Source organism: Hordeum vulgare, chromosome 3H (assembly GCF_904849725.1).
Source record: "Hordeum vulgare subsp. vulgare chromosome 3H, MorexV3_pseudomolecules_assembly, whole genome shotgun sequence".
Lineage (NCBI taxonomy): Eukaryota > Viridiplantae > Streptophyta > Magnoliopsida > Poales > Poaceae > Hordeum > Hordeum vulgare.
In genome coordinates, this window is record NC_058520.1 from 498959588 (window position 1) to 499031676 (window position 72089).

Genomic DNA, 72089 nt, shown 5'->3' on the forward strand with positions numbered 1-72089 from the left:
CTGGATTTATTCCAGGTCTTCCGGCGATGTGCTTTTAGTGGGAGGAGACGTTCCCGTCGACAACGAAGGCGTCAGTGGCGACTTCGTCAATTTCAAGATGATGTGCCGGCTTAGTCTCTCAAAGATGCTCATAGGGGTAGGGTGTGCGTGCGTGAACGACTTCGATTGTACTCTGCTCAAAAAAAAGTATAGGAATGGCAAAGCTGTATCAATCATACGATTGTGTGGTTGATAGATTATTTTGTTAAGAAAAGAAAGGGACAATATATCTTGCACATACTCCGTAAGTCTTAGTTTTTACCCACGACGTTTTACCGTAGGGTGGAGAGGCAGATTACCTGAACATTTATTTCTTTGCCGAGCTGGCTTCGTCTATTGGGAGGCTGGTGGAATGATACAACATAAAAGGCAAAAATTCAAAGCTTTGCTACACCTACGTGTAGTTACGTGGGGAGAGGGGTTACATAATGATCTGGCATCATTTAATTGGGTATTAGTGGGACGCGGGCCCACCCCGAAAATCAGGGGCGGTGGTTTGATTAGTGGTGCAATAGTTTACGTAGGTTTAAGTAGAAACCTTACGTAGGTATAGTATTTTCGAAATTCAAGGAAGGAAATGAAAGACTACTGTTGTTATGTATATCATGTACTCCCTCCGTCCTAAATTACTTGTCGTGACAATGAATAAAAATTAATGTATATATAACTAAAATATGTCTAGATACATCTTTTTCGGCAATAAATAATTACGGACGGAGGGAGTAGAAAATTTGAAAAGAGAGGAACCGAAGATTCTCTTGGGTGGTTGAGGAGGAGGGGGGCTCATTCTAGCACCAAAAATGCTAAACATATAAAGACTTACAAAGGGTTACACACTCTTCGTCCTAAATTACTTGTCGTGACAATGGATAAAAATTAATGTATATAGAACTAAAATATGTCTAGATACATCTTTTTCGGCAACAAATAATTACGGACGGAGGGAGTAGAAAATTTGAAAAGAGAGGAACCGAAGATTCTCTTGGGTGGTTGAGGAGGAGGGGGGCTCATTCTAGCACCAAAAATGCTAAACATATAAAGACTTACAAAGGGTTACACACTAACTAGGATTTTTTCTTTCTAACTAACCTCTCCCTTCCTGATTTTCAAGAGGATGGGGCCCTCATTCCCTTAATCTTTAATTAAAATTCACCTGTCTAAAGAACTTATGTAAACCTATGTATATGTAGCATTACTGTTCTAGCACATGCAAGCCTTCTGTGGCTGTGTAGAAGCCGTGGAGTAATCCTCCTCCGAAAAACATGCAAGCCTTCATATCATCAGTCACATGTAATCTTTTTCTAACACATGCAAAACCTCTCCATCACCAAATATTTGCAAACCCTCCACAACATTAGATTTTATTTTCTATCTTTTAGCAACAAATCATTTCCCTGTTTATTGCTAAAAAATTCACACATCAATGTGTGAGGTGCTATCTAATTATGAAGAAAAAGGGTTTCCTCCCGCTTTGTATTCCAAACCAACCAACACAGATCGCAGAGCAAACGCTGGGACGAACAGCACATCAAGCCCAAAAGAAAAGAAAAAAGAAACAATGCCAACACGAGCAGCTTGACAAAGCGTGGATGATCCACAACCGCCACACCCTCCGGAATCGACCTACCACGATCCAAGGCTCCGATCCTCCGCATATCAAGCAGCACCTTCAATAAGGAATTCGATGACGCTCTTGCCCGGACGTGTCATAGGGTTTCACCCGGCACGCGGAGGGGGTGGGGGATGGAGACCACCGACACCCTCCAGGAAAGAATGGTGGCACCCGCAAGTGTCATCGCATTAGAGCCGGAAGAACCGGCAAGGATTTCTCCCGCACTCCAAACCCCACCGCCCAACCAGACCGGGGCCAACCAGCCAACTCGCCGCCCACCAGCATGCGCCACTGCGGTTGCGGTGCCACCCACGCCGCCTCACTGACATCACCACCACGAGGCCAAGCGGACCAAGAGAGGAGCATTGGGCGATGGGAGGAGCAGCATCGTAGCCGCGCGGGAGGGAACCACCTCCACCGCCGTCGAGCGGGAGGCCTGTGCCTCCGTACCATCGCGGTCGTCGTTCGGACGCAGCAGGAAGGCATACCAGGCCACCCCCGACCCGGCCAGGCCTGAATCGGGCCCGCTAAGCCCCGCCGGCAACGCTGCAGCACGGCGGCAACAACACCACCAGCACCCCATTGCCCATCGCCGCTCCCCCGTCCCCCGGAAGCCACGCTGCCGACCCTGTCAGCCGGCCTAGACCCAGATGGGGCCCAAAGGGCCCAGATCTGGGCCGAGCGGGCGCCACCAGCCCGCACTGCCGCACCACCCCGCCGCGAACGGTGCCGCCGCCGCCCAACCGATCTCCCGCGCCGCACCAGGATACCCCGCCACCACGCTGGACCGCCGCCGCCTAGGAACACCCCCCGACACCGCTCCACCCCGCGTCGGAGAGCAACCAAGAGGGGAATACCCAGGGCTCGCCGCTGCCAGCATTGCCCAGGCCAGGCCCGGTGACGAGCGTTAGCGACGGCGGCGAGGAGGGAGGGGTGAGGGAGAGCTAGAGGAGGAAGGGCTATGGTGTGGTCGGTCGCCCGTGAGGGCAAAGCGGTCGCGAGAGAGAGGAAGGGGGTTGTCTGCAAGAAGGCTCCAGTTGATGGCATAAGTGGATCTGTGCTATCTAATTATAACACTTCGAGAACAATATTCGGCTCTATAAAATATTGTATGTCGCAAGGGTGATACTATCGCCAAGGTTCTAGAATCCTTTTCGCCAAATGTGACGTTCAGAAGAGATTTAATTGGTCCTAGACTTGTATCATGGAACACTTTGTTACTAAGACTATCCACAATACAACTGTCACAAGGAGCCGATGTATTTCATTCGAACCTACACGTGAATGGTAAATTCACGATGGACTCTATATATAGTGCTCTCATCCAGTCAAATGTGTCAGTTGATAATAATAAGATGATTTGGAAGATGAAGATATCACTTAATTATAAAATCTTCGCATGGTATCTTCGTCGAGGAGTCATTCTTAAGAAGGATAACCTTATTAAGAGGAATTGGCATGGAAGTACACAATGTGTTTTCTGTCATCATGACGAAACAATAAAACACTTGTTTTCCATTTCAAATTAGCTTGGTCTATATGTTAGAAATATGCCCTAGAGGCAATAATAAGTTAGTTATTATTATATTTCCTTGTTCATGATAATCGTTTATTATCCATGCTATAATTGTATTGATTGAAAACTCAAACACATGTGTGGATACATAGACAACACACTGTCCCTAGTGAGCCTCTAAGGACTAGCTCATTGATTAAAGATGGTAAAGGTTTCCTCACCATAGACATGAGTTGTCATTTGCTAACGGGATCACATCATTAGGAGAATGATGTAATGGACAACACCCAAACTATGAACGTAGCATGTGATCGTGTTAGTTTATTGCTACTGTTTTGTGCATGCCAAGTATCTGTTTATCTGACCATGAGACCATGCAACTCCCGGGCACCGGAGGAATGCCTTGTGTGTATCAAACGTCACAACGTAACTGGGTGACTATAAAGGTGCTCTACAGGTATCTCCGAAGGTGTCTGTTGGGTTGGCGTGAATCGAGACTAGGATTTGTCACTCCGTATGATGGAGAGGTGTCTCTGGGCCCATTCGGTAATACAACATCACAATGAGATTGCAAGCAATGTGACTAAGGAGTTAGTCACGGGATCTTGTATTACGGAACGGGTAAAGAGATTTTCCGGTAATGATATTGAACTAGGTTTGGAGATACCGACGATCGAATCTGAGGCAAGTAACATACCGATGAACAAAGGGAACAATATACGGGATTGATTGAATCCTTGACATCGTGGTTTGACCGATAAAGATCTTCGTGGAATATGTAGGAGCCAATATGGTCATACAGGTCACGCTAGTGGTTACTGACCGGAGAGTGTCTCAGGTCATGTCTGCATAGTTCTCGAACCCGCAGGGTCTGCACACTTAAGGTTTGGTGACGACTTGGTATTGTTGAGTTATGAATGATGGTGAATGAAAGTTGTTTGGAGTCCCGGATGAGATCTCACACTTGACGAGGAGCTCCAGAATGGTCCGGATGTAAATATTGATATATGGGAAGTTTCGTGTTGGTCACCGGAAATAGTTCGGGCGTCACCGGTAGCGTACCAGGAGTGTCGCAAGGGTTCCGGGGGTCCACCGAAAGGGGCCACCAGCCCCGGAGGGGGCACATGGGCTGTGAGGGATGCGCACCAGCCCCTGATGGGCTGGGCACACCTCCCCACCTAATTCCAATGCGGTTGGGCTGGTAGAGGGCCTACCCTAGGAGGTGGCACCCCCAATTGGGTGACAGTCCACCCCTTGGGCCGCCGCCCCTCCATCCACTTGGTTGCCGCCCCTGCTAGGGTCTAACCCTAGGGAGTAGCCCTCCTTTCACTTCCCCCTATATATACGTATGGGGAGAGAGGTCTGCAACAAAAAACCTATGCCATGGTGCAGCCTGTCTCTCCCATAGATGAGCTTTCTCCATTGGATCGGTTTCGGTAGTGCTTGGCGAAGCCCTGTCGGGACAGCTCCACCACCGCCGCCGCCATGCCGTCGTGTTGTTGGAGAACTCATCTACCTCTCCCCCTTGGTTGCTGGATCAAGGAGGCGGAGAACCTCATCGAGCTGTATGTGTGCTGAACGCGGAGGTGTCGTTCGTTCGGCACTAGATCGAGATGGATCATGATGGGATCGCGGGACAGACCGTGATGAGATTGTGGGACGGATCATGATTGGATTGCGAAGACGTATGACTACATCAACCGCATTCTATACGCTTCTGCTTAGCGATCTACAAGGGTATTTAGATGCACTTTCCTTTCTCGTAGATGCTAGTCTCCATAGATTGATCTTGGTGAGTGTAGGAAATTTCTTGTTTCCCATGCGACGTTCCCCAATAGTGACATCATGAGCTAGGTCTATGCGTAGATGACATCATGAGCTAGGTCTATGCGTAGATGACATCATGAGTAGAACACAAAAGATTTGTGGACGTTGATATTCAGATTGCTTCCCTCCTTAGTCTTTTCTTGCTTCAGCGATATTGTGGGATGAAACGGCGTGGACCAATGATACGTCCATTTTGCATCATGTTTTCATGTTGATATTTATCGCTTCTTGGGCTATTATTTCACTTCACGGTACAATTCTTATGCCTTTTCTCTCTTACTTTGCAAGGTTTACATGAAGAGGGAGAATACCGGCAACTAGAATTCTGGCCTGAAAGTGGAGCAAGTTTGAGATACCTATTCTTCGCAACTCCAAACGCCATAAAAATCAACGAGGATTTTTTTCTGATTTATCAAAAATACTGGGCCGAAGAACTGCCAGAGGGGGGCGTGCAGGTGGCCACAAGCCTGCACGGCGTGGCCACGCCTCCCCCCCAGGCCGCGCCATGAGGGCTTGTGGGCACCCTGCAGGCCCACTTGCCCCCCTATTTTGCTATATGAAGGGTTTCGTCCAATAAAAAATCATGGAGGAGCTTTTTCGTGGTTTCGCCGCCGCCACGAGGTGGAACTTGAGCAGAACCAATCTAGAGCTCCGGCAGGACGATCCTGTCGGGGAAACTTCCCTCCCGGAGGGGGAAATCGTCGCCATCGTTATCACCAACACTCCTCTCATCGGAGGGGACTCGTCACCATCAACATCTTCATCAGCACCATCTCATCTCCAAACCCTAGTTCATCACTTGTAACCAATCTCCGTCTCGCGACTCCGATTGGTACTTGTAAGGTTGCTAGTAGTGTTGATTACTCTTTGTAGTTGATGCTAGTTGGATTACTTGGTGGAAGAGTTTATGTTCAGATCCTTGATGCTACTCATTACCTCTCTGGTCATGAATATGATTATGCTTTGTGAGTAGTTACTTTTGTTCCTGAGGACATGGGATAAGTCATGCTAATAGTAGTCATGTGAATTTGGTATTCGTTCGGTAATTTGATATGTTGTATGTTGTTTTTCCTCTAGTGGTGTTATGTGAACGTCGACTACATAACACTTCACCATTATTTGGGCCTAGAGGAATGCATTGGGAAGTAGTAAGTATATGATGGGTTGCTAGAGTGACACAAGCTTAAACCCTAGTTTATGCGTTGCTTCGTAAGGGGCTGACTTGGATCCACTAGTTTAATGATATGGTTAGACTTTGTCTTAATTCTTCTTTCGTAGTTGCGGATGCTTGCGAGAGGGGTTAATCATAAGTGGGATGCTTGTCCAAGTAAGGGCAGTACCCAAGCGCCGGTCCACCCACATATCAAACTATCAAAGTAACGAACGCGAATCATATGAACTTGATGAAAACTAGCATGACAGAAATTCCCATGTGTCCTCGGGAGCGTTTTTCCTCCTATAAGACTTTGTCCAGGCTTGTCCCTTGCTACAAAAGGGATTGGGCCACTTTTCTGCACCGTTGCTACTTTTGTTACTTGTTGCTTGCTACGAATCATCTCACCACACAATCACTTGTTACCGACAATTTCAGTGCATGCAAATTTTACCTTGCTGAAAACCACTTGTCAGATCCTTCTGCTCCTCGTTGGGTTCGACACTCTTACTTATAGAAAGGACTACGATTGATCCCCTATACTTGTGGGTCATCAACCAACCTTACTCGTCCACGTACGAGAGACCGGTTCCATCGACTGACATGCAACTTGTTGCATATAGCTGGTTGGCGGCTGTGTGTCTCTCCCACCTTAGTTGAATCGGATTCGACAAAGGTAGTCCTTGTAGAAGGTTAAATAGCAACTTGCATATCATCGTTGTGGTTTTGCGTAGGTAAGAAGCGTTCTTACTAGATACCCACAGCAGCCACGTAAAACATGCAACAACAAATTAGAGGACATTTAACTTGTTTTTGCACGATATGTTGTGATATTTGATGTATGAGATGATCATGTTGTAATAGTTAATATCGACTTGCATGTCGATGCTACGGCAACCGGCAGGAGCCATAGGGTTCTCTTTAATTATTGTATGATCTTCGTGTCAATCATTAAGCGCTATGTAATGCTTTACTTTATCGCTAAACGGTAGCAATAGTAGTACAAGCATGGTTGGTGCAACAACCTTGATGGCAACATAATGATGGAGATCATAGTGTTGTGCCGGTGACGACGGAGATCATGTCGGTGCTTTGGAGATGGAGATCAAAAGCACAAGTTCATGGCCATATCATGTCACTTATGATTTGCATGTGATGTTAATCCTTTTTATGCACCTTGTTTTGCTTAGGACGACGGTAGCATTAAAAGGTGATCCCTCACTAAAATTTCAATATAAAATTGTGTTCTCCCCGAGTGTGCACCATTGCAAAAGTTCTTCGTTTCGAGACACCACGTAATGATCGGGTGTGATAGACTCTACGTTCACATACAACGGGTGCAAGACAATTTTACACATGCAGAACACTCGGGTTAAACTTGACGAGCCTAACATGTACAGACATGGCCTCGGAACACTAGAGACTTAAAGGTCAAACATGAGTCATATAGTAGATATTATCAGCATGGAGATGTTCACCATTGAAACCACCTCATCTCATGTGATGATCGGACATGGGTTGGTGGATTTGGATCATGTACCATTCGAATGACCAGAGGGATGACAATTTGAGTGGAAGTTATTAAGTAATATGATTAATTGAACTCATTATCATGAACATAGTCAAAATGTCTTTGCAAATTATGTTGTAGATGATTAGCGTGCGTTGTAGCTCCCATGTATTTTGATAAGTTCCTAGAGAAAACTAAGTTGAAAGATGATGGTAGCAATTATGCGGACGGGGTCCGTAAACTAAGGATTGTCCTCATTGCTGCACAGAAGCCTTATGTCCTTAATGCACCGCTCGGTGTGCTATGCCAAGAGTCGTCTGTGGATGTTGCGAACATCTGACATACATGTTTTTATGACTATGTGTACGTCATGCTTTACGGCTTAGAATTGAGGCACCCAAGATGTTTTGAACGTCATGGAACATATGAGATGTTACAAGAGCTGAAATTAGGATTTCATGCTCGTGCCCGTGTTGAGAGGTATGAGACCTCCACCGAGATTCTTTGCCTACAAAGTAAAGGAGAAAAGCCCAATCGTTAAGCATGTGCACAGATTGTGTGGGTGCTACAATCACTTGAATCGAGTGGGAGTTGATCTTCCACATGAGATAGTGATTGACATAGTTCTCCAAAGTCAGTGCCACCAAGCTACCGAGCTTTGTGATGAACTATAGCATATCAGGGATGGAGAAGATGATCCTTGAGCTATTCGCGATGTTTGACACCGTGAAGGTAGAAATCAAGAAGGAGCATCAAGTGTTGATGGTTAGTAAAACCACTAGTTTTAAGAAAGGCAAGGGAAAGAAGGGAAACTTCGAGAATGACAAGTCTGTTGTCACTCCAATGAAGAAACCCAAGGTTGAACCCAAACCCGAGAGTATGTGCTTCTATGATGAGGGGAATGATCACTGTGGCGGAACTTCCCTAGGCACTTGGTAGAAAAGAAGGCTGGCAACTCAACAGAAGTATATTAGATATACGTGTTATTGAATTGTACTTTACTAGTACTACTGGTAGCACATGGGTATTAGATACCGATTCAGTTGCTAAATATTAGTAACTCAAAATAAAAGCTACGGAATAAATGGAGACTAGCTGTGTTGGAAGTATTTCTAAGGTTGATGTGATCACCATCGCACGCTCCCTCTACCTTCTGGATTAGTGTGGAACCTAAATGTTATTTGGTGTTTGCGTTGAGCATGAACATGATTGCATCGTGTTTATTGCAATACAATTATTCATTTAAGTGAGAGAATAATGGTTACTCTGTTTACTCTAATAATACCTTCAATGGTCATGCATCTAATATGAATGGTTTACTGAGTCTCGATCGTAGTAATACACATGTTCATAATATTGATGCCAAAAGATACAAAGTAACAATAATAGTACCACTTACTTGTGGCACCGCCACTTAAATTCATATTGGTATAAAACGTATGAAGAAGCTTCATGCTCATGGATCTTTGGACTCACTCAATTTTGAACCGTTTGAGACATGATAACCATGACTATTGGTGTAAACGCATGAAGAAACTCCATGCAGATAGATCTTTTGGACTCACTTGATTTCGAATCACTTGAGACATGCAAACCATGACACATGGGTAAGATGACTGAAGGCCTCGTTTTCCAGTGAGATGGAATGAGAAAGTGACTTATTGGAAACAATACATTTTGATGTATGCAGTCCAATGAGTGTTGAAGCACGCAGTGGGTATCATTATGTTCTTACTTCACTATTGATTTGAGAAGATACAGATGTATTTACTTGATGACTCACGAGTCTGAAGTGTTGAAAAGTTCAAGCAATTTCGGAGTGAAGTTGAAGATCATCGTGACAAGAGGATGACGTGTCTACGATGTGATCATAGAGGTGAATATCTGAGTTGAGAGTTTGGTATACATTTAAGACAATGTGGAAATTGTTTCACAACTCATGCGACCTTGAACATCGTAGTGTGATGGTGTGTTTGAACATCGTAGTCGTGCCCTATTAGATATGGTGCACACTATGATGTCTCTTATCGAATTACCACTATCATTTTGGGATTATGCATTAGAGACAACCACATTCACTTTAAATAGGGCACCATATAATTCCGTTGAGATGACACCATATCAACTATGGTTTGGAGAAACCTAAGTTGTCGTTTCTTAAAGTTTGGGGATGCGATGCTTATATCAAAAGGCTTCAGCTTGATAAGCTCGAACCCAAAGCGGATAAATGCATCTTCATAGTATAACCAAAGGAATCAGTTGGGTAGAGCTCCAGTCTCGAGAAAGAGTTTCTCTCGAAAGAATTGAGTGGGAGGATGGTGGGACTTGATGAGGTTATTGAACCATCACTTCAAACAAAGTGTAGCAGGGCGCACGAAGTTGTTCCTGTGGCGCTTACACCAGTTGAAGTGGAAGCTGATGATGGTGATCATGAAGCTTCAGATCAAGTTACTAGTGAATCTCGTAGGCCGACAAGGACACGTACTGCTCGAGAGTGGTACTGTAATCCTGTCTTGGAGGTCATGTTGTTAGACAACAATGAACCTGCGAGCTATGTAGAAGCGATGGTGGGTCAGGATTCCGACAAATGGCTGGAGGCCATGAAATCCGAGATAGGATCCATGTATGAAAGCAAAGTGTGGACTTTGGAAGAACTACTTGACGGTTGTAAAGCTGCCAGGTACAAATGGATCTTTAAAAAGAAGACAAACGATGGTGGTAAATGTCACCATTTAGACAGCTCCGCTTGTCGGAAAGAGGTTTCCGACAAGTTCAAGGAGTTGACTACGATGAGACTTTCTCACCCGTTGAAATGCTAAAGTCTGTTGGAATTATGTTAGCAATTGCTACATTTTTCGTTTATGAAATCTTGTATATGGATGTCAAAACATTGTTTCCTCGACGGTTTCCTTGAAGAAAGGTTGTGTGTGATACAACCAGAAGATTTTGTCGATCCTAAGGATGCTAACAAGTATGCAAGATCCAAGGATCCTTCTATGGACTGGAGCAAGCATCTCGGAGTTGGAATATACGCTTTGATGAGATGATCAAAGCTTTTGGGTTTATACAAAGTTTACGAGAAACTTGTATTTCCAGGAAAGTGAGTGGGAGCACTATAGAATTTCTGATAAGCATATGTAGTTGACATATTATTGATCGGAAATAATGTAGAATTTCTGGAAAGCATATAGGGTTGTTTGAAAGGTGGTTTTTAGAGGAAAACCTGTAATAAGCTGGTTGAACATTGAGCATCAAGACCTATGGAGATATTTCAAGACGCTTGATGAAACTTTCAATGAATACAATCATTGACAAGTTTTTGAAGGAGTTCAAAATAGATCAGTCAAAAAAGGAGTTCTTGGCTGTGTTGTAAGGTGTGAATTTGAGTAAGACCCAAAGCTGGACCACGGTAGAAGAAAAAGAAAGGACGAAGGTCGTCCCCTATGCCTTAGCCGTAGGCTCTATAGTATGCCATGTTGTACCGCACCTGATGTGTGCCTTGCCATGAGTCTGTCAAGGGGTACAGGAGTGATCAAGGAATGGATCACTGGACAACAGTCAAAATTATCCTTAGTAACTTGAGGACTACGGAAATGTTTCTCGATTATGGAGGTGATAATAGAGTTCATTGTAAAGGGTTACATCGATGCAAGCTTTGACACCAATCCGGAAGACTCTGAGTAGCAGACCTGATTCGTATGATGGGGCATTCCTTTGGAATAGTTCCAAATGGAGCGTGGTAGAAGCATCTATAGTATGACACAGAGATTTATAAAGCACACATGGATCTGAAAGGTTCACACCCGTTGACTAAAACCTCTCTAGCAAGCAAAACATGATAAACCCCAGAACTCATTGGGAGTGAATCACATAGTGATGTGAACTAGATTATTGACTCTAGTGCAAGTGGGAGACTGTTGGCAATATGCCCTAGAGGCAAAAATAAATTAGTTATTATTATATATCCTTGTTCATGATAATCATTTATTATCCATGCTAGAATTGTATTGATTGGAAACTCAAATACATGTGTGGATACATAGACAATACATTGCCCTAGTGAGCCTCTAAGGACTAGCTCGTTGATCAAAGATGGTCAAGGATTCCTCACCATAGACATCACTTGTCATTTGATAACGGGATCACATCATTAAGAGAATGATATGATGGACCAGACCCAAACTATGAATGTAGCATGTGATCTTGTCAGTTTATTGCTACTGTTTTGTGCATGTCAAGTATTTGTTTGTATGACCATGAGATCATGCAACTCCCAGACACCGGAGGAATGCCTTGTGTGTAACAAACGTCACAACATAACTGGGTGACTATAAAGGTACTCTACAGGTATCTCCGAAGGTGTCTGTTGGGTTGGCGTGAATCGAGACTAGGATTTGTCACTCCGTATGATGAAGAGGTATCTCTGGACCCACTCGGTAATACAACATCACAATGAGCTTATAAGCAATGTGACTAAGGAGTTAGTCACGGGATCTTGTATTACGGAACGAGTAAAGACACTTGCTGGTAACGATATTGAACTAGGTATGAAAATACCGACGATTGAATCTCGGGCAAGTAATATACCGATGGACAAAGGGAACAATATACGAGATTGATTGAATCCTTGACATCGTGGTTCGACCGATAAAGATTTGCGTAGAATATGTAGGACGAAATATGGGCATCCAAGTCCCGTTATTGGTTAATGACCGAAGAGTGTCTCAGGTCATGTCTGCATAGTTCTCAAACCCGCAGGGTCTGCACACTTAAGGTTCGGCGATGATTTGGTATTGTTGAGTTATGAATGATGGTGACCGAAAGTTTTTCGGAGTCCCGAATGAGATCCCGGACATGATCCGAAATGATCCAGAGGTAAAGATTGATATATGGGAAGTTTCGTGTTGGTCACTCAAAATAGTTCGGGCGTCACCGGTAGCATACCGGGAGTGCCGGAAGGGTTCCGGGGGTCCACCGGAAGGGGACACTAGCCCCAGAGGGTCCACATGGGTTGTGAGGGATGAGCACCAGCCCTTGATGGGCTAGGCACATCTCCCCACCTAAGGCCCATGCGGCTGGGCTGGTGGAGGGTCAACCCTAGGAGGTGGCGCCACCCTAACTTGGGTGGCAAGCCACCCCTTGGGCCGCCGCCCCTCCCTCCACTTGGCCGCCGCCCCTCCTACGGGGTAAGCATAGGGTGCAACCCTCCTCTAATGCCACGGCACAGTCCTGTCTCTCCCATAGAGCAGTGATACATCTCAAACGTATCAACTTTTCCAAACACTTTTGCTATTGTTTTGGCATCATTCTTGCATGATTTGAATGAAACTAACCCGGACTGACGCTGTTTTCAGCAGAGCTGCGTGTATGGTTTTCTTGCATGGAGGAAAATGGATATTTAGACGTCCCGGAAAATTCCCAGAAAAAGTAGAGAAAATCCACGCACCAGGAGGGACCATGGGCGAGAAGATGGCTAGAGGGGAGCCACACGGCCCCCACGCGACCTGCTGGCGCGGCCTGCCCCTTGGCCGCGCTGGGAGGCTGCCTGGGTGGGGCCCACCTGTTGGAAATATGCCCTAGAGCTAATAATAAATTGGTTATTATCATATTTCCTTGTTCATGATAATCATTTATTATCCATGCTAGAATTGTATTGATTGGAAACTCAAATACATGTGTGGATACATAGACAACACACTGTCCCTAGTGAGCCTCTAGCTGACTAGCTCGTTGATCAAATATGGTCAAGGTTTCCTGGCCATAGACATGTGTTGTCACTTGATGACGGGATCACATCATTAGGAGAATGATGTGATGGACAATACCCAAACTATGAATGTAGCATATGATCCTATCAGTTTATTGCTACTGTTTTGTGCATGTCAATGTATCTGTTCCTATGACCATGAGATCATGCAAATCCCGGACACCGAAGGAATACCTTGTGTGGTATCAAACATCGCAGCATAACTGGGTGACTATAAAGGTGCTCTACAGGTATCTCCAAAGGCGTCTCTTGGGTTGGCATGGATCAAGACTGGAATTTGTCACTCCGTGTGACGGAGAGGTATCTCGGGGCCCACTCGGTAATACAACATCACAATAAGCCTTGCAAGCAATGTGACTAAGGAGTTAGTCACGGGATCTTGTATTACAGAACGAGTAAAGAGACTTGCTGGTAATGAGATTGAACTAGGTATAGAGATACCGACGATCGAATCTCGGGCAAGTAACATACCGAAGGATGAAGGGAACAACATACAGGATTAATTGAATCCTTGACATAGAGGTTCAACCGATAGAGATCTTTGTAGAATATGTAGAAGCCAATATGGACATCCAGATCCCGCTATTGGTTATTGACCAGGGAGTGTCTGTGGTCATGTGTGCATAGTTCTCGAACCCGCAGGGTCTGCACACTTAAGGTTCGGTGACGTTTCGGTATAGTTGAGTTATAGGTGCTGGTAACCGAAAGTTGTTAGGAGTCCCGGATGAGATCCAGGACGTCACGAGGAGCTCCAGAATGGTCCGGAGGTAAAGATTGATATATAGGAAGTCTTGTTTTGGTCACCGAAAAAGTTTTGGGCTCATCGGTAGTGTACGGGGAGTGCCGGGAGGGTACCGGGGACCATCGGGAGGGGTGTCACGCCCTGTGGGGCCTTATGTGCTGTGGGAGGATACAAAACATCCCCTAGTGGGCTGACATAAGCTCCCACTAAGGCCCGTGAGGTTTGGGAGGCAATAAACCCAAAGGTGGAAAATGTGGAAAAGGTTTCCAGGTGGAAAGGAGGAATCCTACTCCTAGTAGGATTGGAGTAGGACGAGTAGGATTCCTCCACCTCCAATTTCGGCCAAACCTTGAGGGTTTGAGGCTGCCTCATCCCCTCCCTCCCTCCTATATATACTAGAGGTACTGACGGTTTTTGAGACACAGAAAAACAGCCACGTGTTGCCCTCTCTCTAGATCTGTTTCTCCTCTAGTCTAGTTTCAGCGATGCTTAGGCGAAGCCCTGCTGGAATAGCTCCACCACCACCATGCCGTCGTGCTGGAGAACTCATCTACCTCTTCGCCCCTCTCGCTGGATAAAGAAGGCAGAGATCGTCATCGAGTTGTACGTGTGCTGACCGCAGAGGTGCCGTCCGTTTGGCACTAGATCGGGATGGATCGTGATGGGATCGCGGGACGGATCGTGATGAGATCGCGGGACGGGCTGCGATTTGGATCGCGAAGATGTTCCACTACATCAACCGCGTTATATACGCTTTCGCTTAGAGATATACAAGGGTATGTAGATTCACTCTCCCCTCTCGTAGATGATCATCACCGTGTATAGGTATTGCGTGTGTGTAGGATAATTTTGTTTCACATGCTACGTTCGCCAACAGCACCCCCTCTAGTGCCCTACTTTGGCTCCTATTTTTACCCGTGACGAGGAAATTCCAGAACAGAAGTCGTTTTGCAAGTTCTCGACGCGGAGCCGCCGCCACCCTCGGTTCTTCTTTGAGAGAGCTAATCTTGAGGCTGTTTTGGCCTCCAGAGAGGGAAAATCGTCACCATCGTCATCACCATCACCACTCCATCATCCTTCCATGGCTTCCCCCATCATGTGTGAGTAATTCCCTGTTGTAGGTGAAGGGGATGGGAGAGATTGGATGAGTTAGATCATGTAATAGTTCGTCGGATTGTTGGGGGCATATTGCCTATCATCTACTATGGTGTTTATCATCTTTGCTACTACTTGTTACTCTTAATGCTTGTCACTTTGGACCTGAGTTCCATGATTTCAGATCTGAATACCTTATGTTTTCATGAATATATTTGTGTTCTAGATCCTATCTATGAGTAGTATGCACCTATTATAGTCCGGAACCGCCGATCCCAATGGTGACAGCTTGGGACACCAAAGGGGATGGGCTATAGTTTGAGGACTCCATGTATCCATTGATTGTTAATGCTTTGTTCCGGTGCTCTTTGACAGGAGCACCTTAATATCCATAAGTTACATTTGGCCCCGTTGATAGCGGGATGGTAGGACAAAAGATGTCGTGCAAGTTCTTATTGCAAGCACGTACAGCTACCTTGGGATACATGCCTAATGTTTGATATATGCCTAGATGATCATTACTTTTCTATGTGCCTTGCCCCAAGTTAAATACATGATATCTCTCATCCATTACCAAACATCCATCTCCTTATCCTACAGTGTTTTAATCCTGTTGGTTACAAGTAGCTTTACTTTCGCTATTTTACTTTCGTTGCTTTGCCACTATTATTTCCGTTGCCACCATCACTTCCATATCACCGTTGCTACTAATATTTCGTTGCCAAGCAAGGATCTTTCAGGTGCGGTTGAATTGACAACTCAACTGTTAAAGCTTATAAATATTCTTTGGCTCCCCTTGTATCGAATCAATAAATTGGGTTAACTTACCCGCGAAGACTGTTGCGATCCCCTACACTTGTGGGTTATCAAGACCTTTTTCTGGCGCCGTTGCGTGGGAGCATAGCTTTATTTACAAGTCTACTTGGAGTTATTTTGCTTACTGCGATTTATTCACTATGGGTAAGAAAGGAGACCCAAAGGTTCCAATTTTACCATCCACTATGAGAAAAGGTACTGTTCTTAGCACTAGCGCTACGCTTGATTCACCTTCTGTTATAAGTAAGTTTGCTTCACCACCACCACATGCTGCTTCTACCGAGTCTGTTACTATGCCTAATAATGTTGATGATGCTTCCACTACTATTGATGAGCCTGGTTTACTTGGTTATTTTTATTGAGTCTCGTATTGCTAAGGCTGCTAAGCAGTCTCGAATTGAACTTCCTGTTACACGCTACCCCATTGGTATATCTTTTGGTTACCCGGACTTGAGTGGTCTCAAGGAAAGAATTCTTGATGATGGTTATATTGAACTTGATGATGATTTATGCAGGGAACTTACAGAGTGTGCTGACTCTGACCCTGCTTCTGTTCAAAGGCTGCTTGAAAAACATTCTATGAAGAACAAGCTTACTCCTGATCCTAAGTTTGCTTCATCTCCTATTTGCATTGAGGATGCTGATTTTGATTTCTCTGTTGACCTTTCACTTATATCCACAGTTGAAGTTGAGCCTTTTTATGGCAGAGAAGATGACTATGCTATTGCACACCTTACCAAACTCACTGAGTTGGGTGGCTTATTCACTACAGAGGACAAGAAGAGAAACTATTATGTTACTAAGCTACTTCCTTTCTCTTTGAAGGAAGACGCTAAAGCATGGTATGATGCACTACCATGTGGTTCTATTAAGAGTCCTCAAGATTTAGCTCAATCTTTTGTTGCTAAATATTTTCCTGCTCATAAGCAACATGTTGCTTTACAAAGAATTTATAACTTTAAACAGTTGCAGGATGAGCACCTCCCTAAAGCTTGGGGGAGGTATTGCACTTTGATTAAGGCTAGACCGGTACATGGAATTCCTAAGAATGAATTGCTTGATATATTTTACGCTGGTCTAAGTGATGAATCTAAAACCTATCTGGATAGTTGTGCTGGTTGTGTTTTCAGGGAAAGAACATCGAACGATGCCGAAGAATTAATGGGCAAGATAGCTAAGAATCATGATGATTGGTCCATTCCTGAACCACCTCCACCACCCAAGAAGAGAGGTATGCTTTTCTTGATCCCATAAGTTATGCAAGAAGCCAAGAAGTCTATGAAAGAGAGAGGTATTAAAACTGAAGATGTGAAGAATGTACCTCCTATTGAGAAATTATGTGAGCCTACCACTCACCCACCTATGGTAGAGGTACACTCTCTTTTAGAATTCAATGCAAGTGACGTCCCTCATGGTAAGCCTCCTGGTCAATGTTTAGATGAGCTTGATAATTTCATTGTCAAGCAAAATCACTTTAATAAGCGGATTCAAAGCCAATTTCATGATAATTCCCTTGCTATCAAAAGTTTGCTTGATGTTTTAAGTAGAATTGTTAATGATGTTAAAGGTCTTGTTAAACATTTTCATATGGTTCAAAATCAGCTTGAACAAATTTCTAATGTGCAAAAATATTTGCTTGCTAATAATGCCAAACAAGTTGATATGCATGCATATGGTATAAAGACCCGAGGAGGTACACATACACAGGATCCCCTTTATCCGGAGGGACATCCAAAGAGGATCGAGCAAGATTCTCAATTGCAGGAAGAAGACATTGTCAGCTCCCCGAAGAAGAAGAAGAAGCATAAGGAAGCTGACAACTCTAATGATCCCATAACTGAGGAAGAACCTATTGTTGATCCTAATAGTATATCTATTTCTGATGCTGAAACTGAAGATGGTGCTGAACTTGATAAAGATAATGAGAAGATTGATCCTCCTGAGATACGAGAAGAAGAAGCACCCGACAAGCGCAAGAGGTATACCAGGGAAGATTTTGTTGCAAGAAAACATGGGAAGGAAAGAGAACCATGGGTACAAAAATCAATGCCCTTTCCAGGTAAGTCTTTCCAAACTAAAGAAGAAGAGCATTACAATAAATTTTGTGAATGGATGAAACCTCTTTTTCTGCAAATTCCTTTGACCGATGCTATTAAGTTGCCTCCGTACTCGAGGTATATGAAAGATATTGTCACTAATAAAAGAAAAGTTCCTAATGAGGCAATATCTACTATGCTTGCTAATTACTCTTTCAGTGGCAAGATTCCTGAGAAGCTTGGTGATCCAGGTATACCCACCATTCCTTGCTCCATAAAAAATAATTATGTCAGAACTGCTTTATGTGATCTTGGTGCAGGAGTGAGTGTTATGCCTTTTTCTCTTTACAAAAGGCTTTTTCTAGATAAACTAATCCCTACAGATATCTCTCTTCAAATTGCTGGTAAGTCAAGAGCCGTTCCTGTAGGTATTTGTGAGGATGTTCCAGTTGAAGTTGCTAATTGCTTGATCCTTACTGACTTTGTTGTGCTTGACATGCCCGAGGATGGGAGCATGTCTATTATTCTTGATAGGCCTTTTCATAACACCGCAGGTGCTATTATTGATTGTAATAAAGGAAAGGTGACCTATACTGTTAATGAGAAGGAGCACAGGATATATTTTCTGAAGAAGATTGATAAAAGGCATGGCCTTAATTCTACTGAGAATATTGAAACCGTGAAGGTTGGAGAGTGGGATTGTCCTCTACATGTGCACCACAAATACAAAACTTATATGGTGGGGATGATATCCATTGAAATAAAGGTACCATGATTGCTTTATAAGAAGTGGAACTTTTTGGCTCAATATAACACATGTTTGGTAGTGAGACTTGATCAACCTTGCTAACAAATATGTTTTATATGAGTAAAAAGAGAGGCTTTTATGTTTCTGTTTCCTTTTTCTTTCTTCCTCCGTGTTGTACCAAAGTTTTATGTTTTTGAAACTTCGTATGTTTAACCATTGTTTCGAGCTTACCGGAAGTTTTGCATCTTTCAGTATTTTGAAAAAAATACAAAAGTGAAGTTGTTAGAAAAAATCCAGAAAAATTCAAATAAAAATTTCCATCGAAAAAGTGACGCAGGGGCACCTAGGGCCAACTAGGGGGGCACCCTCTGTCCAGGCGACCAGCTGGCGCGGCCTGCCCCCTGGCCGCGCCCACAAGTCGCCTGGGCCCACCTTGGCCCCTTTTGAGGTACTTCTTCCTCCCTTCTCTCTCTCTCACTCCAAAAATCCCAATTTTCCTGCTGGAGCTCGAGTTCTTGTTGTTCTTGGTGGCAAATTTCGATCTCTCTCTACAGCCCATCATTTGCATTGAGAATTTGAGCATTTTCTCCCTCGTATGTGACTCCTCCACTTCTCCAATTAAAATTTTGATTGGTGATCTTATTTGTGAGTATTTAGGAGCTCTTGGTGCTGTTCATATGAGCTTGCATGCATGTTTAGAAATTTATTTGTGAAGTTTTCATGCAAGCTTATGTATAAGGGGAGTGAGTAGAATAGTTTGCTCCAAAACATTTTTGCTTAAACCTCCATTTTTGTGATGAACCAAAAATTTCAGAAATGAGCTTGTTTGGAAAAGCAAAGGGACGGCTTGGGAAGAAGTGACCCGAGCCTACCGATAGACTAACTAGAGCTGCAGCTTCATCCTCCACTATGAGGACAAGTTACAATGATGATATCGTGCCACTGAAGTTGTTCCACGAGACTGACATGGCACGTGCCATGGCATACCCGTGTTCAGATTTCCTTATGGCGGAAGGTATTAAGGATAAGTTTGATAACCTCTGTGCAGCTGCAGGTTTGACGCATCTCGTAACACGACGTGTACAACAGTATCCAAAACTCACCTATTATTTTGTCAACTGGCTTAGATATAATGATAAAACTTGTATGATTGAATTCACATTATATGAGGATGTCTTTACCATGTATTTGGCAGAATTTTGTGATGTTATAGGTGTGCGGAATGTTGGGAAGACGACCAAAATGAACGTTCAGCCCTACGAGCTAAAATCCCTATTCGCGTCCCTTTGTAGTAAGGACCCGCGAGAAATTCACCGGGGAAAAATCTCTAGCATCTTGTTTCCTCACATCAGGTATTTCGCATACTATATTGCTCGAGGGGTGTTAGCTCGTGACAACACGAGCAACATTTCGGCTCCGGATCTCGCTATCTTGGCAGCCGCCCTCTTAGGAGATAACACGTATAATATTGGTGCTTTGATTGCTCGTCGCCTCGTTGCTAACAACGGCAAAGGGCCTCACTTTGGTGGCATTTATGCCACGCTTATCCTCGAGCACCTTGGGTGCACTGTACGTGCGTATGATGTGCCTTTTCCATACATAAACTTTGATCTTACCGCTATGAAGAGGCATGAGTTTGTTACTAGGACTCCGAGTTTGGTAACCTTGTTTATATTATGAGGTTTGGCGATCTTACTACTCGCGAGATTCGTCTTCCTGCACCACTTTTGTTTGATTACACTAGCAGGAACGGGTGGTCCTTCACCTCGACTGAGCCGGACGGGATCGTGATCCAACAATAGTTCTACAACCCCATGGAGGAGGTTGTTCCCGAGGAAGAAGAGCCTTCTCGTTGGGAGGCCAGCCGTGCATCAGTGTACGCGCCCGGGGCCTCGTATGATTCTTGGAGCCACCAGTACCACTCCGGAGCCGGAGGAAGCTCCTGGAGCCCGCAGTAGCCGAGCTCAACTTAGGCCAAAGGCCTAAGCTTGGGGGAGTACGTATTCTTCTCCCCTTTCATTGTACCATCCGTATTATCCTTTGTAAGTCTTTTCAGAGTTTTTGCATGTTCTTCTTTGTTCTCTCTTTGCAAAAACAACAAAAATATTTCTTTTTTCTTTTGCTTTTGTTTAACCTTTGGAAAACCCAAAAAGATTTCTTTTCTTTCTTAGTTTGCTTTGTTTGCAGAGTTCAGCTCACGTCCATGGTTGCAATTGCGCTTAATATATCTTTCTACGTTCGATCATGCAAGTGACGATGCAATAATGACAAAGATCAATGGAAGGAATGCAACAAGGAAAGCCGGTATGAACTCTATTTGTTTCTACTTTTGTACATATGCATGTACTTATGATCTAGAGACCAGCTTGTAGCGACATAGTGCTATGATTACAATGCTCTCCCAATAGTTCATGCTTTCTTTGTGACTAGTATCAAATAGCTGGAGTGCATAATGTGTTATTGAAATGGTTAGCATGCATTTCATTGTTCATGGTTTGGCATATTAGAGTGGTATTTCCCATCGGAGAGTTTTTTGATTGACTTGGCACATGCTTACACATGTTTATGACTAGTAGTCTATCAAGCCTTGACGATCTTTTTATTTCAAAATAGTTATATCGCTTTCATACCCGATTCAATGTTGCTTTGTCGCTCTGCATGATTATGACCGTTATTGCTCTCTAGTTGGTCGCTTCCCCGTCATTTGCTAGCCTTCACCTGTACTAAGCGGACTGACTGCTTGTGCATCCAAAATCCTTAAAACCAGTTGCGCCGTATGAGTCCACCATACCTACCTATATGCGGTATTCTTGTGCCGTCCTAAGTAAATTTGCATGTGCCGTGTTCTGAATTTTCAATTAAATATTTTGTTTTGTATGCCCGAATCGCTCATGTAGTGACTAGGGGCTATCAGTATCTTCCATGCTAAGTAGGTTATTCTCAAGATTTGTGTTGATTCACTATCATTCATGAGAAAGTGGCTGGTAACCGGGATGCCCAGTTCCATTCTCAAAGTCAAATCAAATTTAATGAAACAAAACTCCCCCAGGATTGTTGTTTGTATGGACGGTACCCTTGGATTCGGACCGCCGTGGAATGTGATCGATTGGTGGAGGGGGAGTTAAAACTTTATTTTTCTGTTTGGGAACTGTCTATAATGTATTTAGCATGGAAGATATTGAGATCTCTTAGTTGTTACGTTGACAATGAAAGCATACCGGCCAAAATTTTGATTTATCTCCGTTTTAAAGCTCAAGCTCTCACACCTTTGCAAATCAATGCTTCCCTCTGCGAAGGGCCTATCTATTTTATTTTTCTGCTGAGTCGTCCTCTTCTCATAAAAGCACTGACTATAGAGAGCATAATTGTCATTCTGAGTGTAATGTGCATTGTCCCAAAGCACCACATTCTCTTCTGCATGATTGTGACATTGCTTATTCTGAAATATTTATTTCTAGTCTCCTTTAATACTCCGAAGGAGTGTCTGCATTTATGTTTTGCTTCACTCATGGAGGCTAGCGAGATACACCTCTATTATATCCAAGTCATGTGCATTGTGATCTCGTTATGATTTTCAGTTACATATTATTCTTTCTTAGTTGTTTGAAACTTTTCACATGATCGTAGGATTGCTTCGTGTATTGTTTTTGTAGCATTACTGCAATACTTGTTGGACTTGTTCGTAGTGCATGCTTATATACATCTGATGAAGCAAAAGAGTTTATCAAGTTTTCTTTGTCATGTTCAGTTCGTTGAACTGAATTGCTTGAGGACAAGCAATATGCTAAACTTGGGGGAGTTGATACGTCTCAAACGTATCGACGTTTCCAAATACTTTTGATATTGTTTTGGCCTCATTATTGCATGATTTGAATGAAACTAACCCGGACTGACGCTGTTTTCAGCAGAGCTGCCTCTATGGTTTTCTTGCGTGCAGGAAAATGGATATTTAGACGTCCCGGAAAATTCCCAAAAAAAGTAGAGAAAATCCACGCACCGGGAGGGACCATGGGCCAGAAGATGGGCCACAGGGGAGCCGCAGGGCCCCAAGGCGACCTACTGGCGCGGCCTGCCCCCTGGTCGTGCCGGGAGGCCACCTGGGTGGGGGCCATCCCCTCTCGTGCCCTACTTTGGCTCCTATTTTTACCCGTGACGAGGAAATTTCAGAACAGAAGTCGTTTTGCAAGTTCTCGACGCGGAGCCGCCGCCACCCTCGGTTCTTCTTCGGGAGAGCTAATCTTGAGGTTGTTTTGGCCTCCGGAGAGGGGAAATCGTCGCCATCGCTATCACCATCATCCTTCCATGGCTTCCCCCATCATGTGTGAGTAACTCCCTGTTGTAGGTGAAGGGGATGGGAGAGATTGGATGAGTTAGATCATGTAATAGTTCGTCGGATTGTTGGGGGCATGTTGCATATCATCTACTATGGTGTTTATCATCTTTGCTACTACTTGTTACTCTTAATGCGTGTCACTTTGGGCCCGAGTGCCATGATTTCAAATCTGAATATCTTGTGTTTTCATGAATATATTTGTGTTCTAGATCCTATCTATGAGTAGTATGCACCTATTATATTCCGGAACCAACGATCCCAATGGTGACAACTTGGGACACCAAAGGGGATGGGCTATAGTTTGAGGATTCCATGTATCCATTAATTATTAATGCTTTGTTCCGGTGCTCTTTGACAGGAGCACCTTAATATCCATAAGTTCCATTTGGCCCCGTTGATAGCAGGATTGTAGGACAAAAGGTGTCGTGCAAGTTCTTATTGCAAGCACATACGACTACCTCGGGATGCATGCCTAATGTTTGATATATACCTAGATGATCATTACTTTTCTGTGTGCCTTACCTCAAGTTAAATACATGATATCTCTCATCTATGACGAACCATCCATCTCCTTAGCCTACAGTGTTTTAATCCTGCTGGTCACAAGTAGCTTTACTTTCGTTGTTTTACTTTAGTTGCTTTGCCACTATTATTTCCGTTGCCACCATCACTTCCATATCACCGTTGCTACTAATATTTCGTTACCAAGCAAGTATCTTTCAGGTGCGGTTGAATTGATAACTCAACTGTTAAAGCTTATAAATATTCTTTGGCTCCCCTTGTGTAGAATCAATAAATTGGGTTAACTTACCCGCGAAGACTGTTGCGATCCCCTACACTTGTGGATTATCAATCAGCTTTTTCCATTGGATCGGTTTCGGTAGTGCTTGGCGAAGCCGTGTCGGGACAGCTCCACCACCGTCGCCGTCATGCCTTCGTGCTGTCGGAGAACTCATCTACCTCTCTGCCCTTTCTTGCTGGATCAAGGAGGAGGAGAACTTCATCGAGTTGTACGTGTGCTGAACGCGGAGGTGCCGTCCGTTCGGCACTAGATGAGGACGAGCCGTGATGGGATCGCGGGACGGATCGTGATGGGATCGCGAGACGGATCGTGATGAGATCGCGGGACGGATCGTGATTGGATTGTGAAGACGTACGACAACCGCGTTATATACGCTTCCACTTAGCGATCTACAAGGGTATGTAGATGCACTTCCCCCTCTCGTAGATGTTAGTCCCCATAGATTGATCTTGGTGAGCGTAGAATTTTTTTTGTTTCCCATACGACGTTCCCCAACACTATATGGTCAGTCATCCAAGTAGCTTCGGGCTTGTATATTTCATGTATTATTGCTAATATATTTGGCAATTTGTTACATGGGGTAGATCACAAGTTTAGAATTCTTCTTGGGATGGGAGCGCTTGCCATTATTTGGTCGCTTTGACTATGTATAAATGATAAGGTGTTTAATGATAAAAGTACTTCTCTTATGTAGTTTATCTACATATGTATGATCGTTTCTTTAACGTGTGGAGAATCGAGACCTGTTTATGAAGGTGTATACACGCTTGAAGAACACGGCAAGGGGCACTTTTACCTAACATGGATGGTAACATGATCTTAGGATTGGTCCTCCCACAGTTTTGACGTCATACAGTACGAATACTTGTATTTCATTTTCTATTTTTCAAGACTGGATTTGATGGCTTTGTGCATGTTAGTTATGCAAAGACCGAATGTAATACTTAAACCTTTTAAGTAATAAAGCGCCATTTATGAAAAAAAAGGAAAACATTGTTGTTTAGCGGGTGGATGTTCGTGCGTGCATTGACCTCCTCTATGACCGTCAGATTTGATTTGGATCGAATGACCGGTGTGGAGCGTCATCTACCTCATCATCATCTTGGCACTACCAGCGATAGCAACAGCCATACCACAACGCCGAACTTCCACATCCACTCCAAGTTTTTAAAACAACAACGTTGTTGCAGAACGGTGATACAAAAGATTGTGTGATGTTGCCGGAGATGTTGTTGCAATTTTTATAGCAGGGGTCTTGTTATAGAAAATAGATGCGGCAGGAGATGTGTTTTCAATTTCAACAAGGATCTTGTTGCGGAAAATTTAAGAATTAGAGGTTTTGCAACACAGAACTTGTTACAGAAAATTAAAGAAAAAAAGAGCTTTCACAACAAAGGTTTTGTTGCATAATGCTTCCTCCGTTCCAAAATAAGTGTCGCTGCTTTAGTACAAAATTTGTACTAACTTAGTACAAAATTTGTGTCACTTATTTTGAGACAGGGCTTATTAAAGAAGAGAAGTTTTTACAATAAAAGTGTTGTTGTAGGAAACTAGTGCAGAGAAACTGAGGGCTCGCGTCACACAATCCTCGCAAGGCGACGGATCTTTTTTAAAGATCCGCCGGCCGACGCATAGCACTTCAAGAAAAAAAGATTATTACAACAACACGCGCCTGGACAGACAAGCATACAACTCGGCTTATTTCATGGATCACGATCAAAACTGTGCTAGACACTATTGTGAAAATATGGCTTCTTCAGTGCAGCGATCTTCTGGACGGACGGCCTCGCCATCAGCCCCGACCACCAGGCTTTCACATGCGGATACGCGTCAAACAAAGAAGCATAGGGTGTAGCCGCCAGGCATGCGGTAGCAGACACATGGTTAAGGTCCGCGAGGCTGAGGAAGTCTCCAGCCAGGTACTTGCACCTGGTCAAGTGCGCCTCGTACACCTCCAGCACCTTCTTGAACTTCACAAGGTTTTCCTCGACAGTCTTCTGGTCAGTGGCTCGCCCGAACATAGGACGGACGAGGCACTCAAGGATAATGGGCTCCAGTGCGGCGGTGTACTGATGGGCCTCCACCTCGAGCCACACATCCACCATTGCTGATTCATTGAGGTCGCCCTCCTTCAGCAGCTCCGGCTTGTTCTTGCGGCATGTGTACTTGCAAATAGCACGCGATTCTAACAAGGAAAACAAACATAAGCAGAGTCGTGATAATCAGAAACCCTTTCATCGAAATGATGCTGTGCTGTACTTCCCTATGGTTTGATTCTCCACGATTACTCTGGTTTAGTGGTTTCTATAAGTGGCATAATGAGAAAAACATATCCTTATTTGCCTAGTGGAAACATTGTTTCACGTAGCAACCAAGTCCCAAAATCTGTACTCCTTTTTTCCTTTTGACGAAACAATGGGAGTCTGCTTGCCAAAGTGACTACAACATCAAGGAAAACATATATACAAATAATAACATCAAGGGAGCTCCTAATATAATGACAGCTAACCGTTACACAAAACTGATATTTTCCATTACGTCATAGTATGATGTGTGAAGAAATCTTTAAAATAATTCGAGTGAAGCGGATCCTCTGCTTGCGGTAAAAGCCTAGGTGCCATTCTAGCCAAGGTGGAAAAGTGGAAATGCCAGCAAAGCAACATCAACAGCAAAGCAACAATAATGTTAAGAATAAGGTGCTGGAGATCCTCTGCTTGCATTCTTTTTGGGAAATAAGGCAGCAACATCAACAGCAAAGCAACAATAATGTAAGAACGTCAGGCCCTTTCGAGTTTTGATTGGCGAGGGGTCCAAAAGAGACACATCTCCAAGAGTTAGCATCATACCCCAGACGTAGAAGTCCCCATCCTGCAAAACGGGCATCTGACCAAAGGGCTGCAGAGAACCATATGAAGACAGTGAGGTTTTCGTCAGTCAGATGTCACAACTCTAGAAAAATAGGAACCACATGTTACAGTTAGGGGGTGTTTGGTTGGGCTTTCAGCCAGCTTCCGGCTTCCGGCTTCGAAGCCAAAAACTCCTATTTAGGGGCTTCCAGCTGCAGCTTTGGCTTCCGGCTGCGGCTGTGACAAGGCCGAAAGCCACACCTGCAACCGAAAGCCCCTAAATAGGAGCTTTTGGCTTAGAAGCCGGTAGACGGAAGCTGGCTGGAAGCCGAACCAAACACCCTCTTACTACGACACTAAAGATCGGTTGGTCGAACAAATGTGAATAAGATATCATGCATCCATTGTCTTCGTTTCTGAAATTTTAGTCAGTTTCAGTCACTAAGATATGTTGCATGTGCTCGTCTTCATAGATAAGAACAAACAGGCAGGCATGGGTTTCAGTCAGGTGCAACGGAAACGCCTGCCACTTGAGACTAGAAGCATATATGGAGGGCATTGCAAACTGAAGGCGGTAAGCTTACGTACGTTCCTGGTGAGGTGCTCGGGGGTCTTGTGCTCGCCGGCGCCGAAGTCGATGGGCACGACGTCGTACTCGACGCCGGCCTCCTCGAGGGCCGCCACGCACCTCGTCACGTTCCACGACAGTGTCATGCCGTACAGCTTCACCGGAGCCATGGGCGCTCCCTGTTCGACCCAATCTGAGGGGGGTCAAATCGTACAGGGGAGGGGTAGGTGAGAGGAGAAGAGAGTAGCTGAGGAAGGAGAAAGCGGAGGTGATGAGAGCCTGAGAGGAGAGCACACGCTTCTCACTTCCCATTTTCTAGGGGAGAGCGCACAATTCTCATTTCTTTTTAAACCCCTGGACGCGGATTTTGTGGACATGCGGCCACGCGCTGCCGTTATGCGAGTCCGCGAGCGCATCGCGATTCTACTCCTTCATACAAATTAATATGAATGGATCTATATTATAAAATATGTTTATATACATTCATATATAATTTATAAAAAAATATATTTTAAAACAGATGGAGTAGATAATACAGCTTTAGGGCATTTATGATGGTGCTAATAATGAGGTGAAGAAGAGAGAACTCATAAGAAAATGTTTGTCTTTTTTTATTTAAGAGAAGACAAGGAATGATTTCTTAACACAATATGTCTCACCGCGTTTTTAAGAACAACTAGTTATTAAAGATAAGGCTAAGAGATGAACCATTGTAAGACATTTTTTTGGTGGAGATCTCATCTGACCCTCCCACGTTGCTCCCGTGGGCGACGAGGAGGGCTCCCCAGCCGCTACCTCCAGCAGCCTCCTCTCCCTCCCTCCTTCCTCGCTGCCGCCTAAGGACACGGCCGGGCAAAGCCTGGTCGGCGTTGTCGATCCGGTCGACGTAGGCGGCGGCGGGGATTTCCCTTTGTCACGCCCAAGATGCGACCCTATACTCAATTTGGCACGAAGGCCTCGTCGAGGATAGAAGCGCATCTCGTCGTGTCGCAAGAATGGATATCGTTACAAGTACATGTACTGAAAAGAAGAGATAAATACATAGTTGGCTTACACTGGCTACAAGCTACATCAGAGTCACATCAGTACGTTACATAATCATCAAGAGTAAGAGCAGGGTCCGACTACGGACGAAAACAAACGAGAAAATAAGAACGACGTCCATCCTTGCTATCCCAGGCTGCCGGCCTAGAACCCATCCTAGATCGATGAAGAAGAAGGAGAAGAAGCAACTCCAAATGAACAATCAACGCGCTCGCTTCAAGTAATCTTTATCTGTACCTGCAACTGGTGTTGTAGTAATCTATGAGCCACAGGGGACTCAGCAATCTCATTTCCAAAGGTATCAAGACTAGCAAAGCTTAATGGGTGAGGTATGGTTAAGTGGTGAGGTTGCAGCAGCGGCTAAGCATATATTTGGTGGCTAACTTACGAGTACAAGAAACAAGAGGGGGAAGATCTACGCATAACGGACGTGAACTACTGATCAAATGAATGATCCTGAACACCTACCTACGTCAGACATAACCCCACCGTGTCCTCGATCGGAGAAGGAACTCACGAAAGAGACAGTCACGGTTACGCACACAGTTGACATATTTTAATTAAGTTAACTTCAAGTTATCTAGAACCAGTGTTAAACAAAGTTTCCACGTTGCCACATAACCGCGGGCACGGCTTTCCGAAAGATTTAACCCTGCAGGGGTGCTCCAACTAGTCCATCACAAATTACCATAAGCCGCATAGAAATCCTCAATCACGAAGCTCGCGATCTCGTCGGATTCCCTAGTGGAAAACCTCAACTCTGAGATTACCCAAAGCATCACCGGAATCCCGATGCACAAGATATCTCGTCAAAGGTAAAACTAATCCAGCAAGGCCGCCCGACGTGTCGACGATCCCGATAGGAGTCGCGTACCTCATTCTCAGGACACGGCGGATGAGCTAGACGTCGGGATGGCTCAACCTCTGGGTGACCAGAGGGGCGCCGGACATCGCTCAGGTGGGGCCAACACTCATGAGGAGCACTGGCCCGGGGGTTGATTAAATTATCCTCGGGGTCCGGAAAGTCCCTATGCAATTTTATTGGGTGTTTAGGCAAATGTAGTACCAAAGTTGGGCCTTGCCAGACCAGCTTTAATCTAAAACGAATTATCAAGGGGGTCCCCATAACAACCCCGATCGTGTTAGGAGCGCTCATTTATGGAACATAACACCGGTAGCCGGAAACTAAGGGGGCAAAGGTGGAACAAAACACCAGGCTAGAAAGGCCAAGCCTTCCACCTTTTACCAAGTATATAGGTGCATTAAATTAAATAGCATTTAAATATGGTGATATAACAAGGAACCCATGTTTTCAATGGAAGCAACTGCACCTGCAACTAGCAACGCTAACACGGGGTTAAGCAAGCGGTAACATAGCCAATCAGTGGTCTGCTAGGTTGAACAGGTTGAAGGTAATCATGGCATTGTTGAGAGGCTGATATTTAACAAGTGGTAGGCAACGAGACATAAACGATAGAAGCGGTAAACTAGCATGGCAATGGTAGTAATGGTATCTGGGGAAATGATCATCTTGCCTGAGATCCCGCTTGAAAGAAGAATGCCTCCGTGAAGCAGACGAACCGACGTAGTCGAACGGGTCCTCACAATCCGGCACGTTGCGGAACTCTATCGAGACGAAGCAAACCGGAAACACAAATCAACACATGGATTCACCACACGATGCAAGGCACATATGATGCATGAGTAGTTGAAAACATGCACGTCACGGCATGACAATCCACACAATCAAACACTACACATTAAGTGAAGTTCAATATGCAACGAGTTGCATATTGACGAAACCCCACGTTAATTATTTAGTTCTATCCCGATTAAATACACGGCAATATTAAATGTGGCTAAACATGGCAAGAGGTGAAGCGTAAATAAACTACCTATCTAGGTATTTTAAATGAGGTCGGAAATGTCATATAGCACCTCCGAAACGACCTCACATGTTAATTTACAATTTTGTCCAGATTGAACTAATGCATTTAATTAGTTGTTAAACAGCAAAACAAATAGGTTCACGTGATTCTACGCGTCCAGGCCAGCAATCTACACATAAAGAACATCTCCAATGGAGCTACGGGTCAAAAGATACAAGCACCGCAAGATATGATGGCATGAATGCAATATGTGTGCAACGACGGTCACGAGCACTTCAACACATGCAACCAGCAAGAGAAAATGAAACTACACGAGATTCTAAGCAAGTTTCATGTAGGACACGATCAAAACGGAGCTACGGTTCGAAAACTACGAGCAAAACAAGAAATCACTACAATCTACCAAAATCAACCACATAGCATTTTCTACGCCCCACAGCTTCGGCTACAAAACTTCGATAAGCTCAAGCAAGGCATAGCACGGAAGAGGGCAAGAAGCACTACTACAAACAACTAACAACAACTATCATGGCAGCAAGGAGCACTAGGAAAAGAAGACACAAAAATGGCATCTCATACACTATTTCAGACTTAGTGAAAATAACACCTCATGAAAGTGCAGTTTTCAGCCTGAAGCTATATTGACAGCAGCAAAACCTATAGCTACAGGACTCTAAATGGCATGAAAATTTACAGCATGCTAGAGAAACACAAGAGGTATAACTAACTCCATTGGACCAACCTCAAAAGAGCTACAGATCACAAGATGCAAGCAAGACAAGACAGCAACAAAATATAACAGATTCCAGACTTAGAAATATTTCAGCTTCTCCAAATCAGCACTATTTCTAGCAACTTGAGAGCAAGCAAACAACACCTAAACTTGCATTTCTATTGCAACCAAAAATACCAAGGGCTAAACAAAACATCCAAGATCAACTCTCTAGTTGACAACTAATTCAAACGAAGCACGGAATAAATCCTACGAATTAAACAAAAGGGCATCGCGGCAAAATATCGCGCGAACTAACTTACTCAAAAGCTAAAACTAATTGCACATAAAAATCCCATGGATTTTTCTACCCCGGAAACATATAAAATATGTGGGGTTTGCAACACAAAATAAAGCCACACATTAATGCGAGAAAATAACATATACGCGGGAAAATAAATTACCGGCAAATCCCTACACGTAAACATACAATTGACCGCTCTAAAATACATGCAAAAATGATTCCTAAAACATGGACATTTAATCTACGGTATACGGGCAGTCCGGACACGCACGAGAAATTATACGGGTCGGAAACATAATAGGACAGCACGTGTTTCTAGGCATACGGCACGCAAAACGACGTCAAACAATTATGCAGGTTTTATTATCGAATTCTACGCGCAAAACTACATGAAAACCAGATACTATACGTCGCGATCCGATTAACGGTTTAAGAGATACACGCGTTTATATATCCGTCTAATTCCTGAAAACAATTTATTCTCAGAAATATCCTAAGCTAAATGTTCCTAACAGGGGCGCAACATAATCTATCTACTGCCTGGGCGAGGGGAACAAAAACAAAAGGCCAGGAATCTCACCTTGGGCCTAGGGAGAGGAACTGCTGGAGATGGGCCTTGGGGTTGGTCTGGGCCGGCTCGGGAGGGGCGAACTGGGCCAGCTGCTGGCCTGGCTCCTCGATCGGCCGCTGGCGCTGCCTCGCGCGAGGCTTCGCGGGTCTGCTTCGGTCAACGCGGCGGCTGCGTCGTCCTCCCGTGCTGCTCGGGACGCAGCAATGGCGCAGCACGCCGACGGGAGTCCGAGGCCAAGACGGCAGCGCGGGGGCCAGATCCGGGCGGGAGGCGGCCGGAGGAACCGGATCCGGGAGGTTCCACGGCGACCGGCGAGCTTCGGCAGGCGGAGCATGGCGGCGGCACAGAGGGCACCAGGGTGCGGCTGCTAGCCTGGCGGCGAGCGGGGATGGGGCTCCAGCGAGGTGTGGCGGCGGGGCACTGGCAACGGGGCAAACTCCGGCGAGGAAGGCGGCGCGCGACGGTGGCTCGGGCAGCACGGTGCCATGGAGGAGCTCGGGAGGAGCTGCAGGAGCCTCGGGCCCAGATGGGCTCGGGCGGGCCCAACGCGGGCTCCGCGGGCCCAGCGACTGGAGGTGGGAGGAGGGAGCTGGTGGGAGGCGTCTAGGGTTTCGGGGTAGGCGCGCGGATCCCAAGGCAGAGGGGGGTTGGCTGCCTAAAAATGCATAAGGGACTATATATAGACAAACGAGGGGCTAGGGCTAGCCGGAATCGCGTTACGGATCCAACCGCGGGGTCGGATTCGAACGATTCCGCACGCGGGAACGGGTACACGGCCGTGTAGAGAGGATATCCGGAGACGAGAGGGAGAACGGGCGGCGCGGCACGAATTTTAGAACACCGACAGACGTCCGACGGTAGACCGAATACGGTGCCGCTACGGTCGACCGTTCGGGTACCGGACGGTCTCCGATTGCGACGAAACTTGACAGGCGGCCTACCTATATTAAAATATCATCGCACGTCAAATCTCAACCCAATCAGAGAAAGCTTTACGCACACTTTAAAAACAGGGTTTCGAACGTTGTCGCGGGCGCGTGCGAGTGCGGTCGGACTCAGAACGGACAACGTCGAGAACCGGCAACTACTAACGGATGCAAGTTTTCAAAAACTGACGGCAACGGGGATGCCGATGCAATGCAGATGATGTGCATGATGCAATGATGATGCGACAAACAAACGAACCACACCACGAAAACGGAAATAAATGGGAATCTTCTGGGGCGTCGGCATCGGGCTGTCACACCCTTCTCCTCGTTCGATGTCGTGCGGCGTGGGACGGCGTCTTCGGCGACGGCGTCATGCGGATCCAAGGCACGTCGACGCATCAGCTCCCGGCGGCGACGTGTGGCGGCGCGGGTGGAGATTGGCTGGGCGTGGCGTCAGTAGCGGATGCAGAAACTTTTTATTGGTGTGGCAGAGGTTACTAGTATACATAGGTTGACTTAAATCTTCAATTAAGTACTGCATAAACCTAGTATACATGGCATATGTTAGGTGTGGCAGCAGCCAAACCTTGCCAGATTGGTGGCTTCGTCACTACGTGGCGTGTCGGTCGGCTGGACGTGGCTAGAAGATGAAAGTGGAGCTCGGCGTGGCCGGTGGCGGTGGTAGCGGCGGCGTTCAGCCCGGATCCGGTCTTGGCGGTGGCGACGGCGATGGCTAATCCGGATCCGACCATGGTGCTGGTGGCGTCCCCTCCGCCGGGGATGACGGGCCAGGTGATGGGTCTTTGTGGCGGCATCGGTGACGGCGGATCTTGGGATCCCGTGACCGGGCTCGTCGCAGGATTCGGTACTGGTTGCGAGTCGGGAAGACATAGTTGCCGGTGAAAACCGAGAAGACGGCGGACGATGGCGGTGTTCTACGCCGTTACCTTGATGAAGGCTTCGTCCTATAACTATTGTCGATACACTCGTGCTCCTCCAGGGGAAACCCTAGATCTGGTTTTCCAGATCGGACGATGACGACATTGCGGTGTCGTTCCTCTCTAGGGAGCATCGTTTGTGGAGCAGCGCTGGAAGACAGAGGCAGGAGGTGGAGCGTCTTCGTCCTGCACAGAGCTTCGGTGGTGATGTCAGGTCATGCCTGGCCGACAGGTGCTACACTTTGTCATGTCTGTTCGGCAGGTGCTACGCACGACAGATCTTACAGAGTCTTCGCGTCTGGATGGATGAGCGCAGGGAGGTCGATACATTCGTGTTGCTCCAGGGGAAACCCTAGGATCTTGTTTTCCAGATCGGACGATGGCGGCATTGCGGTGTCGTTCCTCTCTAGGGAGCATCGTTTATGGAGAAGCGCTGGAAGACAGAGGCAGGAGATGGAGCGTCTTCGTCCTGCACGGAGCTTCAATGGTGATGTCAGGTCATGCCTGGACGACAGGTGCTACGCTTTGTCATGCATGTTCGGTAGGTGCTACGCACGACAGATCTTACAGAGTCTTCGCGTCTGGATGGATGAGCGCGGGGAGGTGGCACCGTTGGGTGTCGTGGTGGCGTCGACGGATGGCCGGACTGGCATGGATGATGCGGATTTCTCTCGTGAAGATGGGTCAGCAGTTCGATGATGATGGCGGCTTCTAAAACGTGTGCATATGGTGTACGCTTTAGGTCTGGTGCAGCGACTGTTAGTTCCAATACGTTATGTGGATGGATCGGCGACGATACCGGTTTTAGATATGGGGAGTGAGAGCACTCCACATTATCGCGTTTTGTAGATGTGAGTGGGAGCTTCAGGTGGCTTGATGTATGTTCTTGTCAGACCTTTGTTGAATAAATAATAAAGATGGTTGTATGCATCGATTGATGCAGATGCCGGGGTCTTAACCTCCTTTTCCAAAAAAACAATTGTAAGACATTTTCTTTTGTGATCTCTAAATAAAATGCAAGGTTTAAAAAAGATCATCTTATCAACCATAGTACATGCTCTTAGGCGCGCCCACTCGCAATACTAATTGCTGAAATCAATGCATGTTGGATGAATTGGGTTGAAATCCGTCACCACAGGTTGAAAGAAGTCGTGGCATGTCGGAATTTGCCGCCGCCGGTCCGAATTACGGTCGGCTCGACCTCCACTGCCGATACGAGGCCGTCCACGGGCAGGACAGAGCAGGCCACCAATGGCTCGAATCAGGACGAGGCGACACCGGAGAAGAGCAGGGCAGGGATGGGGGAGCTCGCGCGGCCACAACAAAAAATGCACGCACGACAACGGATAATGTCGGGCTTAATCAGGGATGAGCGGGCGGGCTAGGGAGCGCGCGGTCGGGACGGACAGCGCAGGGCTCCTCCACTGCATGTGTGGTCGAGAACGAACGGTGCATGCCTCCTCCACTGTATGCGTGGCCGAGAACGGGCGGCGTGAGGATAAGGCGAGGGCGAGGCAAGCAACGCCGTGACGTCAGGGCGAGGCACGCCTTAACCGGAGACGGCTCATCAGATTGAAAGGATAAAGAAAAAAATGAATTATTGTGGGATACAATTTTATTTACGGGGTTTGTCTTGTCTGGAATAATTTTACACCTTAAAAACCATTTACAGAGCTCTTTATACGCATTTTTAAGGATCGACTTCTATTGGGTGGAATGTGGGCGGAGGTGTGTCCCTCTGGTGACAGCAGTAGGGTGACCGAGAGTTCTTTTTACAGCAGTGGTTTTTTTTTTTAAGGTCATTATAGCTAGTTTTATTAATCACACGACAAAGATACATCATCTATGAGCTACAATCTGGTGACTCATTTGTCCAAACACTAAAAAAATGATTAAAAAAATTGTAATTAGCTAGCGCATGTGCCGCTTGATTAGCCAAACAATAACAATATTTAAATCTGACCTTCACCATGATTGAACCTACATCAACACACTCAGCACAGGTAGCCACAGCTCACAGCTGCATCCCACCATCTCGTTTGCCCAGTACAAAAGTTAGCGCTGCTGTACCCTGTAGGTGTGCACGTCCCGGAGCAAAGCAAGATGCGCGGCAGCGGAACCAACTCCAATACGGAGCGATGCATGAAGAGTCGGCAAATGGCTATGCAAAACAAATCGATTTACTACATACAGTAAGGTCGTGCTGCACCGAACAGTACGGCTAGGCTTCGCCAAGCAGCTGGTGCATATAATACGTAAATGTTTTAAATTTCAAGCCACCCCAGCAGCAGCACATGCATCTTATCTCTACTTTTTGTGCCACCGGCGACAAAAACCAAGGTTTTCATGGAGGCAGCACGAATATACAGTCAGCAACACTGACTTACGACAAATTTCACAATATACAAGACTCCGACTAACTCTGCTAGTAGTACGAAGAATTGCATTATTACCTACAGCAAGCAGCGCACTCTGACGCGGCTATCTGCCGGCGGACAGTTCCACGGCGTCCTGGTTGTAGATGGAGTCCTCGCCCCAGTCGAACCGCTGCTGCATCCGCTCGTAATCCTCCCTCCTCGTCACCTCCACCTGCTGCCACTCCTCCCACCGCTCCGCCAGGCCTTCCCCTTCCAGCATCCTTACCACCTCCGACATGGACGGCCGGTCCTCGGGCGACCCCTGGGTGCACAGCAGCGCGATCTGCATCATCATCTCCACCTCCTGCCTGTCGAAGCTGTTGTTCAGGTTGCGGTCCACGATGGCGTCTAGATTCCCTTCCCTTTGTAGCTTCTTGACCTGCACATTCGCGGACCGGGAATTATGCTTTAGATCATATGCTTTGGCATGTCCAGGATTTATTTTAACTAGTGTACCAAGAATGCATGTCTTTTTGTTCAACAAGTGAGAGTCTCTTAAGTTGTTGTCCATAGAGTTCTTCATATACAAAGTTTACTCCATAGCAGCTTGAATCAATCAAGTTTAGATGGGGTGGGAAGTGGGGTTGACTTACATGATCAAGTAATAACACGTCATCTTCTTCTTCCAGACGTGAAAAGTCAATGGCGCGCTGCCCTGTGACCACTTCAAGAAGCATTATACCATAGCCAAAAACATCAGTTCTCTCAGATGACTTCCCTGTGGACAGATATTCTGGTGCAATGTGACCCATAGTCCCTCGGACTTGAGTGGTCACAGATGTCTTCTGTACATCCACCAACTTTGCAAGGCCAAAGTCGCCGACAACTGGTTCGAAACCTTCATCAAGCAAGACATTCGCAGCCTTGACATCACGGTGTATGATCTTAGGATTGCAGTGCTCGTGCAGGTACTCCAGTCCACGCGCTGTGCCTATAGCCACTCGTTTCCTTGCGTTCCAGTCTAATACCGGTTCCCCAGGTTTAAATTCTGCACCATTCAGCATTTCAGCACGAGGAGCACATAAGAGAAAAGTATACAGATGGAAGGAAAACAGAAAAACTAACAAATAGCTTCAATCATTGTAAACTGAAAGGTAATGAATGTCCACAACAAAAATGATGCAGACTGAAAAACATTTAAGAAAAAATATGTTCTGGATGTAGAAGCAAGTCATTGCATTTCATACTCACTTTAATCATTTAATAAACACTTGATGCTGGATTTTACTGACTCTGGCCTTTTTCCTTTCTTTCATCACTTACCTAGATGGTATATCTCGGAAGATTATTTGATATTGCAAAATTGTTGGTCTATCTATTCTTTACTTAGGATTTATACTGCCTGCCAAGTAACTGCCTAGATCATTTTACTACTTACTAGAAACAAGTCTATGCATGCTGGCATCTTGCATTGGTAAAGCAAACTGAGCATGTGAAATATAAATATTTCAACAGGAAGCTATCTAAACTTTTAAAAGTACATTAGAATTGAAGTTACTAAGCCTAAATGAAGGTCCAAGACCGGTTACAGAATCTTTAAGCACATTGATGAAGGATCTGAGAAACTTCATAGAGTAGCACAACTGTAGGATTGAGGAGATGAATCAACTTGTCGATTGGTTAAGAAGAAAGAAAGTACCTCGCAAACGGTAGGCTACGCTAAGATTCTGCATGAAAGGATAAACAAGTAGACGTTCTGTTTGTGTTGTACAGAACCCAATCAATCTTAAAAGATTCCGATGAACTGCAACACTAATGAGCTCAACTTCACGCAGGAAGGCAGCCTCCCCACCAGGACTTTCATAATCAGTTAACCGCTTTACGGCTATCTTAGTGCCATCTGGAAGTGATCCTTTATATACTTTTCCAAAGCCCCCCTGTCCAAGAACATTTTTCTCACTGAAGTTATCAGTAGCGAGTTGTAATTCTCGCCATGCAAACCTTTTCAACTGCCCAAATGCAATTCTTCGGTCATCCTCACCTGTGGAAGTTGTCAAATTTGTTAGTTAAATGAAAGAAAATCTCTCGGCCTCTGCATACGAGGAATGCATTCAGCTACATATGATTGGTCTGTTCAATGCAACGCAACCCATGAAAACTCCAAATTTGTAAGATTGACATTGTGCCTCAAAAACGCAGATAATTCTACAGAGAAGTTGCAAAAGATACTAGACTATTTCCATATAGCCAGAAACACTGTTACATGTGGTTCAGTAACCATAATATGTCAGTAGCAAAAAAAACCTGTGTATGCATACATAAACCAGCAAACCACATTTTTGTTTCAATAAGCTAATGAACAAGACTACAGGGGAAAAAAGATGAAAACAAACAAAGCACCATATACACTACCTGATACATCCACAAAAACTTCACGCAGATGACCTTTTCTCCTTCCATTACAGATAACAAACAGAGCCCCTATTATGAGTAGCCCTATCACTCCACCAACTGTTCCAAGGACAACGCCTATTTTCGAACCACGGGATGCACCTATTAAAGAGTGGTAAAATTAGCATATGCCTCAAAATCATTTTACAGACATCAAATCAACACTCTGCATTTTGTACTATTTGACACGTGTACACTGCAGAACAGAAAAATATGACCCGGGGAAAAACAAAAGAAAATATGGCTGGTTACCTTGGTAAGACGCACTTGATGCACAAGGATGAGCAAAGTTAGCTCCACAAGTCAAGTTATTCCCAGAAAAGCTGTGAAAGAAATGAACCTTTGTTAGACCTTCTAATTAACACACATGGAATTAAATGTTACAATGACCCCTCATACTTGTAACGTGCAACTTGAAATAGTTGAGCAGGTATTGGACCGGAGAGATTATTGTAGGCCAACCGACTGCCATCATAAGAAAGAAATTAGTTGTATATGATAGGAGATTAAGAAAAATTAGATATGAGCTCTTGTGGACGAATATTAATATTACTAGTCTACTGCTTACATGTCCGTCAAGCTTGAGATGGTTGCCAGTGTATCAGGAACAGTTCCACTTAGTCTGTTTTGACTTAGTATCCTGGTTACGAACAAAAGATGAATGGGAATCAGGGAATGTTAAATGATTGATGTTCATGAAATTAAGGAGTAACAATTCTGATACATACAAGAGTTGGAGCTTCGAAAGATGGCCAAGAGAAGCTGGGATTTCTCCAACCAGCAGGTTTTCTTCCAAATCTAAGCTTGTCAAACTAGATAGGTTGCCAAGCTGCTCGGGTATGCCACCGGTAATCTTGTTACCAGGCAAGGACCTGCAATGTCATGCACCGCAAAGATTAACAAAAGTTGGAGAATGTGATCACATGACACAATACGATCATCACTTCATATAGCAAGCATAGAAATGTAGTCAGCATTTCTCACACCTGTTCCTATAGAATCATATGATAGAGATATAGAGTGGTCTTTTCAGCAAAAAGAGAGCAAGATACAGTAGCTATTCCATCACAACAACCACTTAACATCTAAAAGATATTTTATTGCTCTAGACGAGTACACTTACAGAACATTCAAATGCTCAAGGTCTCCAATTCTTGGCGACAGAACTCCAGTGAACCCCATAGAAGCCAATGTTCTGCAGGAGGGTATCAGGTTAACTCATGATAAAATTGAATGTCTTAGTAAAAAATATGAATAACACGGTAAACGGAACCATATGGAGGCTTAACAAATGTTACAATGCAAATATAGAAAATGGAGGTATATATGTGTTTGTCATATAGTTTCATAACGAGTATGTTAGGAACCATGCCCGACATCTTCACAGAAACAAAACTCCATCCCTCCTTTTCAAGCTCGACATCCGGAAGGCTTTTGGCTCGGTGCATTGGGAGTATATATATGACATTCTTCAGCGGAGAGGCTTCCCTAGCAGACTTCAGGATTGGATTGCCACCCTCGTTGGCTCTTCTTTATCGAGGATCCTTCTCAACGGGGTGTCGGGCTCTTCGATTACGCATGGCCAGGGTCTTAGACCAGGAGATCCGCTACCGCTATCACCGTTGCTTTTCGTCATTGCCATCGACCCGCTACAACAAATTCTCGACTTGGCCAGAAGGCTTGGCCTCCTCCATAAAATCTGGGGATGTGGCACTATCTTCAGGTCATCCCTATACATGGAATACACGGCTGTTTTCGTGGCGCCGATAAAGGAAGATATCCAAAACCTTGCTCGTGTTCTACATGGGTTTCGTGAGGTGACGTGGCTGCAAACAAATTTCCGCAAGAGCTCGGTTGTGCCTATCTGGTGTGGGCACTTGGACTTGGAGAACATCCTCAAGGGGCTGCCTGCCATATGCACTGCCTTCCATGCGAGATATCTAGGCTTGCCGCACTCGGTGTGGCAGCGCAGGCGGATAGACTTTCAACACGAGGACAAAATCACGGTGAAGCTCATTCCTCGGGAGAGCATGAACATCACTTCGGCGGGTCATGGGGTTCTCGTGAAATCGATCCTCAACTCGCAAACGATCCACCACATCACGCTGCTTGTCATCCCGCCCGCCCTCAAAAGTATTAACAAGGTTGAGAGCATTTCTCTGGGGGAGGACCGATAAGGTGACGGGTGGAAAGTGCAAGGTTAATTGGGAGACCGCTTCCAGGCCCACCCACCACTATCACCACTGGAAACAGGAACATGACTCCATTTTGGGACCCCATGTGGTTGCATGGTACAAGCGAAAAGACATCGCCCCGCTCATCTTCAAAGCCTCCAAGCCAAAAAGTGGGAAGTCAGCTTGGCCATGAACGAGGATGCTTGGATAAAAGTGATTGACATGAGCAATGGTCTTTCTTGGAACCACGTCCCCGAATTCGTCAAGCTTTGGTCTCATCTTGCTCAAGTTCCTTTGAACGAGGATGTTGACAACTCCATCCATTGGAAGTTCTCTTCTAACGGGGAATACTTCGGCGGCGGCAGCATACTAGGCTTAATTCTTGGGAGTTATCCTCACTCCAATGAATAAAGTCATTTGGAAAGTGTAGGCTCCCCCAAAGGTTTTTTTTTTGCATGGCTTGCTATCCAAAATAGGGTGTGAACGGCTGACCGCTTGGAGCAGCATGGTTGCCAAAATTGTGACCTTTGCTTTTGTGCAAGCATGAGTACGAGTCCGCAACTCACCTCTTCTTCAAATGTCGATTCATGTTGAGGGTTTGGCGGATGCTCAAGGATTGGTTAGGACTCGCGGACATTGACCCCTCCCAAATAAGCGACTCATCATTCTACCGGAAATTGGTGGATCAACACGGCTACACAAAGCAAGGCGATGGCATCCCTCATAATGTTCACCAATTGGGCCATTTGGAATAAGAGAAACGCATGAGTATTCCGAAAGAAATCTATGCAGGCACTAATTATTTTGGCAAACATTAAGTGGAAGGCAAAGCTTTGGGTCTTCGCGGGGTCGAAGCATTTGAGTAATTAATTGCTGGGGGAGTAGTGTTTTGTATTAATATAGTTTGGTTCCTCTTATGTTCCAAACCCTCCTTTTAATTAGTGTTTGAGGCAAATCTTTTGCCTCTGTTTCAAAAATAGATGCACCTCAAATAATACTTGGACTTGTTGTACAAATCGTAAGAGCTAATCAGAAATGGATATGGAATGCTAACGAAATAAATCCCAGCTTCTAGCTACATGATCTATGGGAAAATATTGGCAGTACACAAAGTAAGCAAAGTGATGAGAGATCCACAACGGCAACTTACACTTGCACAACATTATTGTTACTGTCACAAATAACAGAATTCCAAGTGCAAGGATTCACTTGATTTTGATTCCAATCTGTAAGCTGTGTGCCAGTAGCGTTCAGCTTCATTTTCATATCATATAATGCATCACCTAAGGAAACAAAAGATATTTCCTTGTTAATCATAAGAAAATGTGTTGCTTAACTATCCATGATTGTGAATGTGCTCCAAAAGGATGGAATGACTATACAGATGATAGACATGCAAGTGGACCTTGGCGATCAGACGCTGCAAATGAGAGCAGAAATGTCAAAGTCATAATGATGCCGATCAGCTCCATCTTTCCTTTATTGCCACTGTAGCACCAATTGACTTCCTTATGAGAAGTTGCCCAGCTAGAAAATATGCACAGATTAATAACAGTAGCAGCAATCCATAGGCTACCTCGTTAAATAAAATCAGATCAGTGTGGAGCACACGATAAAAGAAAAACAAAAGCATGTATATTTCAAGTACACTATCATCAGAGAAGAAGATGGTTGCCTACAGCGTAAACCAGTACAAATCAAAATTCACTTGTCTTGAAGACATGAATTCAAGTATTGTACATAGAGATAGCATCTCTAGGTAGTTGTTCTACTTCTATCAGATGCAATTGATATCTACAGCACCTAATGCACCAATAAGGATACGTGTATCAGTAGCGGGCCGATACGGATACGTAAATTCCTCATTTTGGAAAACCGCCAATACATGTATAAGTTTTACAAAAAAAAATCACAAAAAATATATGTATACAAGCAAGGAACAGCAGATTACCTTCTTGTTTGCTCTACTATGGATGCCGAAACAGCTCCAAGCCTCTCCAATTGACAATGTTGATGCCCTGTTCCAACTCCAAGTTCCAAAGGGACAGAATTAGACTTTTAGCAAGTGTAAAATGAAAATGGGGCAGCAAATCAAATCATTTGTTAATTGTACGTCTATCATGGCATAACACAAAAGGTGGAACCTGAAGATCAATCAGCTAGCATGCAAAAGGCGAAACAATCACTTTAAACGCCAATAATTTACATCTGACTGTTAGAATCAACAACACAGCGTAACGGTACCACTATATTCCCAATCATAAACAAGATTTGGGACATCTATCATGCCAACAATACACTAGTACTAATATGTTACCCAATTTCGGCCAGTATAACCAAGACAAAGCTCCTGCTCTCTCAAATTGCATGTTGCTGCTAAGCTTTGATTTCAGGTCAAGACGGTGCAGATAAGGCTGGTCATAGTGGGAGTAACTTAACTAGTAACATAGCGCATTTCAAGAAAACTTTGCTTATGTGGCATGTAGTTAATGAGGAGAGAGGTGTTTAGAGTAACATAATATGTTACCCTAAGATAACATAAAATGAGTCTATAATCTAATAAATGCCACATATGATACTACTTCTATGTTCCTTTGCACTATGAAGGTAGTTGCTTAGACTAGTGTCATACTATAACATGTTCAAACCAATACATTTGCTCACCTGAAGAAGAAAAATCAAACTACAGTTTGCCAGTAGAAGCATTATCACAAACACTTGATCAAGCAAAATCCTTTCACATGTAAACTTGAGCATGCACCGGAAAAATCATGCAGCAAGTACTCGTCAAGGAATAATCAAAATTATACTATCACAGTACCAAATCTACAGCAAGTGCTCATCCAACACAGAAATAAGGACAAAAAACTGAACAACACAGAGTATGCAAGAGGAAGGGGGGGGGGGGGGGGCTACCTGCCTCTGGACTGGTCGCCGGCGTAGCTCCGGGCGGCGGCGTTGCTAGGCGGGAGCGGCTGGTCCAGGGAGGGAGGTGGGAGCGGCTGCTCGACGGAGGGAGGCGCTGCCGGGCTCCTCTACTGGCGGACGGGCAGCGCAGGCTGGGGGCGCCGCGGCGGAGGCTAGGGACCCTAGCTGTCGCGGTCGGGAGGGAGGCGCTCTCTCGGTTCGGTCGCTTGAAGGAACTAGGCGGCCGTACCCGCCTGCGCAACCGCCGCCGCCGCCAGTGCGCTGGTGGAGACGTGGGTGGTGGACGACCCGAGCGGTTGACTCCCCCAGACGCCGAAATGGACCGCTGCCGCGGCTGGTGAATCCATTTTAGGCAGTAGGCGGGGCGCAACTTGGTTGGGTTGGTGGATTCTCCATTTCCGCCCTCCGATCCCTTGAGATAAGACGGAATTGGTTGGGGTCGCTGGCTCTCGGGCTCGGGCTCGGACGCCGGTGCGCCGCGTGCCTCTCCGTGACTCGCCGCAGATTCTCCCCGCTAGCTAGCTATAGCCCCATGCGCTGTCCCTGCGAGGTCGCTTTCCGGTTAGCTCACGCCTTTCTGCCCGTGTTCTGTTTTCTGTTCAGTTTACTGTGCGGCGATGGCGAGGCAAACGATCGTTTTTGCGGGCCGAGGAGACGTAGTGGGAAAGCGGCAGCGCTATCTTCGGCTTGATGCTTGGCTCGGCTTGGCTCGATGCCCACTTGGAAATGGTGCCCACCTATAGTTTCCAGTGTCACCTATGGCGTCCCGACGGTTCCTACCTGGTTCACGTTTTGCGCGTACCCTCGCTTGGCGTCGGTCCATGGCTCGCCTGTGCTGACACTTCCCCACGAGTAAGATCAACTGTGCCGACCCAAACGAACGGTTTTGTTGTTCGTTTTTTGTTCGTTTGGATCAGCCGCTCCTTTTGTGTCCGTTTTGTTTTAGATTTGAATCGACGGTGCGTTGGACGCACGACCGATTCATTTCATGTCCGTACATAATTTTTTTTTAAAAACACTGATGACCCACAAGTATAGGGGATCAATCGTAGTCCTTTCGATAAGTAAGAGTGTCGAACCCAACGAAGAGAAGAAGAATCTGACAAGTGGTTCTCAGCAAGGTAAAATCTGCACGCACTGAAATTGTCGGTAACAAGTGATTGTGTGGTGAGATGATTCATAGCAAGCAACAAGTAACAAAAGTAACAACGGTGCAGCAAAGTGGCCCAATCCCTTTTCTAGCAAGGGACAAGCCTGAGCAAAGTCTTATAAGAGGAAAAACGCTTCCGAGGACACACGGGAATTTCTGTCATGCTAGTTTCATCATGTTCATATGATTCGCGTTCGTTACTTTGATAGTTTGATATGTGGGTGGACCGGCGCTTCGGTACTGCCCTTATTTGGACAAGCATCCCACTTATGATTAACCCCTCGCGCAAGCATCCGCAACTACGAAAGAAGAATTAAGACAACGTCTAACCATAACATTAAACTAGTGGATCCAAATCAGCCCCTTACGAAGCAACGCATAGACTGGGGTTTAAGCTTCTGTCACTCTAGCAACCCATCATCTACTTACTACTCCCCAATGCCTTCCTCTAGGCCCAAATATGATGAAGTGTTATGAAGTCGACGTTCACATAACACCACTAGAGTAAAAGACAACATAAAACATATCAAAATACCGAACGAATACCAAATTCACATGACTACTATTAGCATGACTCAGCCCATGTCCTCAGGAACAAAAGTAACTACTCACAAAGCATAATCGTAATCATGATCAGAGAGGTAATGAGTAGCATCAAGGATCTGAACATAAACTATTCCACCAACCGTATTGGCATAGGTGCTCCATCATGGCAGGATGAACGAGTCGCCGGAATCCTGCAGCCAACCGTATTGATTTAAATCTATACTCATACTCACAGTTTTGGTTCTGCAGGTCATAGATCTGGCCCTGGAGTTGATCAACCCTGTCATAGAGCCTGGAGACGTGCTTCCCAATGTCAATGGCATCCATCTTGTGATTGTTGGTGAACTCCGTGATCATCATGTGGTTGGCGTTGAGTCCACGCTCCACCATCCCTTGGCACTTGAAGACTTGTTGCTCCATTGCTTCGAGCCTCGTCTCCACGCTTTCGGTCTTCTTAGGCCCCTCAACATTACGGATGTGCAACATCCCCTCGCTCATCTTGATAGATTGGGGGGTGCTGCAATACTTCCGTGAGGTAGGGATTGATGACCTTCTCGAAGATCTTGTCCTTTGGAACTTTTGGGAAAGTCATGACGATCTAGATCTGCAACAGAAACAGGCTCGAAACGAAAACAGTGGAAAACTGCGCGATACGGAGATCAAAACCCTCGAGCGTATATATAATGATTTTTTCTGGACCAGAAGGAGTGCTCCGCAAGAAAACGGAGTCCGGGAGGCACACGAGGTGCCCACAAGCCCTGTTGCCGCGGCCAGGGGGAGGCCGCGGCAACCAAGCTTGTGGCCGCCTCGTGCGCTCTCCGGACTGCTTTTTATTTTTCTAATTTTCCATGAATTCTAAAACGGAGAAAAATTCCTATTGGAAAAGTTTCGGAGTCCAATTACTTACCGAAACACATACCTCTTCGTTTTCAGGGTCTGAAACGAGCTGATAAACATCCCTTATGTACTCCTCTGGAGTTATGATATTGATGATTTGGTCTCAACATTTATGGGAGTACCAGAGATGTAATGCTTGATTCTTTGCCCATTTACCACTCTAGGAAAATTACCTTCCGTGTTATTGATTTTGATGGCACCGGAACGACATACTTCCTCGACAACGTAGGGACCTTCCCATTTAGAGAGAAGCTTGCCTGCGAAGAATCTTAAACGAGCATTGTATAACAGGACATAATCACCTACATTGAACTCTCGTTTTGTATTCTTTTATCGTGCCATCTCTCAACCTTTTCCTTGAACAACTTGGCATTCTCATATGCCTGGGCCCTCCATTCATCTAATGAGCTGATATCAAACAACCGCTTCTCACCGGCAAATTTGAAATGGAAGTTGAGCTCTTTGATTGCCCAATAAGCTTTGTGTTCCAGTTCAAGAGGTAAATGACAGGCCTTACCGTAAACCATTTTATACGGCGACATGCCCATGGGATTCTTATAAGCAGTCCTATAAGCCCATAGTGCATCGTCAAGTTTGCTAGACCAATTCTTTCGAGATCTATTGACGGTCTTTTGTAAAATCAATTTGATCTCCCTATTACTCAACTCCACTTGACCACTAGACTGAGGATGATAAGGAGATGCAACTCTATGGTTGACATCGTACTTCGTGAACATCTTGTGGAAAACACCATGAATGAAGTGTGAACCGCCATCAGTCATCAGATATCTAGGGACTCCAAATCTTGGAAAAATGACTTCTTCAAGCATCTTAATAGAGGTGTGGTGATCAACATTTCTAGTGGGGATAGCTTCTACCCACTCAGTGACATAATCCACAGCAACTAAGATGTGAGTATACCCATTGGAACTCGGGAAAGGTCTCATATAATCAAAGCCCCAGACATCAAATGGTTCAATGTCAAGTGAATAGTTCATAGGCATTTCCTGAAGCTTACTGATATTCCCTATTCTTTGGCATTCGTCACAAGACAAGACAAACTTACGGGCATCCTTGAAGAGAGTGGGCCAATAGAACCCAGATTGCAATACCTTATGAGCAGTTTTGTCTCCAGCATGGTGTCCTCCGTAGGCTTCGGAATGACACTGTTGGAATTATGCCCTAGAGGCAATAATAAATATAGTTATTATTATAATTCATGTATCAAGATAATCGTTTATTATCCATGCTATAATTGTATTAAATGAAGACTTATATACATGTGTGGATACATAGACAAAACACTGTCCCTAGCAAGCCTCTAGTTGGCTAGCCAGTTGATCAAAGATAGTCAGGGTCTTCTGATTATGTACAAGGTGTTGTTATTTGATAACTGGATCACGTCATTAGGAGAATCACGTGATGGACTAGACCCAAACTAATAGACGTAGCATGTTGATCGTGTCATTTTGTTGCTACTGTTTTCTGCGTGTCAAGTATTTGTTCCTATGACCATGAGATCATATAACTCACTGACACCGGAGGAATGCTTTGTGTGTATCAAACGTCGCAACGTAACTGGGTGACTATAAAGATGCTCTACACGTATATCCGAAGGTGTTTGTTGAGTTAGTATGGATCGAGACTGGGATTTGTCACTCCGTGTAAAGGAGAGGTATCTCGGGGCCCACTTGGTAATACAACATCACACACAAGCCTTGCAAGCAAAGTGACGTAGTGTAAGTTGCAGGATCTTGTATTACGGAACGAGTAAAGAGACTTGCCGGTAAACAAGATTGAAATAGGTATGCAGATACTGACGATCGAATCTCGGGCAAGTAACATACCGAAGGACAAAGGGAATGACATACGGGATTATATGAGTCCTTGGCACTGAGGTTCAAACGATAAGATCTTCGTAGAATATGTGCGATCCAATATGGGCATCCAGGTCCCGCTATTGGATATTGACCGAGGAGTCACTCGGGTCATGTCTGCATAGTTCTCGAACCCGCAGGGTCTGCACACTTAAGGTTCGACGTTGTTTTATGCGTATTTGAGTTATATGGTTGGTTACCGAATGTTGTTCGGAGTCCCGGATGTCACGAGGGTTTCCGGAATGGTCCGGAAACGAAGATTGATATATAGGATGACCTCATTTGATTACCGGAAGGTTTTCGGAGTTACCGGGAATGTACCGGAAATGACGAATGGGTTCCAGGTGTTCACCGGGGGGGGCAACCCACCCTGGGGAAGCCATAGGCCTTGGGGTGGCGCACCAGCCCTTACTGAGCTGGTGGGACAGCCCAAGAAGGCCCTATGGGCCAAAGGATAAAAAATCAAAGAGAAAAAAAAGAGGAGGTGGGAAAGGAGAGAAGGACTCCACCTTCCAAACCTAGTTGGATTCGGTTTGGAAGGGGATGACTTCCCCCCTTGGCTCGGCCGACCCCCTTGAGGCTCCTTGAGGCTCCTTGAGCCTCAAGGCAAGGCCCCCCCTCTCCCACCTATATATACGGAGGTTTTAGGGCTGATTTGAGACGACTTTTCCACGGCAACCCGACCACATACCTCCACGGTTTTTCCTCTAGATCGCGTTTCTGCGGAGCTCGGGCGGAGCCCTGCCGAGATCAGATCACCACCAACCTCCGGAGCGCCGTCACGCTGCCGGAGAACTCATCTACCTCTCCGTCTCTCTTGCTGGATCAAGAAGGCCGAGATCATCGTCGAGCTGTACGTGTGCTGAACGCGGAGGTGCCGTCCGTTCGGCACTGGATCGTGGGACGGATCGCGGGACGGTTCGCGGGGCGGATCGAGGGACGTGAGGACGTTCCACTACATCAACCGTGTTCAGTAACACTTCTGCTGTGCGATCTACAAGGGTACGTAGATCGGAAATCCCCTCTCGTAGATGGACATCACCATGATAGGTCTTCGTGCGCGTAGGAAATTTTTTGTTTCCCATGCGACGTTCCCCAACAGTGGCATCATGAGCCAGGTTCATGCGTAGATGTCTTCTCGAGTAGAACACAAAAGTTTTTGTGGGCGGTGATGTGCGTTTTGCTGCCCTCCTTAGTCTTTTCTTGATTCCGCAGTATTGTTGGATTGAAGCGGCTTGGACCGACATTACTCGTACGCTTACGAGAGACTGGTTTCATCGCTACGAGTAACCCCGTTGCTCAAAGATGACTGGCAAGTGTCGGTTTCTCCAACTTTAGGTGAATAGGATTTGACCGATGAGGTCCTTGTATAAGGTTAAATAGCAATTCATATATCTCCGTTGTGGTGTTTGCGTAAGTAAGATGCGATCCTACTAGATACCCATGGTCAGCACGTAAAACATGCAACAACAAAATTAGAGGACGTCTAACTTGTTTTTGCAGGGTATGCTTGTGATGTGATATGGGCAACAATGTGATGTGATATATTGGATGTATGAGATGATCATGTTGTAATAGATAATATCAACTTGCACGTCGATGGTACGGCAACCGGCAGGAGCCATAGGGTTGTCTTTAAACTAACGTTTGTGCTTGCAGATGCGTTTACTATTTTGCTAGGATGTAGCTTTAGTAGTAATAGCATGAGTAGCATGACAACCCCGATGGCGACACGTTGATGGAGATCATGGTGTGGCGCCGGTGACAAGAAGATCGTGCCGGTGCTTTGGTGATGGAGATCAAGGAGCACGTGATGATGGCCATATCATGTCACTTATGAATTGCATGTGATGTTAATCCTTTTATGCACCTTATTTTGCTTAGAACGACGGTAGCATTATGAGGTGATCTCTCACTAAAATTTCAAGACGAAATTGTGTTCTCCCCGACTGTGCACCGTTGCTACAGTTAGTCGTTTCGAGACACCACGTGATGATCGGGTGTGATAGACTCAACGTTCACATACAACGGGTGCAAAACAGTTGCACACGCGGAACACTCGGGTTAAGCTTGACGAGCCTAGCATGTGCAGACATGGCCTTGGAACACATGAGACCGAAAGGTCGATGATGAATCATATAGATGATATGATTAGCATAGGGATGCTTACCACTGAAAGTAAACTCACGTGATGATCGGACTTTAGCTAGTGTAAGTGGGTCATGAACCACTCAAATGACTAGAGAGATGTACTTTTTGAGTGGGAGTTTAGCAAGTAATTTGATTAAGTTAAACTCTAATTATCTTGAACATAGTCTAAGTCCACTTTGAATATATTTGTGTTGTAGATCATGGCTCACGCGACAGTCACCCTGAATTTTAATACGTTCCTAGAGAAAGCTAAGTTGAAAGATGATGGAAGAAACTTTGTAGACTGGGCTCGTAATCTTAAGTTAATCCTACAAGCTGGGAATAAGGATTATGTCCTTAATGCCGCGCTAGGAGATGAACCACCCGCTACGGCTGACCAGGATGTTAAGAACGCTTGGTTAACACGTAAGGAGGACTACTCAGTAGTTCAATGTGCAGTCTTGTATGGCTTAGAACCGGGACTTCAACGTCGCTTTGAGCGTCATGGAGCATATGAGATGTTCCAGGAGTTGAAGTTCATCTTTCAGAAGAACGCCCGATCGTGAGGTATGAGACCTCCGATAAATTCTATGCTTGCAAGATGGAGGAGAATTCTTCTGTCAGTGAACATGTGCTCAAAATGTCTGGGTACTCAAACCGTCTAGCTGAGCTGGGGATTGAACTCCCGCAAGAGGCTATCACTGACAAAATCCTTCAATCACTGCCGCCAAGCTATAAGGGCTTTGTGTTGAACTACAACATGCAAGGGATGAACAAGTCACCCGACGAGTTGTTTGCGATGCTGAAAGTCGCAGAGTCTGAACTCCGTAAAAAGCATCAAGTGTTGATGGTGAATAAGACCACTAGTTTCAAGAGAAACGACAAAGGCAAGAAGGGTAATTCGAAGAAGAGCGGCAAGCCTGTTGCCAATCCGACGAAGAAACCCAAAGCTGGACCTAAGCCTGAAACGGAGTGTTACTATTGCAAGGGTATGGGTCATTGGAAGCGCAATTGCCCCAAGTATCTGGCAGATAAGAAGGCGGCCAAAGAAAAATCAGGTATATTTAATATACATGTTATTGATGTGTACTTAACCGGCTCTCGTAGTAGTGCCTGGGTATTCGATACCGGTTCTGTTGCTCATATTTGCAACTCGAAACAGGAACTGCGGAATAGACGAAGGCTGGCGAAAGATGAAGTGACGATGCGCGTAGGAAATGGTTCCAAGGTTGATGCAATCGCCGTCGGCACAGTTTCACTTCAGTTACCATCGGGATTAGTTATGAACTTGAATAATTGTTATTTAGTGCCTGCGTTGAGCATGAACATTATATCTGGATCTTGTTTATTGCGAGACGGTTACTCTTTTAAGTCAGAGAATAATGGTTATTCTATTTCTATGAGTAACATCTTTTATGGTCATGCACCCAATGTGAGAGGATTGTTCATATTGAATCTTGATAGTGATACACATATACATAACATTGAGACCAAAAGAGTTAGAGTTAACAATGATAGTGCCATATTTTTGTGGCACTGCCGCTTAGGTCATATTGGTGTAAAGCGCATGAAGAAACTCCATACCGATGGACTTTTGGAGTCACTTGACTTTGATTCACTTGACACGTGCGAACCATGCCTCATGGGCAAGATGACTAAAACTCCGTTCTCCGGAACAACGGTGCGTGCCAGTGACTTGTTGGAAATCATACATACCGATGTGTGCGGTCCGATGAGCGTAGAGGCACGCGGCGGATATCGTTATTTTCTCACCTTCACTGACGATTTGAGTAGATATGGTTATGTCTACTTAATGAAGCACAAGTCTGAAACATTTGAAAAGTTCAAGCAATTTCAGAGTGAAGTTGAAAATCATCATAACAAGAAGATCAAGTTCCTACGGTCTGATCGTGGGGGTGAATATCTGAGTTTCGAGTTTGGTGCTCACTTAAGACAATGTGGAATTGTTTCACAGTTGACACCGCCTGGAACACCACAGCGTAATGGTGTGTCCGAACGTTGTAATCGTACTTTATTAGAGATGGTGCGATCTATGATGTCTCTTACCGATTTGCCGTTATCATTTTGGGGTTATGCATTAGACACAACTGCATTCACTTTAAATAGGGCACCATCAAAATCCGTTGAGACGACACCATACGAACTGTGGTATGGCAAAAGACCAAAGTTGTCGTTTCTTAAAGTTTGGGGATGTGATGCTTATGTCAAAAAGCTTCAGCCTGAAAAGCTGGAACCCAAAGCGGAAAAGTGCATCTTCATAGGTTACCCAAAAGAGACAGTTGGGTACACCTTCTATCTCAAATCCGAGGGCAAAGTGTTTGTTGCTAAAAACGGAGCTTTTCTCGAGAAGGAGTTTCTCTCGAGAGAATTGAGTGGGAGGAAGATAGAACTTGATGAGGTTGTCGAACCTCTCATCCCTCTAGATGGTGGCGCAGGACAAGGGGAAACCCCTGTCGTTGCGACGCCGGTTGAGGAGGAAGTTGATGATGATGATCATGAAACTCCGGTTCAAGTTCCTGTCGAACCACGCAGGTCGACGAGACCACGTGCTGCTCCAGAGTGGTACGGTAATCCCGTTTTGTCAATCATGTTGTTAGACAACAATGAACCTGCAAATTATGAAGAAGCAATGGTGGGCCCAGATTCCAACAAATGGCTAGAGGCCATGAAGTCCGAGATAGGATCCATGTATGAAAACAAAGTGTGGACTTTGGAAGTACTACCCGAGGGCCGCAAGGCTATTCAGAACAAATGGATCTTTAAGAAGAAGACGGACGCTAACGGCAATGTGACCGTTTATAAAGCTCGACTTGTGGCAAAGGGTTTTTCACAAGTTCAAGGAGTTGACTACGATGAGACATTCTCACCCGTAGCGATGCTTAAGTCCGTCAGAATCATGTTAGCAATAGCTGCATTTTTCGATTATGAAATCTGGCAGATGGATGTCAAAACGGCGTTCCTTAACGGTTTCCTTAAGGAAGAGTTGTATATGATGCAACCCGAAGGTTTTGTCGATCCTAAGAACGCTAACAAGGTGTGCAAGCTCCAGCGATCCATTTATGGACTGGTGCAAGCATCTCGGAGTTGAAACAAACGCTTTGATGAGGTGATCAAAGCATTTGGGTTTATACAAGTGGTTGGAGAATCTTGTATTTACAAGAAAGTGAGTGGGAGCTCTGTGGCGTTTCTAATATTATATGTGGATGACATATTGCTGATTGGAAACAATGTAGAGTTTTTGGAGAGCATAAAGGATTACTTGAATAAAAGTTTCTCTATGAAGGAGCTAGGAGAAGCTGCTTACATTCTAGGCATTAAGATCTACAGGGATAGATCAAAACACCTGATAGGACTTTTACAAAGCACATACCTTGATAAAGTTTTGAAGAGGTTCAAAATGGAACAGTCCAAGAAAGGGTTCTTGCCAGTTTTACAAGGTACGAGATTGAGTAAGACTCAGTGCCCAGCAACTGATAAGGATAGAGAGCATATGAGCACCGTCCCCTATGCTTTAGCCATAGGTTCTATCATGTATGCAATGTTGTGCACTAGACCGGACGTTAGCCTGGCCATAAGTATGGCAGGCAGGTTCAAGAGTAATCCAGGAGTGGATCACTGGACGGCGGTCAAGAATATCCTAAAGTACCTGAAAGGACTAAGGAGATGTTTCTCGTGTATGGAGGTGACGAAGAGCTCGCCGTAAAGGGTTACGTCGATGCAAGCTTTGACACAGATCCGGACGACTCTAAGTCACAGACCGGATAGGTATTTATTCTTAACGGGGGTGCGGTAAGCTGGTGCAGTTCCAAGCAAAGCGTCGTAGCAGATTCTACATGTGAACCGGAGTACATGGCTGCCTCGGAGGCGGCTAAGGAGGGTGTCTGGATGAAGCAGTTCATGACGGATCTTGGAGTGGTGCCAAGCGCACTGAATCCAATAACCTTGTTCTGTGACAACACGGGTGCCATTGCCTTAGCAAAGGAACCACGATTTCACAAGAAGACCAGACACATCAAGCGATGCTTCAACCTCATCCGCGACTACGTCGAAGGGGAGGACGTAAATATATGCAAAGTGCACATGGATCTGAATGTAGCAGACCCGCTGACTAAACCTCTTCCACGGGCAAAGCATGATCAACACCAGAACTGTATGGGTGTTAGATTTATTACAATGTAATTCGCATGATGATGTGAGGGCTAGATTATTGACTCTAGTGCAAGTGGGAGACTGTTGGAATTATGCCCTAGAGGCAATAATAAATATATCTATTATTATAATTCCTGTATCAAGATAATCGTTTATTATCCATGCTATAATTGTATTGAATGAAGACTTATATACATGTGTGGATACATAGACAAAACACTGTCCCTAGCAAGCCTCTAGTTGGCTAGCCAGTTGATCAAAGATAGTCAGGGTCTTCTGATTATGTACAAGGTGTTGTTGCTTGATAACTGGATCACGTCATTAGGAGAATCACGTGATGGACTAGACCCAAACTAATAGACGTAGCATGTTGATCGTGTCATTTTGTTGCTACTGTTTTCTGCGTGTCAAGTATTTGTTCCTATGACCATGAGATCATATAACTCACTGACACCGGAGGAATGCTTTGTGTGTATCAAACGTCGCAACGTAACTGGGTGACTATAAAGATGCTCTACAGGTATATCCGAAGGTGTTCGTTGAGTTAGTATGGATCGAGACTGGGATTTGTCACTCCGATTGACGGAGAGGTATCTCGGGGCCCACTCGGTAATACAACATCACACACAAGCCTTGCAAGCAAAGTGACTTAGTGTAAGTTGCGGGATCTTGTATTACGGAACGAGTAAAGAGACTTGCCGGTAAACGAGATTGAAATAGGTATGCGGATACTGACGATCGAATCTCGGGCAAGTAACATACCGAAGGACAAAGGGAATGACATACGGGATTATATGAGTCCTTGGCACTGAGGTTCAAACGATAAGATCTTCGTAGAATATGTGGGATCCAATATGGGCATCTAGGTCCCGCTATTGGATATTGACCGAGGAGTCACTCAGGTCATGTCTGCATAGTTATCGAACCCGCAGGGTCTGCACACTTAAGGTTCAACGTTGTTTTATGCGTATTTGAGTTATATGGTTGGTTACCGAATTTTGTTCGGAGTCCCGGATGAGATCACAGACGTCACGAGGGTTTCCGGAATGGTCCAGAAATGAAGATTGATATATAGGATGACCTCATTTGATTACCGGAAGGTTTTTGGAGTTACCGGGAATGTACCGGGAATGACGAATGGGTTCCGGGTGTTCACCGGGGGGGGGGGGGCAACCCACCCCGGGGAAGCCCATAGGCCTTGGGGGTAGCGCATCAGCCCTGAGTGGGCTGGTGGGACAGCCCAAGAAGGCCCTATGCGCCAAAGGATAAAAAATCAAAGAGAAAGAAAAAAAAGAGGAGGTGGGAAAGGAGAGAAGGACTCCACCTTCCAAACCTAGTTGGATTCGGTTTGGAAGGGGAGGACTTCCCCCCTTGGCTCGGCCGACCCCCTTGAGGCTCCTTGAGCCTCAAGGCAAGCCCCCTCCCCCTCTCCCACCTATATATACGGAGGTTTTAGGGCTGATTTGAGACGACTTTTCCACGGCAGCCCGACCACATACCTCCACGGTTTTTCCTCTAGAGCGTGTTTCTGCGGAGCTCGGGCGGAGCCCTGCCAAGATCAGATCACCACCAACCTCCGGAGCACCGTCACGCTGCCGGAGAACTCATCTACCTCTTCGTCTCTCTTGCTGGATCAAGGAGGCCGAGATCATCGTCGAGCTGTACGTGTGCTGAACGCGGAGGTGCCGTCCGTTCGGCACTAGATCGTGGGACGGATCGCGGGACGGTTCGCGGGGCAGATCGAGGGACGTGAGGACGATCCACTACATCAACCGCGTTCACTAACGCTTCTGCTATGCGATCTACATGGGTACGTAGATCGGAAATCCCCTCTCGTAGATGGACATCACCATGATAGGTCTTCGTGCGCGTAGGAAATTTTTTGTTTCCCATGCGACGTTCCCCAACAGACACTTCTGTAGGATCTGTCCCTGTTCATGTTCACGCACACAAAGTCTAATAACACCATCTACTCCTTCCTTATAAAGGTGAGGATCATCCCAAAAGTAGTGTCTCAAATCAAAGAAGAATTTCTTCTTTTGCTGGTAGGTGAAACTGGGTGGTATGTATTTGCCTACGATATAGTTTGCGTAATCAGCATACCACGGTGCACTATGTGAAGTGCGGATGACATTCAATTTCTCATCAGGAAAGCTGTCATCAATAGGTCGTGGGTCATCAAGAACATTGTCTAGCCTAGACAAGTTATCTGCTACAGGGTTATCAGCACCCTTTCGGTCAACAACGTGCAAATCAAATTCCTGTAGCAGGAGAACCCATCTGATTAGCCTAGGCTTAGCGTCCTTCTTCTCCATAAGGTACTTAATAGCAGCATGATCAGAGTGAATAGTGACTTTGGAGTCAACTATATAAGATCTGAACTTTTCACATGCAAACACGACTGCTAAAAACTCCTTCTCCGTAGTGGCATAGTTTCTTTGGGCACTGTCTAGAGTTTTACTAGCGTAGTGAATGACATTCAACTTCTTGTCAACTCTTTGTCCTAGAACAACACCAACAACATAATCACTAGCATCGCACATGATTTCAAAGGGCAAGTTCCAATCAGGTGGTTGAACAATAGGTGCGGTTATCAAGGCCTTCTTAAGTATTTCGAAAGCTTCCTCACAATCCTCATCGAAAATAAAAGGAACATACTTCTGTAAGAGGTTGGTAAGAGGCCTAGAAATCTTAGAGAAGTCTTTAATGAACCTTCTACAGAAACCATCATGACCTAGGAAACTTCGTATACCTCTGATATCTCTGGGGCAAGGTATTTTCTCAATTGCATCTACCTTAGCCTTATCAACTTCAATGCCTTTCTCAGAGATTTTGTGTCCTAAGACGATGCCTTCATTAACCATGAAGTGACACTTCTCCCAGTTCAAGACGAGGTTGGTATCTTTGCATCTCTATAAGACTCGATCAAGGTTGTTGAGGCAATCGTCAAAGGAAGAACCGTAAATGGAGAAATCATCCATGAAAACCTCAACAATCTTTTCACAAAAGTCAGAGAATATAGCCATCATACATCTTTGAAAGGTGGACGGTGCATTGCACAAGCCAAAAGGCATACGTCTATAAGCAAAGGTACCGAAGGGGCAGGTGAAAGTGGTTTTCTCTTGATCAGATTGTGCAACAGGTATTTGCGAGAAACCTGAATAACCGTCTAGAAAGCAGAAGTGTGTGTGTTTAGATAGCCTTTCTAGCATTTGGTCGATAAACGACAAAGAATAATGGTCTTTCCTGGTTGCCTTGTTCACTTTCCGTAAGTCTATCACCATCCTATAGCCAGTAATAATCCTCTGTGGGATTAGTTCATTCTTATCATTAGGAACGACGGTGATACCTCCCTTCTTAGGTACGCAATGTACTGGACTTACCCAATCACTATGAGCAACAGGATATATTTCTTTTCTCACGACCTCTTTCATCCTCGGATTTAATCTCCGTTGATGATCAGCAACTGGCTTAGAATCAGGATTGGTTTTAATCTTGTGCTGACATAGAGTGGGACTAATACCCTTAAGATCATCAAGAGTATATCCAATAGCAGCACGGTGCTTCCTCAAAGTTTTTAATAACTTCTTCACTTCGTGATTCGAGAGGTGAGCACTAATAATAACAGGATATATCTCCTTCTCATCAAGATAGGCATACTTAAGAGTATCTGGTAACTGTTTTAGCTCGAACACAGGATCACCCTTTGGTGGGGGAGGATCCCCAAGCAGTTCAACAGGCAGATTACTCTTGAGAATAGGATATTGTTCTAAAACAATTTTATCTATCTCATCTCTTTCATCCATATGCATATCATTTTCATGCTCAAGCAGATATTGCTCTAAAGGATCCGTAGGAGGTACGGCAATAGAGGCAAGAGCAATGATTTCATCCCTACCAGACGACTCTTTTTCATGGGGTTGTCTTCCAAACTTGGAGAAGTTAAATTCATGAGACACACCCTCGAAACTAACAGTGACAGTCTGTTTAATGCAATCAATGTGAGCATTGACAGTGTTGAGGAAGGGTCTACCAAATATGATGGGACAAAAGCTATCTTGTGAAGTAGCAAGGATGAGGAAATCAGTAGGATACTTCATCTTACCACACAGGACTTCTACGTCTCTCACAATTCCCAAAGGGAAGATATTGTCTCTATTAGCTAGCGTACTAGTGACATCAATGGGTTCTAACTCAAGAGGTGCAATCTCATCTTTGATTTCATCATATAGGGACCGGGGTATTGCACTAACACTAGCACCCATGTCACATAAACCATGATAACAGTGATCTCCTATCTTGACAGAAACAACGGTCAGGCCAACTACAGGTCCGTATTTGTCTTTCGCGTGAGGTTTAGCAATTCTAGCGGAGTCCTCACAGAATTTGATAACATGCCTGTCTATGTCTTCGGCTAGCAGATCTTTGATAATAGCAACACTAGGTTCAACTCTAATTTCCTCACGGGGTGCAAGTGGTCTAATGTAACCCCTACGTATCACAGTTGGAGCTTTAGAATAATCCTTTTTCCTAGCAGCGTAAGGTGGTTTGTCAGCGTAGGCACAAGGAACAATAGGATCACTAAAGGCAATGACTTTTTCTTCAACTAGATTGGGTTTAACTATGTTGACTTCTACAGGAGGATGATACTTAAACCACTTCTCTTTGGGAAGATCAACATGAGCAGCAAAAGATTCACATAGAGAAGCTACTATCTTAGAGTCAAGTCCATACTTAGCGCTAAAATCTCTAGAAGTGTTTGTTTCAACAAAAGATTTAATGCAATCAAACTGGAAATTCATACCTGACTCCTTACCTTCTTCAAGCTCCCAATCTTCAGAGTTACATTTGATTCTTTCCAAGAAATTCCACTTGTGGTCAATATCTTTCTTCATAAAAGAACCGATACAAGAAGTGTCAAGCATGGTACGATCTTCATGAGAAAGCCGAGCATAAAAGTTTTGAGTGATAATTTCTCTCGAGAGCTCATGATTGGGGCATGAATATAGCATTGATTTAAGCCTCCCCCAAGCTTGAGATATGCTTTCCCTGTCACGAGGCCAAAATTTATAAATATAATTCCGATCATGATGTACTAAATGCATAGGATAAAACTTTTGATGAAATTCCAATTTCAACCGATTGTAGTCCCATGATCCAGTATCATCACATAGCCTATACCATGTCAACGCCTTATCCTTCAAAGATAAAGGAAACAATTTCTTCTCTACCTCATCCTCGGGCAAACCTGCAAGCTTAAATAAACCACAAACTTCATCTACATAGATTAGATGCAAGTCTGGATGTGAAGATCCATATCTTGTAAAAGGATTAGCCAGCAGTTTTTCAAGCATACCGAAGGAATTTCATAAAAGATATTTTCAGTAGGTACCTCAAGTTGAGGAACAACTCCTCATGCTTCCGTTCGTGGTAAAGATACCCCAGACAAATTCCTCAAAGGAACAGTTTCCATAGTGACAAGTGACAATAAATTTCAGCACATTATATAAATGTTTCCTTACCAAATTCCACTTACCAAAGGCGCTTCCCTCCTCGGCAACGGCGCTAGAAAAGAGTCTTGATGACCCACAAGTATAGGGGATCAATCGTAGTCCTTTCGATAAGTAAGAGTGTCGAACCCAACGAGGAGAAGAAGGCTCTGATAAACGGTTTTCAGCAAGGTAATAACTGCAAGCACTGAAAGTAGCGGTAACAAGTGATGGTGTCGTAAGGTGAAACGTAGCAAGCGAAAAGTAACAAGTGACAAGTAGTAGCAACGGTGCAGCAAAGTGGCCCAATCCCTTTTGTATCAAGGGACAAGCCTGAGCAAAGTCTTATAAGAGGAAAAACGCTCCCGAGGACACACGTGAATTTCTGTCATGGTAGTTTCATCATGTTCATATGATTCGCGTTCGTTACTTTGATAGTTTGATATGTGGGTGGATCGGCGCTTGGGTACTGCCCCTACTTGGACAAGCATCCCACTTATGATTAACCCCTTGCGCAAGCATCCGCAACTACGAAATAAGAATTAAGACAACGTCTAACCATAGCATTAAACTAGTGGATCCAAATCAGCCCCTTACGAAGCAACGCATAGACTGGGGTTTAAGCTTCTGTCACTCTAGCAACCCATCATCTACTTACTACTCCCCAATGCCTTCCTCTAGGCCCAAATATGGTGAAGTGTTATGTAGTCGACGTTCACATAACACCACTAGAGGAAAATACAACATACAACATATCAAAATACCGAACGAATACCAAATTCACATGACTATTATTAGCATGACTTATCCCATGTCCTCTCGAACAAAAGTAACTACTCACAAAGCATAATCATAATCATGATCAGAGGTGTAATGAGTAGCATCAAGGATCTGAACATAAACTCTTCCACCTAGTAATCCAACTAGCATCAACTGCAAAGAGTAATCAACACCACTAGCAACCTTACAAGTACCAATCGGAGTCGCGAGACGGAGATTGGTTACAAGAGATGAACTAGGGTTTGGAGAGGAGATGGTGCTAATGAAGATGTTGATGCAGATGACTCCCCTCCGACGAGAGGAGTGTTGGTGATGACGAAGGCGACGATTTCCCCCTCCGGGAGGGAAGTTTCCCCGGCAGGATCGTCCTGCCGGAGCCCTAGATTGGTTCTGCTCAAGTTCCGCCTCGTGGCGGCGGCGAATCCACGAAAAAGCACCACCCTGATTTTTTTGTCGGACGAAACCCTTCATATAGCAAAAGAGGGGGGGGGGGCAGTGGGCCACCAGGGTGCCCACAAGCCCTGTTGCCGCGGCCAGGGGGTAGGCCGCGACAACCAGGCTTGTGGGCCCCTGGCAGCTCCCCTCTGACACGTCTTTCGCCCAGTATTTTTTATATATTCCCAAAAAAATCCACGTTGATTTTCATGGCATTTGGAGTTGCGCAGAATACAGGACTCAGACTTGCTCCTCTTCAGTCCAGAATTCCAGTTGTCGGTATTCTCCCTCTTCAAATAAACCTTGCAAAATAAGAGAGAAAAGGCATAAGTATGGTTCCACGAAGCATAATAACAGTCCATAAAGCCATAAATATCACCATGAAAGCATGATGCAAAATGGACGTATCAGACACGCGGCCATAAATCATGTCAGCGACCATGTCTCATGCCGACACCATGCCAGCGCCGGCATACAATCACCATACAGTTCATGCTGGCGCATTCGCCAGCGGCCGGCACACATGCCAACATACAAAAAAAGGGGTGGGACTTGAGTTCGACCACGCGATCGTGGCTCCATGGTCATGCCAGCACACCTGTCGGCATACAAAAAACGCCCGCGACCATAGATCCCTCCTCGTCGAACTTGAGCATGTTGGCTTCCATCTTCTCGAACCACAGCCTCTTCCTTGGTGACACGATGTTGAGATCCACCTTCATGATCTCCACCCCGATCATCATGCTCGCGAGAGCCACTTCTTTCACCTTGGTCTTGGTGTTGGCGGCCTCGATCTCTAGCATCTTGGCTTGTTTCTCCGCCTCCATCTCAACTCTCAAGCATCTTGGCTTGCTTCTCCGCGTCCATCTCAAGCCTCCTCCTTTGGATCTCCATGAAGGCGTTCATTTTCTCTTGTTTGTAATGCTGGCGCTCCTCCTCCCTTGAGTCCTTCTTGCTCATCATGCCCTCCACGCTTGAGATCAAGGCGTTCGACGTTGCATCCCTCTTGTCCTCCTTCTTGGAGTTGGTCTTCCCCCGCGGTTGTGCCTTCTCGTCGTCCCCAACCTCCTCCATGGCTTGCTTACCCCCATGCGACTTGAGGGCGGTGATACGTCCATTTTGCATCATGTTTTCATGTTGATATTTATCGCTTCTTTGGCTGTTAGTTCACTTCACGGTACAATTCTTATGCCTTTTCTCTCTTATTTTGCAAGGTTTACATGAAGAGGGAGAATACCGGCAACTGGAATTCTGGCCTGAAAGTGGAACAAAGTTGAGATACCTATTCTGTGCAACTCCGAACGTCGTGAAAATCAACGGGGATTTTTTCCCGATTTATCAAAAATACTGGGCCGAAGAAGTGCCAGAGGGGCACCAGGGGGTGCCCACAAGCCTGCACGGCGCGGCCACCCCCCTGGCCGCGCCATGAGGGCTTGTGGGCAGCCCACTGGCCCACTTGCCCCCTCTTTTGCTATATGGAGGGTTTCGTCCAGGAAAAAAAAATCAGAGAGGAGCTTTTTCGTGGATTTGCCGCCGCCACAAGGCGGAACTTGAGCAGAACCAATCTAGAGCTCCGGCAGGACGATCATGCCGGGGAAACTTCCCTCCCAGAGGGGGAAATCTTCGCCATCGTCATCACCAACACTCCTCTCATCGGAGGGGACTCGTCACCATCAACATCTTCATCAGCACCATCTCATCTCCAAACCCTAGTTCATCACTTGTAACCAATCTCCGTCTCGCGACTCCGATTGGTACTTGTAAGGTTGCTAGTAGTGTTGATTACTCTTTGTAGTTGATGCTAGTTGGATTATTTGGTGGAAGAGTTTATGTTCAGATCCTTGATGCTACTCATTACCTCTCTGGTCATGAATATGATTATGCTTTGTGAGTAGTTACTTTTTTCCTGAGGACATGGGATAAGTCATGCTAATACTAGTCATGTGAATTTGGTATTCGTTTGGTAATTTGATATGTTGTATGTTGTTTTTCCTCTAGTGGTGTTATGTGATCGTCGAATACATAACACTTCACCATTATTTGGGCCTAGAGGAAGGCATTGGGAAGTAGTAAGTAGATGATGGGTTGCTAGAGTGACAGAAGCTTAAACCCTAGTTTATGCGTTGCTTCGTAAGGGGCTGATTTGGATCCACTAGTTTAATGCTATGGTTAGACTTTGTCTTAATTCTTTTTTCATAGTTGCGTATGCTTGTGTGAGGGGTTAATCATAACTGGGATGCTTGTCCAAGTAAGGGCAGTACCCAAGCACCGTTCCACCCACGTATCAAACTATCAAAGTAACGAACGCGAATCATATGAACATGATGAAAACTAGCATGACAGAAATTCCCGTGTGTCCTCGGGAGCGTTTTTCCTCCTATAAGACTTTGTCCAGGCTTGTCCCTTGCTACAAAAGGGATTGGGACACTTTGCTGCACCGTTGCTACTTTTGTTACTTGTTGCTTGCTACGAATCATCTCACCACACAATCACTTGTTACCGACAATTTCAGTGCTTGCAGATATTTCCTTGCTGAAAACCACTTGTCAGATCCTTCTGCTCCTCGTTGGGTTCGACACTCTTACTTATCGTAAGGACTACGATTGATCCCCTATACTTGTGGGTCATCAAGACTCTTTTTTGGCGCCGTTGCCGGGGAGTGAAGCGCCTTTGGTAAGTGGAACTTGGTAAGGAAACATTCATATAGTGTGCTGAAATTTATTGTCACTCGTCACTATGGATACTAATCCTTTGAGGGGCTTGTTCGGGGTATCTTCACCTCGAACGAAAGCACAAATAGTTGCTCCTCAACCTTTTGCACCTACTGAAAATATTTACTTTGAATTTCCTTCGGGTATGCTTGAGAAACTGATGGCTAATCCTTTTACAGGAGATGGAACATCACATCCAGACTTGCATCTAATCTATGTAGATGAAGTTTGTGATTTATTTAAGCTTGCAGGTGTGCCCGAGGATGAGGTCAAGAATAAGGTATTTCCTATATATTTGAAGGATAAGGCGTTGACATGGTATAGGTTATGTGATGATACTGGATCATGGGACTACAATCGGTTGAAATTGGAATTTCATCAAAAGTTTTATCCTATGCATTTAGTACATCGTGATCGGAATTATATTTATAACTTTTGGCCTCGTGACAGATAAAGCCTCGCTCAAGCTTGGGGGAGGCATAAATCAATGTTATATTCATGCCCCACTCATGAGCTCTCGAGAGAAATTATCATTCAGAACTTCTATGCTCGGCTTTCTCATGACAATCGGACCATCCTTGACACTTATTGTACTGGTTCTTTTATGAAGAGAGATATTGACTTCAAATGGAATTTATTGGAGAGAATTAAACGCAACTCCGAAGATTGGGAGCTTGAAGAAGGTAAGGAGTCAGGTATGAATTTCACGTTTGATTGCGTTAAATCCTTTGTTGAGACAAATACCTTTAGTGATTTTAGCGCTAAGTATGGACTTGACTCTGATATAGTAGCTTCATTGTGTGAATCATTTGTTGCTCATATTGATCTCCCCAAAGAGAAGTGGTTTAAATATCATCCTCCTTTAGAAGTCAATGTAGTTAGACCCACTCCAGTTGAAGAGAAAGTCATTGCCTATAATGATCCTGTTGTTCCCAGTACTTACATTGAGAAACCACCTTTCCCTGTTAGGATAAAGGATCATTCTAAAGCTTCAAGTGTGATACGTAGAGGCTATATTAGAACACCTACACCCCCTGAGCAAATTAGAGTTGAACCTAGCATTGCTATTATCAAAGATCTTCTGTCTGAAGAAGTTGAGGGACATAATATTCACTTCTGTGAAGATGCTGCTAGAATTGCTAAACCTCACGTTAGAGACAAACATAGGCCTCTTGTTGTTTCTGTTAAGATAGGAGATCATTGTTATCATTTATGTGACGTGGGTGCTAGTGTTAGTGCAATACCTCAATCCTTATATGATGAAATCAAAGATGAGATTGCACCTCTTGAGATAGAGCCTATTGATGTCACTATTCAGCTTGCCAATAGAGATACTATCTGCCCTGTGGGAATTGTTAGGGATGTTGAAGTCTTGTGTGGTAAAACGAAGTATCCTTCTGATTTCCTCGTTCTTGCTACTGCACAAGATAACTTTTGTCCCATCATATTTGGCAGACCCTTCCTCAATACCGTCAATGCTCATATTGACTGTGAGAAGCAAACTATCACTGTTGGCTTTGAAGGTGTGTCACATGATTTCAATTTCTCCAAGTTTGGTAGACAACCTCATGAAAAGGAGTTGCCTAGTAAGGATGAAACTATTGCCTTAGCTTCTATTGCCGTGCCTCCTACTGATCCCTTAGAGCAATACTTGCTTGAGCATGAAAATGATATGCACATGGATGAAAGGGATGAAATAGATAGAGTTGTCTTAGAACAATATCCTATTCTTAAGAATAACTTGCCTGTTGAACTACTTGGGAATCCACCCCCACCAAAGGGTGATCCTGTGTTCGAGCTTAAACAGTTGCCTGATACTCTTAAGTATGCCTATCTTGCTGAAAAGGAGATATATCCTATCATAATTAGTGCTAGCCTCTCAGAGCCTGAAGAAAAGAAGTTACTAAAAACTCTGAGGAAGCACCGTGCTGCTATCGGATATACTCTTGATGATCTTAAGGGCATTAGTCCCACTCTATGCTAGCACATGATTAAAACTGATCCTGATTCCAAACCAGTTGATGATCATCAAAGGAGATTGAATCCTAAGATGAAAGGAGTAGTAAGAAAAGAAATTTTAAAGCTCCTAGAAGCGGGTATTATCTATCCTGTTGCTCATAGCGATTGGGTGAGTCCGGTGCATTGCGTTCCTAAGAAGGGAGGTATTACCGTTGTCCCTAAGGATAAGGATGAATTGATCCCACACGGGATTATTACTGGCTATAGGATGGTGATTGATTTTAGGAAGTTGAATAAGGCCACTAGGAAAGATCATTACCCATTGCCTTTTATCGACCAAATGCTATAAAGGCTGTCTAAACACACACACTTCTGCTTTCTAGATGGTTATTCTGGTTTCTCCCAAATACCTGTTGCACAATCTGATTAGGAGAAAACCATTTCACCTGCCCTTTCGGTACCTTTGCTTACAGACGTATGCCTTTTGGCTTATGTAATGCACTTGCCACCTTTCAAAGATGTATGATGGCTATATTCTCTGACTTTTGTGAAAAGATTGTTGAGGTTTTCATGGATGACTTCTCCGTTTACGGGTCTTCTTTTGATGATTGCCTCAGCAACCTTGATCGAGTCTTGTAGAGATGTAAAGATACCAACCTCATCTTGAATTGGGAGAAGTGCCACTTTATGGTTAATGAAGGCATCGTTTTAAGACATAAAATTTCTGAAAGAGGTATTGAAGTCGATAAGGCTAAGGTTGATGCGATCGAGAAAATGCCATGCCTCACAGATATCAAAGGTATAAGAAGTTTCCTTGGTCATGCTAGTTCCTATAGAAGGTTCATTGAAGACTTCTCTAAGATTTCTAGGCCTCTTACCAATCTCTTGCAAAAGGATATTCCTTTTGTTTTTGACGATGATTGTGAGGAAGCCTTCGAAATACTTAAGAAGGCCTTGATAACCGCGCCTATTGTTCCACCACCTGATTGGAACTTACCTTTTGAAACCATGTGTGATGCTAGTGATTATGCTGTTGGTGATGTCCTAGGGAAAAGAGTTGATAAGAAGTTGAATGTTATTCACTATGATAGTAAAACTCTAGACAGTGCCCAAAGAAACTATGCTACTACAGAAAAGGATTTTTTAGCAGTCGTGTTTGCATGTGAAAAGTTCAGATCTTACATAGTTGATTCCGAAGTCACTATTCACACCAATCACGCTGCTATTAAGTACCTAATGGAGAAGAAAGACGCAAACCTAGACTTATCAGATGGGTTCTCTTGCTACAAGAATTTGATTTGCATGTTGTCGATAGGAAGGGTGTTGATAACCCAGTAGCAGATAACTTGTCTAGGTTGGAGAATGTTCTTGATGACCCACAACCTATTGATGATAGCTTTCCTGATGAGCAATTGAATGTCATCAATACTTCACGTAGTGCACCGTGGTATGCTGATTATGCAAACTATATCGTTGCCAAATATATACCACCTAGTTTCACATACCAGCAAAAGAAGACACTCTTCTTTGACTTGAGACATTACTTTTGGGATGATCCTCACCTTTATAAGGAGGGAGCAGATGGTTTTATTAGATGTTGTGTACCTGAACATGAACATGGATAGATCCTAGAGAAGTGTCACTCCGAGGCCTACGGAGGACACCATGCGGGAGATAGAACTGCACACAAGGTATTGCAATCAGGTTTCTATTGGCACACTCTCTTCAAGGATGCCCGTAAGTTTGTCTTGTCTTGTGACGAATGTCAAAGAATAGGTAATATCGGTAAACGTCAGGAAATGTCTATGAATTATTCACTTGTCATTGAACCATTTGATGTTTGGGGCTTTGATTATATGGGACCTTTTCCAAAATCCAACGGGTATACTCATATCTTAGTTGCTGTTGATTACGTCACTAAGTGGGTAGAAGCTATCCCAACAAGTAGTGCTGATCACAACACTTCTATCAGGATGCTTAAAGAAGTTATGTTCCCTAGATTTGGAGTCCCTAGATATCTAATGACCGACGGTGGTTCACATTTCATTCATGATGCTTTTCGTAAAACGCTTGCTAAGTACGATGCAACCATAGAATTGCGTCTCCCTATCACCCTCAGTCCAGTGGTCAAGTAGAGCTAAGCAATAGAGAGATTAAACTGATTCTACAAAAATAATTGGTCTAAGAAGCTCGATGATGCACTATGGGCTTGTAGAACTGCCTATAAGAATCCCATGGGCATGTCTCCGTACAAAATGGTGTACGATAAAGCATGTCATTTACCTCTTGAGCTAGAGCATAAAGCTTATTGGGCAATCAAAGAGCTCAACTTTGATTTCAAACTTGCTGGTGAGAAGAGGTTATTTGATATTAGCTCGCTTGATGAGTGGAGAACTCAGGCATATGAAAATGCCAAGTTGTTCAAAGAAAAGGTTAAGAGATGGCATGATAAAAGGATACAAAAGCGTGAGTTCAATGTAGGTGATTATGTCTTACTATATAATTCTCATTTAAGATTTTTGGCAGGCAAGCTTCTCTCTAAATGGGAAGGTCCTTACATTGTTGAGGAAGTATATCGTTCCGGTGCCATCAAGATCAACAACACGGAAGGTAATTTTCCGAGAGTGGTAAATGGGCAGAGAATCAAGCATTATATCTGAGGTACTCCCATAAATGTTGAAAGCAATATTATCAACACCATAACTCCAGAGGAATACCTAAGGGATATTTATCAGCCTATTTCAGACTCTGAAAACGAAGAGGTATGTGATTCGGTAAGTAAACAGACTCTAAAACTTTTCCAGTAGGAATTTTTCTCCGTTTTGGAATTTTTTAAAAATAGAAAAATTTAAAGCAGTCTGGAAAGCGCATGAGGAGGCGACAAGCGTGCCACGCGCGGGCCACCCCCTAGTCGTGCCTAGGGGGCTTGTGGCCACCTCATGTGCCTCCCGGACTCCATTTTCTTGCGGAGTACTCCTTCTGGTCGGAAAAAATCATTATATATTCTCCCGAAAGGTCTGACCCTCGTATCACGCAATTTTCCTCTGTTTTCGTTTCGAGCCTGTTTTCTGCCGCAGATTTAGGGCAAGATGTCTTCTCAAGATTCAGAGGGGGAGAGCTATGTGGTCGATTGTCTTGCTAACCCCAAGGTCTATGGGGACTTGGATCGTTATGGTTGGACCACTAATGAGGAAGAATATTATGATCCCAAGGGGAAGGAAGGAACAAGTTCCGATGAGGACGAGGCTCCTCCACCTCAATTTGGAGACACGCATGTGGAGTTCAAGAAGTCTAGCCTCCCTGACTCAAGGAAGAAGCCTAAGATTTTGTTTATCCCTTCTCGTCTTTTGCAGGAGAGTAAGCAGGAATTATGCCAAAAGGTGTTGAGGCTTGAAGAGGAAATTAATGATCTGAGGAGCAAAATTTTATGTTCAAGAGGAAATTAAACAAGCTCAAGACCTCTGCAACAACTCCACCACCATCACCTCCAAAGGAAGACAACTAAGCATGGGTATGGGCAATCCCCTGGGCTTGTGCCAAGCTCGGGGAGTTGCCCCGGTATCGTATCACCATCACATCTTTTTCCTTTACCTTTGTTTTAGTTTCTTCCTTTTTGGTTTTATCTTTCTCTAGTAGAATAAAGGTCTTAGTGTTTTAGGCTTGAGTTTTGCTTTGTGTCACCCCCGATGTATTCGAGCTCGTGATCCATATAATAAAGAGTGTCTTAGTTAATGGACTTGCCTCATGCCATGATCAAGAGAATGAGAAAAGAACAAAAGCATTAAATATCATGCAATGATCTTATGGGAAGTGATGGCTTCACATATAAAAAGAATGATGATTAAAACTTGTTGAGGGTAGACAAACGTAGTCCTTGGTCATTGTTGCAATTAATAGGAGGTGACAAAGAAGGAGAGGTTCACATATAAATATATCATCTTTAACACCATCTATGATTGTCAACACTCACTAAACTATTACATGCTTAGAAGTGGATGTTGGACAAGGAAGACAACATAATGAATTGTGTTTGCTTGGTCCTGAACAATGTTATATGACTAGAGATCCCTTAGCATGTGACGATTGCTTCCACCTCATATTAGCCAAAACTCCCGCACTAAGTAGAGATAATAAACCTCAAAAATTCCACCTCATATTATCCATAAACCTTCAACCCAGTTTTGCCACGAGAGTCCGCCATACCTACCTATGGATTGAATAAGATCCCTCAAGTAAGTTGTCATCGGTGCAAGCAATAAAAATTGCTCCCTAAATATGTATGATCTATTAGTGTGTGGAAAATAAGCTTTGTACGAACCTGTGATGAGGAAGACATAAAAGCGACATACTGCATAATAAAGTTCTTTATCACACGAGGCAATATAAAGTGACGTTCCTTCACACTAAGAGGACACACATCCAAACCTCAAAAGCGCATGACAACCTCTGCTTCCCTCTGCGAAGGGCCTATCTTATACCTTTTACTTTTTGCCCTTGAAAGAGTCATGGTGATCTTAACCAATTCCTGATTCCGCCTTTATCTTGGCTAACGTCATATGCTTGGGAAAGATCTATATTCATATGTCAACTTGGAAGTAAGTATTCATGAATTATTGTTGTTGACATTACCATTGAGGTAAATGGTTGGTAGGCGAAACTATAAGCCCCTATCTTTCTCTGTGTCCGACTGAATCTTTGATCTCATGAGTACCACGTGAGTTGTAGCAATTGTAGAAGACAAAATGATGATTGAGTATGTGGATTTGCTTTGCAAGCTCTTATTTTACTCTTTCCGATGTTGTGATAAATTGCAATTGCTTCAATGACTAAAGGCTATCGGTTGTTAATTCTCGGTAAGGTTCTTGATTCATGCTTTACTTTGTGAAGGAATTGTCACTTTAGCATAAGAGATGATATGATGGTATTGGTGTTCTGATCATGATCATGATGCCTGCATGTTCGTATCTTGTTTTGTCGACACCTCTCTCTCTAAACATGTTGGCATATTTATTGATCTCGGCTTTCGCTTGAGGACAAGCGAGGTCTAAGCTTGGGGGAGTTGATACGTCCATTTTGAATCATGCTTTCATGTTGATATTTATCGCTTTATGGGCTGTTATTACACTTCACGGTACAATACTTATGCATTTTCTCTCTTATTTTGCAAGGTTTACACGAAGAGGGAGAATGCCGGCAGCTGGAATTCTGGCCTGAAAAAGGAGCAAGTTTGAGATACCTATTCTGCGCAACTCCAAAAGCCATGAAAATCAACGAGGATTTTTTTTGGGATTTATAAAAAATACTGGGCCGAAGAAGTACCAGAGGGGCGCCAGCAGGAGGCCACAAGCCTGCTAGGCGCAACCTCCCCCCTGGCCACGCCTAGGGGCTTGTGGGCTCCCACTTGGCCCTCTGGCTCCCCTCTTTTGCTACAAGAAGGGTTTTGTCCCGGAAAAAAATTAGGAGGAGGATTTTCGAAGAATTCGCCGCCGCCACGAGGCGGAACTTGAGCAGAACCAATCTAGAGCTCCGGCAGGACGATCCTGCCGGGGAAACTTCCCTCTCGAAGGGGGAAACCATCGCCATCGTCATCACCAACACTCCTCTCATCGGAGAGGACTCGTCACCATCAACATCTTCATCAGCACCATCTCATCTCCAAACCCTAGTTCATCACTTGTAACCAATCTCCGTCTCGCGACTCCGATTGGTACTTGTAAGGTTGCTAGTAGTGTTAATTACTCTTTGTAGTTGATGCTAGTTGGATTACTTGGTGGAAGAGTTTATGTTCAGATCTTTGATGCTACTCATTACCTCTCTGGTCATGAATATGATTATGCTTTGTGAGTAGTTACTTTTGTTCCTGAGGACATGGGATAAGTCATGTTATAAGTAGTCATGAGAATTTGGTATTCATTTGATATTTTGATGTGTTGTATGTTGTTTTTCCTCTAGTGGTGTTATGTGAACGTCGACTACATAACACTTCACCATTATTTGGGCCTAGAGGAAGGCATTGGGAAGTAGTAAGTAGATGATGGGTTGCTAGAGTGACAGAAGCTTAAACCCTAGTTTATGCGTTGCTTCGTAAGGGGCTAATTTGGATCCACTAGTTTAATGCTATGGTTAGACTTTGTCTTAATTCTTCTTTCGTCGTTGCTAATGCTTGCGGGAGGGGTTAATCATAAGTGGGATGCTTGTCCTAGTAAGGGCAGTACTGTAACGCCCATAGATGCGATCC

At 44.7% G+C, this 72089-nt stretch overlaps 2 protein-coding genes across 4 annotated transcripts; both read right to left on the bottom strand.

Moving 5' to 3' along the window:
* Positions 1-25482: 25482 nt before the first annotated feature.
* LOC123440289 (glutathione S-transferase 1-like) lies at positions 25483-27703 on the bottom strand. The gene is made up of 3 exons (XM_045116867.1): positions 27431-27703; positions 26843-26891; positions 25483-26181 (listed from the first exon to the last, which is right to left on the bottom strand). Exons 1-3 carry the CDS (start codon positions 27578-27580, stop codon positions 25724-25726), a joined length of 657 nt encoding a protein of 218 aa, XP_044972802.1. The 5' UTR covers positions 27581-27703; the 3' UTR covers positions 25483-25723.
* An 8252-nt stretch (positions 27704-35955) lies between these two features.
* LOC123444483 (LRR receptor kinase SERK2) lies at positions 35956-44285 on the bottom strand. 3 transcript variants are annotated; one of them, XM_045121206.1, is made up of 13 exons: positions 43700-44285; positions 42731-42797; positions 42185-42306; positions 41930-42062; positions 39729-39800; positions 39334-39477; positions 39174-39245; positions 39005-39070; positions 38858-38928; positions 38567-38707; positions 37854-38195; positions 36808-37202; positions 35956-36593 (listed from the first exon to the last, which is right to left on the bottom strand). In XM_045121206.1, the coding sequence occupies exons 3-13, from the start codon at positions 42249-42251 to the stop codon at positions 36279-36281; spliced, it is 1818 nt and encodes a 605-aa protein (XP_044977141.1). In that variant the 5' UTR covers positions 42252-42306; positions 42731-42797; positions 43700-44285; the 3' UTR covers positions 35956-36278. The 3 variants fall into 3 exon arrangements, with proteins under 3 accessions (XP_044977141.1, XP_044977140.1, XP_044977139.1); XM_045121205.1 differs by having other exon boundaries at positions 43696-44208; XM_045121204.1 differs by having other exon boundaries at positions 42731-42806; positions 43696-44208.
* Positions 44286-72089: the final 27804 nt, after the last annotated feature.

Bases quoted from the DNA above. Each gene is read 5' to 3' on its own strand.
- LOC123440289 (XM_045116867.1), bottom strand. From the start codon at position 27,580: ATGGCTCCGGTGAAGCTGTACGGCATGACACTGTCGTGGAACGTGACG. The intron at 26,892-27,430 runs GTACGTAAGCTT...GGTTCTCTGCAG, and splicing joins CCGAGCACCTCACCAGGAAC to CCCTTTGGTCAGATGCCCGT. The intron at 26,182-26,842 runs GTATGATGCTAA...TTTCCTTGTTAG, and splicing joins TGGGGACTTCTACGTCTGGG to AATCGCGTGCTATTTGCAAG.
- LOC123444483 (XM_045121206.1), bottom strand. From the start codon at position 42,251: ATGGAGCTGATCGGCATCATTATGACTTTGACATTTCTGCTCTCATTT. The intron at 42,063-42,184 runs GTCCACTTGCAT...TTGTTTCCTTAG, and splicing joins TGCAGCGTCTGATCGCCAAG to GTGATGCATTATATGATATG. The intron at 39,801-41,929 runs GTAAGTTGCCGT...ACCCTCCTGCAG, and splicing joins AACAATAATGTTGTGCAAGT to AACATTGGCTTCTATGGGGT.